The sequence below is a fragment of the Glycine soja genome, chromosome 5 (genome assembly GCF_004193775.1).
Source record: "Glycine soja cultivar W05 chromosome 5, ASM419377v2, whole genome shotgun sequence".
NCBI lineage: Eukaryota > Viridiplantae > Streptophyta > Magnoliopsida > Fabales > Fabaceae > Glycine > Glycine soja.
The window spans coordinates 19691896-19763984 of record NC_041006.1 but is presented as its reverse complement, the minus strand read 5'-3'; the positions used below and the strand labels follow the sequence as shown (position 1 = coordinate 19763984).

General features: G+C 37.1%; 2 protein-coding genes across 2 annotated transcripts; one reads left to right on the top strand and one right to left on the bottom strand.

Moving 5' to 3' along the window:
* Window positions 1–10082: 10082 nt before the first annotated feature.
* Window positions 10083–12096, bottom strand: LOC114412389 (cyclin-dependent kinase inhibitor 7-like). Its single transcript, XM_028376248.1, has 4 exons — window positions 11419–12096; window positions 11241–11302; window positions 10683–10865; window positions 10083–10581 (listed from the first exon to the last, which is right to left on the bottom strand). Exons 1-4 carry the CDS (start codon window positions 11656–11658, stop codon window positions 10512–10514), a joined length of 555 nt encoding a protein of 184 aa, XP_028232049.1. The 5' UTR covers window positions 11659–12096; the 3' UTR covers window positions 10083–10511.
* Window positions 12097–50452: 38356 nt separating this feature from the next.
* Window positions 50453–51931, top strand: LOC114411199. Its single transcript, XM_028374951.1, has 4 exons — window positions 50453–50564; window positions 50652–51043; window positions 51201–51575; window positions 51671–51931. Exons 1-4 carry the CDS (start codon window positions 50453–50455, stop codon window positions 51929–51931), a joined length of 1140 nt encoding a protein of 379 aa, XP_028230752.1.
* The last annotated feature ends 20158 nt before the right edge of the window (window positions 51932–72089 follow it).

The window sequence follows — 72089 nt, the reverse complement described above, 5'->3', positions numbered from 1 at the left end:
CACAATGGTAGTTGCAATAGCGACAAGAGCCAAGATACAGAGACATTTAGGGTGAAACGAGAGTCACAAAGGTTTAGGGTGAAACGAAGAGAGGGACAAAGAAATTTGGGCGCGAGAGTGAAAATGAAACAATTTGTTTAAGACTTAGGGTGAAGCACAACAATGGTTTCACGAAAAATTGATGTTCACACACCAAGATCAACATCAGTTCTAAACAAAACCGATGATGAGTTCAATTCGTAATATCGGTTCTCTCAAAATCGATGTTGAGTTCAATTTCATAGCATCGGTTCTCTCATAACCAATGTTAACCATGTCCACTTATTTGAAAAATGACACTGTGCATTTGTTAACATCAATTTTCATATAAACCGATGTTAACTGGACGATATAATATCTATATATTCTAGTAGTGTTGGTTGTTCAAGTGTATGATCCTCCACCATCATGAGCCTATGTTCAACTGCTTGAAAAGGAACTTGCTAGAACCAGAGAGGCACTTCCTCAAGCCTTGACGAACTGCACCCATGCTAAGAAGAAGGCTCACATAAAGTACTTGATTAGTGACTTATTTTACAAGAAGGCCACTAGATGGAAACCTTCTCATTCTCCAATGCCTCCCTGTATTCCTACTACTCTCTTCTCTGAATTCGAGGACTCTAGTGATGAGTTCCTTAGGAAGCTTAATGAAGAAGCTGTCAAAAACAAAAAAGGGAGAAAAAGTAAAAGCTAAAGCTTGGCATCATCTAAGGGGGAGTGACAAAGTCTAAAGAAAACATCATTTCAGGGGGAGCTTCTATGGTGAATTTTGTACATAATTGGTGTTCTGTACTCAAAACACATCTTCTTGATGTGAAAATCTTTACATGAATAAAAAAAGATGTTTTCTTATAATTGTTCAAACTTTACCTCAAAGCCTTATGATGCTTTGTGGTTTATTTATCTTATATATCCTTGCATTTGATAAGACTGACTAATGTTTTTCATGATATATCTTATAAGTCCGCTCTCATCTTTTACATTTGTGTTTGTTTGACATCATAAAAAAAGGGGACATTGTTGAGTCAAAAGGACATTTTTGTCTTCAAGACGATAGGCAGATGGAGTCATAATCTGATACAACATGTGTGATGGCATTTAAGACTTCATATTATACCATGTGCTTGAGATTTTCTTTGTAGAAATATTCTTCTAAGATCTACTGAATCCTATGAAGATTAAATGAAATTAACATATGAAATTCCTCAATCAGCATCAAAAGAAAAGCTCTACTACGCAGGACCTGCTCTAATACAAAGAAGTCACTACCTGCTACAATTCTTTAACACACAAGGGTTGAAGATAGGACTATCTACATTTGGAATAAATGTGCATTCAATGCTAGATTTAAATGCTCCCAACAACCATTTTCATCAGACGAAGATCAATTGAAGATATATACCCGCTGTGAATAACAGATACTTGAAGATAAGACCTATATAAACTAGAAGCTTTGAAGATTGAAGATATAATCTTGCACGAAAAACATTCATCATTTTTTCAACAAAAAGCTTTATGTATATTATTGTAAAGTTAGAAAAAGCTCTCAAAATACCTTGAACACATTGAGAGAAAAAGACTAAGGACTAATTTGTATATTTATCTGTAAGACGATTCTAGCTTTAGTCTCTCAGCAATCTTCAACCACAAATCTATTCTGATTTGTTTATGGCCAGTAGTGGCTTGTTAGGACAAAGATCACTGGGTGTTAATCAAGCTTAGGGTAGAGCTAGAAGTGGTTGTAACACAATAATTGTAACTTGTGAGAAGTCAATTCAACTTGGTGGTTTGCCAAGAACTAGACGTAATCTCAATGGTAGAGATGAATTAGTATAACTCCCTGTGTCCGATATTTTCTTGTTCTCTCTTTGTTTTTAACTAACCCAGGGTCTGAATTGGTTTTTAGGTTTTTGAAAACTTATTGTGCTTTACAAACCTGTCTTTTTCATCATTTGAGTGTGTTTCTCATAAAATCTTATATCTATTTTGCAAAGTTTCTTTTTCAGACAAAATTTTTTGTTGGATTTCGAAAAGGTTAAAAAATTCACTAAAATCACAATTCAACCTCCCTTCTTGTGATATTTGCCTTTACAAATAACAATTACAACCCAAGAAGTAATAAGTACTTGGGCATGTAATTTGAAACTCCTTATTTGATAATAGAAATGTTGACCTACTTCCACAACAAATATATCATATAATATTTTTAATGTGTTGGCCGAGCATAAGAAAACATTCATACTCCCTCCATGATCTTCATGTGATTAAAGGGAATGGTGATGTGCATCATAAGTATGCAACCATTATTGAATCTATCTATGAGTACATGAAAGTTACAATTTATTCATACCTACAAAGAAGAAAATTCTTTGTGCTAACTTTTAGGAAAAGCTTGGGCAAAGTTGCATGGAAGTGGAGGTTCCTCCTCCTAAGTTGAATGTCTTGCTTTTGGAAGAGTTGTTGCATATGCCTTATCTTAGGTAATGATTGTATATATTGAACCTATTTTCTTTTTCTGCTTTTGTTATCTCCCTTTATAAAAAAAAAACAAAACCAAATGTAAAAGCAAATTTAATGTATTGTGTGGGCGAGAGAAACTTTTATACATTCTACTACTAAAAACTAGAAAAAAAAACTAGAAATGTGCATATTAGAGTCTATAGATTAGCATCAATTGCGAGAGTAAAGTTATTAACATCAATCCAGCCAATAGTAAATGGACACAGCCTTTTTGAATTAATTTTTATTTTTATTTTTTATGTTTAAATATGTTTGTTCTTCGTGATAAATTAACAAAAAAAAATTGGTTCCTAATACTTTGAGTCATTAACAAAACAAAAATTTTATTTTTGATTCTTGTTATTAATTTTGTTTTAGTCATTCTAATATATATATATATATATATATATATATATATATATATATATATATATATATATATATATATATATATATATATATTTCATTTTAGCACTTACAATATTATTTAAAGTTTTGTATTAGTCTTTTAAAAAAAATATTTGATAAAAACTAAAAACAAATGATCAATATATTTTAGGGACTAAGACAAAATAAAAAGGCCATATTTATTTTTATGTAAATGTCTGCAAAATGTTTTTGAAATCACAATTCAACCATACTGTGATTTCCTAACTTTACAACCAAATTGTCAAAATTATTGTTGCATAATGTTGGAATACCTTTACAATGCCCAATCTATCTCCATTATTGTTTAGTTGCATTTAGAGGGTGGCAAAATGGATGAACGGGATCAATCCTAATCCTAATGGATCAAATCAAAATGATTTATTAATCTATTTTGACTTATTAAAAATTATTTAATGGATTTGATCTGTTTGATAAAAAAAATATGTCTGATCCATCCATTAACATGTTTCTCATGAATGAATATAAATATGTTTTAAAACTTAATTATTTTTAGTTTAAAAATAATATATTTTAAAACATTACAATACTTTCTAAAATAATAGTAGCTCCCCAATAGATGTTGATCAAGGCTAATTTTTGGCCAACACCGATCGGGACTATTTTATGGCCAATATCGATTGATGATGTTGTTTGGCTGACATTGACCAAGTTTGTTTGCGGTTGATGTGGGTCTGGGCTAGTTTTCAACTGATGTCGACCAGAAATATTTTTTGGTCAAGGTTGGCTAGGTTTTCTTGGTCAATTTCAGTCAGTGATATTTTTTGCAAACAACTACTAGGGATTTTTTGGTCAACGTTGATCGGGACTATTTTTTGGGTGACATCGGCTAAGGTTGTTTTGGCATACATCGGTCGGTGATATTTTTTGGCTAACATCAGCCAAGACTATTTTTCTGCCAACATCGGCTAGGGTTTTTTATCCAATGTTGGTTAGGACTACTTTTTTGCTAGCATTAGTGAGGGCTTTTCAGTCAGCGTCGTTTGGGCTATTTTCGAATAACGTTGGTTAGGGTTTTTTCAATCAATGTCAACGAGTTTTTTATTCACGTTAACTAAAGATATTTTTCGGTTGATGTTGACTAGGATTTTTGGCCGTTGTCGGCCGATGATATTTTTGGGCCGACATCGACCATGGCTAATTTTTCCCGAAGTCGGCTAGGGTTTTTACCAACATTAGCTAGAGATATTTTTGTTGACGTTGGCTAGGGCTTTTCGGTTGATGTTAGTTAGGAAATTTTTTGGTTGGCATCGGCTAGAGGTTTTTGGTCGACATTAGTTGGGGAAATTTTTTGGCCGACGTGAACCAAAAAATAGTCCCAACTGATGTTGACTGAAAAAATCTAGTTGATGTCCAAGAAAAAATAGTTTGCTCGACATTGACTAAAAAACTCTAGCCAATTTCAGAAGAAAAAAAAATAACACCGACAAACGTCGTCCAAAAACCCTTAGCTGACATCGACCAAAAAATAGTCTTGTTCAATGTTGGCCAAAAAATATTACCAGCCAATATCGGCCAAGAAATAGCCCTAGCTAATGTTGACCGAAAATACCCAAGCAAACATTGACCTATAAATAGTCACGACAAACATTGACTGTAAAAACCCTAGCCAATGATGATCGAAAAAATAGCCTCGACCGTTGTCGGCTGAAAAATATCATCAGCCAATGTTGGCTAAAAAAGATTTGGACCACATCAACTAGATAATTACCTTGACCAAAGTCGGCCAAAAAACCTACCTAACATCATTTGAAAAATATCTTCGATTGATGACTATTGAAAAGCATCATTAGTCGATGTCTGCTGAAAAAACTTTGGACACATCCGCCAAAAAATAGTCATGATCAATGTTGGGCGAAAAAAACCCTAGTCAACATCAATTGAAACACAATCTCGACTAATGACCACTGAAAAAAATCATCATCCAATGTTGGCCGAAAAAACTTTAGATGACATCAGCAAAAAAATAGCCCCAACCAAGTCATCCAAAAAAACCCTAGCTGACATCGTCTGAAAAATAGCCTCAGTTGATGCTGGTTGAAAAACATCATCAGTCGACATAGGTCAAAAAAACTCCACCGACTTTTGTCGAAGAATAGTCTTAGTTGACCTTAGCCGAAGAATAACCTTGGTGGATGTCAGCCAAAAAACATTACTTGTCGAGGTCTGCCAAAAAATAGTCTCGACCGATGACAACCAAAAAAAATCCTGACCAACATTGATTTAAAACCACCACAAATTCTTTAATTATTAAGTTGGATGAATTTTAATCCATTAAGTATTGATTAAAGGATCTATTGGATTTTTAAAATTAGTGGATAGATCATTAACCATCCCTTAAATTAAAAGGATGGATTTCGATCCATTCATTTGTTTTATTTTTTGTAATGATTGAATTTACTTGTGAATGAATTAGAAGAATGGTGAATAAATGAATTCATTTGTTACCCCTAGTCACATTGAAGAGAAGCACCACCTCTGATACACCTTAGACCTTAGTAAAAGTCAATTTGAATATCTTATACAATAACAAAACTATACTTTTGTCTTTCTTTTGTGCTTGTGCTTAAATGAACCCATTTTTGGGTGTATATGATGGAAGCATAAAAGAGATAGAAAAGACAACAAAGATAGAGAAAATAATAGATATAATAAGTAATATAATGACAAAAGATGAGAAAAAAAGTAGAAAAAATGAGTGTATTTATATATATTCAACCTATATATTTAGTGCTTTATCTTTTAAATTTGGTTTATTTGATCCTTTGTTGCTTTAGACTTAATGTTGCTAATAATTTTCATATAATGGTGGTTAAAAACCACCACAAAACAATACTTATGAGCCTACCAACAACGGTTGGTACAAGTGGTAGCGGCTTGTGTCCCTTAAAACTAAGTGATCTTGGGTATGAATTATGGTTGGCCCTCAGGTATGGAATAAATTTTTTCAGGAGGGGAATACCCACCTCGTGTGCACTCACGGTCATTGACGAAGTTTTTTGTCACTTTCGATGGGAGACAACTTCGTACCAATATCATGGTCAGCAAAAAAAAAAATACTTACGGGCCTAGACATGTTTTTGAACGCATTAGCCACTATAATAATATTTAAAAATTTAAAATCCATTTGCAAAGATCATTAAACAATTTGTACTTGATTTTTCACATATAGTTCCATGAATCTTAAAATTAGTTGAGGGTTACTTTAGATCGATCATTCCAATCAAGATGCTCATAATTCTATGACAAATGGATGCATAATTTAAAAGAACTAACTAAATCATGCAAAACTCGTGCTATAAAAATAGATTTCTTCAATAAAAATAATCATGAATCATGTTCTTATGCATATTAAACAAAGTTACATATATACTAAGTTTCAAATTCATTTCATAAATAAAAAGATTTGAATTCATTGATTAAATTAGAATAATTTCTAATCAATTGACTCACATGATCTTAATAGCCAATAGTAACTTTGGGCATGATGCAACTACATCATATCAGGTCGAATGACCATAACGGGGTAATTCCTTTTGGAATTTATCAAATGGGAGCAAATTTTAAATTAATATTCAAATAGAAGTAAGTCATAAAAGTACTTATTAAAATGAAAATAACATAATACATTAATATAAAATGAACAATACACATTAAACACAAATATAAAAAATAATATTAGCCGTCAATTTGTTTGTATGGACAATTACTATGTTTATATCATTTAGTTCTACGCAATGCGCATTTCTTAGACCTATTTAGAATTGGTTCGTCAATCTCATTATGTGTACGACTGATGGTTGACCTTCCCGTTGTGTCTCATCACTTCAAAAGATGATATATATTTTTCTTAAACAAATATGTGTAGTACTTTTTCATTTTTTATTTAAATTTAAGTCTTTTAATTTGTTTACATTATTTTTTTTTCTAATTTACAAAACAAATAATAATCCTTAACATTAGTAACAAAAATATAAAAAATATAAAATAAAAAATATACAAAAATATAGAAAATAATATATATATATATATATATATATATATATATATATATAATTTAAAATAAAACAATATAAAAAAGTATAAATTAAAACTAATTTTAGAGTTGTTCAAAATTAATTTCATTTTTTTATTAAAAATAAGCACGACTTTAAAGTCGTTAAATGTTTTACGACTTCAAATAAATAATTAAAAAAATGAAATAACTTTGAAGTCATAAAAGATTTTACAACTTCATATAAAAAATTTTAAGAAAAAAACTGAAATAGTTTAATTTTTATGATTTCAAATAAAAAAATCGTGAATTTTTACAACTTTATCACCAAAAGTCATAAAAGATCCTACTATTTATCCTTATTTAGGTCTCATTTGATAAATTTCAAAAGGAGTATTACTCCCTTTTGCTTATTCGGTCCATGATATCGGTATTACTATACTTTTTGGTGTGTGTACCGTATAATGTTAAACGTAGTGAAATGAAATTTTAATAAATGTACAGTATAATTTGTTTGAAAAAGTTGATCTTATTAAAAATGTTTGTGTTAATTTACTTTATCAAACTGACTAATACTTCTGTCAACTTCTCCTAGACATTAGGGGGTTCTATTGTGAATAGTGTGAGGAGCAGAAAGGGATCCTAATTTGAAACTAGGTATATATTTTTTTTAGAGGAGCCACGAGCCAATAGAGCCAGCAATGGAGAGCAAAGTAATTAATAGGGAAAATGGAGCAAGAGAGGGAAACCCGAAAACTTTTTTTTTTTTGTTAAGAATATCCTGGTTTTTGGAGATGAAATATTCGCAGACACATCTCACCGGAATTATATACCCTATGATAATAAGTTATTTTATGCAATGCAATGATTATTTGCATAACGTAAAGCTGTAATTGCTCAGGCACATTGGGTGCAGCTTCTTTGTATGAAAAAGTACCCCTTCGTCTCTGCCTTAGCGACCCATCATGAAATTCACGCGCATCAGGGAATCTCTACCCATGTGGCATGTGCTGCGCTAACCCACTCCACTCCCGCTAGATTGTACGGAACAAACACGTTCTTTCTCTTCACGCTGCTTAGCACCACAATTTTATTTATTTTTTAAATATAAAAATAAGACAATGTGAAACACATACAAATTTTCATTAAATTCTCAGTGTGAGTAACATAGTAAAATTTAGGGGAGAGAACCACCCCTAAGACAGGAAAAGCCTTCCGGTTCAAAAAATAATTATAAAAGTATTTATATTTAAGCAAAATTACATTTTTGATCTATTAATTTGTTTCAAATTTCGATTTTGGTCTCCCTTTTAAAATTATTGACAAATTTCCTCCTATTTTATTAAATCAGACAATCTTTGTTCTCAATAGGAATGCTGACTATCACGTGTCAAGTTCTTATTGGATGATGACTATCACGTGTCATGTTTTGATTAGATGTCGAATCCATGAAAGATGAAATGCATTATTGTTATCATTGGTCAATCAAAACATGACACGTGACAATCATCATCTAATAAAAAGTGACACGTGACAGTCAGGATACCTTTACAATAGACGACGTCCAATTTTGGATTGAGAAATCAAGATTGCGAGATTAGATAAAATAAAACAACAAAATTCGTCAATAATTTTAAAGGAAGACCAAAATCAAAATTAAAAACAAATTAAAAAACAAAAAATATAATTTTACCTTATATTTATCTTGTTCAAGAAGTGAACATTCGAATCTGTCACTTGTCATATGCGAAAGCCGCTCCTTTCCTACTCCACTATTCCCTTGTGATGTCATAATAAAGAGTTTTATAAAGACATTATACTTTTTTTAAGAAAATATTATTTACTCACCAATTTACAGACATTAAATACTGACTATAAAGTTATACGTACATAATTAACCGGAATACTCCCAATTTTGGTGTGAATATTGAAGAGTGGTTTCATACACAACAAACCAAAAAAGATGACCCAATAATTAATAGGTAGCTCGCCACTAGTCATTCATTCCCTTTCAACGTCCCAAACTCGCTGAGACATTACTATCTGTAATGCTATGCAGCAGCAGGACCACCCTCGCACCTCATCTCATGATCATTTAATTTCCAACGGCTGAATAATGTATATAAATTTGAAACAAAAAAAAAATTACTGTTTCGGAATTTGAATTTTACCCAAACCAACAACAACAGGGAGTACTATCCAGAGTACTATCCATTTGCCAAGGAATTCTTCATTCAATTTCGAACATTTTGACATATTATGTACCTCAAACGGACATTCTTATCAAAAGTTATATGCGTTTGAAGTTAAAATTTTTTTTTTTCCGTAAAAAGCATTTCGTCAGTACGAGTGGCGGGACCCGCCACGTGGACAGCAACTCGCCAACTCCACTGGCGAGTCCACCAGGCGCCGCCACGTGTCCAACTCGTCAACCCCACTGGCGAGTCCCCTTCTAAAACAGACCCCCCTGGAAAAAAATTTCAAAACAGCCCCTTTTAGAAATTAGTTTCTAAAATAACCTAATTTGAGAAATTTGCCGAAAATAATAATGCTCCAGTTTTACTCTCTGGTTTGTACCATGCATTATTTTTGTTGTACTTGTGAAAGTGGAATGAATTTGGTTCCAAAACTGGAACACGCTTCTCACACAATAGGGTAAAAGGTAAATAAGATAAGGTCACCTGTCAAATCCCCTCAATTACGTTTGTAACTGTAACTCACACACCCATTTCCTATAATTAGACAAACCATTAACCATCACCTTCTTCTACATTTTCACCATGCTTGATAATATAACATTCTTCACCGTGTTATTTTGTTCCCTTTTGATTTTCATAATATATTATAGGAAATAGAAAAGACCTCGCCATCCACGCAGAAATTAATAACGTACATCCATCCATACATACGTACAGGTGATCGCAGAAAGTTTTGGGGCAAAAGGCAAAGTTTTTCCATTGTTTTAGAAAAAAAGGGGGGAAAGACAAATCAGCACTAAAAAAAATAATGCAATGAAAAGACAAGATAGATAAAGACGGAGAGGAGGGCAAGGGTAAATTAGCGTCATATGGGAAAGGGGAATAGAAGAAGGAAAGAAAAGATAAAGAGAAAATAACAGGCACTGACTTTTTTTTTTTTTATGTACCCTTCTTCAAAGTTAAAAAAGAGAAACAGACACGAATTTTAGGGGGGAATTGCAATTTGCAAAGCACAAAGAAAGCAAAATGAGACTACAATTTTGTTACAGCCTTGTAGGAACCGTTTTCGCTAGTCACCTCCCTCAACGGAATTCACAGAACTAGCTTCTCCGTATAACTATATCATAAACCGTACACAAATAACCATAGAAGAAAAATAATATTTAACTGTACACCAAACAAAGCGTAGTACTACTGTGAAAGACGGAAAATTGAAGTGAAAAATCAAGTACCTAAAGTAAATTAACGTAAGAATAATGTCAGCAAGTGGCATTTTTTTATTAACCGTGTTCTTCTATTGTTCCTTCCTTCCTTCAAGGTTGGTACTCTCACTTTTATGGCTTCAATTTAACCCACTCGTATCGTCCTTCCAATGACACGTCCTTCACAATATCATAATTATACCTGCAGATTTATTAATCAACAATATCATATACTCCATTTTTCAGTTTTAATTTCCCATTTTTTGAAATGGAAATTTGTTATTACTACTACTATTATATTACTTGTCTGAGAAGCGTTTCCGAATATCTTTCTCAGCAGCGGCGAAGAATTCATCGAGCTCCAACTCCGTCGGCATTTTCTGCGGCGGCAAAGATTTGGTTTGGGTGATCTGCTCCTCCGCTGAATCCACCTCTTGCGAAGAAGAATTCGTGATTCGAAGCTCGCTCGTGAGACTCATCTCTCTCCTGAAAGAACACAACAACACAATGTTTTTTTCTGGTTAATTTTCAGAATGTGTAATAATAATGCAGAGATATTTATGATGATGCATATGATATATATATGCGCATAATTGATATACATGCATGTCAGAGAGTTACAGAATTAGTTTTTTTTTTTAACAGAAGGAACAATAATCATGATGATGACTTACACATACCATACGATAAACTCACTCAATCACACCTTTTTAATTGTTTTGAATTCAAACAAAACCGAACCATTAAAGATTTGAAACGATTGTAAGCACTTTCTTTTCTTTTCTTTTCTTTTTTTTGGCCTTTTCCTTTTCCCTTTTTTTGAACTTCAAATTAATTAAAATTTAATTTAAAATTCGAGACCTTATTTGTTGTTGTTGTTCACCGCAGTCGCACGTCGACGTTACAACTCGCGTGCTCTCAACCTGAAAAAAAATGCGTTACATCACAACTACACATTAATGAGAAGCAATTTAAGGAGAGACAAAACGCCAGTTCAATTAATAATTAGTAATTGTTATTATTTATTATTAACATTCACCTCTAGATCTGAGAATTTGATGATTCGGTTTTCATCGTCGACGGATCCGTTGCTGGAGCAGCAAGACGCCGGAGATTCCCCGGAGATTCGTTCCCCCGTCGCCGGCACGGTTGCGTTGCTCAAACTCTTGATTTGAACGAAGTTGTTGTTGATCGAGATTTTTCTTCTCTTCCGTGAACTTGCGGAAGCGGCCATGGCCAATGCAGTTCGAGCTCGTGCCTTAACCTGAGCCATCTCCATTAATATTCTTCTTCTGCGATCTCAATTTTCAGTGTTCAAAAGTGTAGTGTGGTGTTTGTGCGACGAGGAAAACGTGACAAAGAGGTTACAAACTCGAAAAGGTTGAGGTGTTGAGGGTTTTGATAGCGGTGATCACAGGCGCCGAAAGGAGGGCGAATGAGGGAGTGACACGTGGCGGGAAGTGACGGTTGAGGGGGTGTCGGAAACGGAAATTGATGCTGTCACGGTTGGTTGGGGGGAGGGGAAGAATGAGAAAACGAGAATCATGAGGTTAGGAACGAAGAATCCATATATAGAGATTGTTTCGGAGAATTCTGTTTGGGGAGTGAAGATTGGAGAGAGTACTGGCCTCGAGCCAAAATAATTGTGTTTTGAGGGAAACTACAGTTGTATCCTTCCTTTTTATTAAAATTTAGTAATTCATTTTTGCTTTTTTTAAGTTTCTGTATTCGGATATTCATATTTCTTACATGTTTAGTTGTTATTTTCTAATATTCTTTTTGACTTTTTTTTATAACTAAAGGCAAAGAAACAAATAGAGGTAGAAAAAAAAATAGGATTGATGAAAATAGAAAAAAGAAATAGAGAAGAGAAAAAAAAAAGAAATAAGGTGAATTTTTTGGGTTATTTAGTTTGAAAGAATACTCTTTGACAGGCCACTTATAAACAATCCAAAAACTCACATTCAGCTGAAAAAATATTTTTTATTTGTAGACAATTGATTATTTATCGATATAATTTTTATTCTGAAAGATAAAGTCAACCCTATTATTAGAAATGTGTGAATCAAACCAAACACAAGTGTTAAGTCTGAACACAAAACAGATACACAAAAGAAAAGAATATAGAGATAAAAAGACTCTTTTCCAGTTACAAGACCTTTATACATTGATATAGTGATGTGGGAAAGAAAACACAATAATCAACTAGGAGCCTAAATGTACAATTGATTGTGTTCAATATATTATTGTGACAGAAAAAAATGTATATGTAATTGATTATCAGCATCCAAATAAATTAATTGTGGTTATGATAATTATTTATCCCTAAGGAACAAATTATTACTAACACTACACACAAATCTATTATTAAACAAAGTGTGCCTCCCATATTAGACACACTTTGTTTAATACCAATTTTTTCTTGTTAGTTCTCACCATTTTAGCATGAAAAGGATTTTCTTGTAAAACTTATCACTTCTTTCTTTCTCTCTTCACTAATTCACTCAACCATGTAACGACAGTTTTTAACCTCAACTCAATTTCCAGTACTCTCTTCTCAATCTCTTTCATATTTCACTTTTACCAAATAGTAAAGTGTAAGCAATAAAGCTAGAGGAATTATAAGATTGGCTTAGGAAGAACGGGGAGAAGGAGAGATAGTGGGTTTAAATTTCTTCCAATAACAAAAATTAACAAACAAATAACTAACAATTATTGATAAAAAAAAGCGATCAAGCGAGTTTAGTTATTAATGTATACTCTCTAAAGAAATAATATAAAGAAAAAATATAGGAAACTAATTTGTGTAAACTATTAAAGAAAAAAAATTCATAAACTAAAATTTAGTGTTACAATTTTAGAAATTGTATTAAAAGTGAAGGAAATTTAAAATAATTGAATATAAATAATGCACAAAATGATTATAATGACCAAAACGAATTTTTAAGTAAATTCTTCTACTTGTTTTTCTTTTTTGAAGAGTAATTTTTTTTTACGTTTTTTCATCATTTGGTTTTGTTTTTCATTTCGGGGGTTGGCTTTTCTTTTCTATACAGCTCATATTTCTTTTGTCGTGTCCGCTTCAATTGAAGACAAGAAATTTCCAAATGATAAAACAGAAGCTTAGATGGTTGGAGAGGGGACATTGCACACATGGCCATTTAATTTATGGCCGTAACGGCTTAAATGTGAGGAAAATATAAAGTTAAAAAAATGTCAAATACTATGGTTTAAATTTTTGTAAATGATCGACTTACAAAAGATGTAAAAGAAAATTTTGATTGAGTGTGTCTCAGTTGATTTTGTGAAAGAAAGTTTAAGTTTGATTCCTATAAAATATTTGTCAAATACTATGGTTTAAATTTTTGTAAATGATCTACTTACAAAAGATGTAAAAGAAAATTTGGATTGAGTGTATCTCAGTTGATTTTGTGAAAGAAAATTTAAGTTTGATTCCTATAAAATATACTATTAAAAATAAGTGGTGAAATTTATGTGTGACTAAGTTTCAAACCTATGATTAATTACCTAATCAACTCAAAAGTTCTAAACTTGTAGGAATATACTGTGCTCAGAGACGGAACTAGGTTGCATCCCTAGTTAGCAAAATTGCTAATGTATAATCAGGTTTTACTTTTATAAAAAAAAGTTATTTACAGAATGGTTTCTTTTAAATATTTTATATTATGTAGTCATTGACACGTATTAATAGAATAAGGTTCGAAGTTATCAAAATTCGGAGCTGACACACGACAAGGTGGACGTGGCTAAGGTGGGCTCCTGAACTTCACACGTCAACTTAGAGAGACACCTTTGTTAAGAAGACAGGAAGGTGGACATGCAAAACAAAAGACTTCAACGCTCAAGTAAGTATATGAGTTAGGAGATAAAATAAGTATATACTTAAAAGTAAGCTCAAGTGAGTGATGGAGAGAGAAATGTGCACAGACGTGTTGCTCGTGTGCTGGGGTGTGTAGGATTGTGTTAATGGTTCGATGGAACCTGATATTTATAGGAGTGGACTGTAGTTACGTGTTCTTGTTTGTAAGGAGTGTTATAACCTTTGTAGATAATTCTCGGCTTATAGATAATAGTTGGTAGCTTGTAGATAATATTAGAGATAAACTATAGATTATAGATAAAAGCTAGTAGATAATTGTACCTTGTAGATAATGTGTGGCTTCATAGATGATTAACTATCTTCCAATAGATAAAAATATTCAAATATTAATAGGTTAGAGATAACCTGTTAATTAGGGAGCCCGACTGCTAAGGGTCGAGTGTCTATGCTCCTAATGTAGGGCTGACATGGAGGATTGACACGTGTCTCAGAGTGCCATGTAGGGTGCCACGTGTAATTATTGAACCCTGGACAGTACATAAGCCCCCAAGCTCTGAGCCGGCTTGCAGGAGAAAGAGATTGTCCAGTGCCGAAGGAGAGTATCTGTTGTCCGAGGTTGTAGTCTTGACAAGTAGAGGGTGACGAGTTTGTTGAGCCCGCAGGTGTGGACGAGTGTTTGTCCGATGTCGGGTGTGGTAACCTCGACAGGTGAGAGAATTGCAAGTTGATGCGGCTTGTCAAGCCCCCGAGCCTGGACAAGTGTTTTCTGTGCTACTTTTGTCAAGTTGTCTGGATGGACATGTCTTTTATGTGTCAGGTGAGGGAAGTCTCTAGATTTGACAACTCTATCCTTTTTTTTACCGTTGGAAGGTGCATTGAAGACAGACATTACGTTCTGTCTACTACTACAGGCGTGTGCGGCGCACGTGCAGTACTGTTGCATACGTGTCACTCGTGGAGTGGACACGTACTGGAGTCATGGTGCGTGGGTGAGTGGGGGTGCGTCGTAGTGCAAAACTTTATGACACCACTTCCACTCTCGCCAGTTAGAGAAAAGTTTGTCTCCTCTTTTAAATGAAGTGGACGTTTAATTTTAGGTCACTGTTACTTTGATCTCTTGCTTCCTTCTGCTTGTGATCCCCTTTCTTTGATTCTTCAAGGTACTTTGTCTTCCATAATGTCTTCATTCTTGTCTGACTCTGCCATTAGTATGGGTAGCAGTGATTCTGGGAGCTCGATTGAGCAACCCATGATGGACTGGGAGGTCATTTCTATTGGTGGTTCCTCGTAGGAGGATACTCATCGTGGTGCCTCTGATAGCGAGTCCTCCTCTTTGGAGAGGGTGAGCGCTTCGTGTCATACTGGTGGGGGCACTTCTCATCCACATGGGAGGGCGTGACCTTCCACTGCTTTCGAGGAGCCTATCCCGGTTATTGTGATCCTCCTCCCTTCTTCTTCTGGGGGTGTGAGGAGAGGTAGTGGCAGTTGAGATGTCAGGGCATCTCCCCGCGTGTGATATAGCCATAGTACTAGGTCGCCGTCATCCACACTTGTCGTCGCTGGCTATGAGTGAGTGAGGGATGACGTTCTGAAGTGTAAGTCCTCTTTCACCTCTGCGGCGAGCGTCGCTGCTCTGCAACGCTAGGTGAAGTTGCCAAGCCTTGAGGACTCCTGCAAGTGAGCCGTTCAGGCTTGTGGGAGTGATGACTTCCCTTTCTTGAGGGCAGCGTCAGGTAGTCCGCCCTTCTTTTTTTTGTATAGGTGTCTCTTTGAGGTCTTGGGTTTCATTCTCCCCTTGACCGCTTTCCAATGTGCTCAAAGCTTGAGCACTTGAATGTAGCTCAAAGCTTTTGAAATGTTATGCCATTTCTTCAACATCCGACCCAATGTGCGGTTTTCTTGTTTTTCTTTCAAATGAAGTTGACTGGCAAGATTGGTTGGGTCTCCTTGAACATCGTGTCCAAGAAGCTATTTGAGTTTGACTCAAACATCTTTCGTCATTTTAAGGACTATTTCTTTAAGGTCCTATCTACTGATGCCATGGATGATGGTTTGCCACTGATGTTCAATAGGGACGAGGAGCCTCGCTTCCCGTTCTACTGATAATTTGACCCTACCAGGTTCAAGTCGATTGATGAGGATCTGTTGACCCTTGTGGAAAGAATTGACAAAGCTATTTTGGAGCAAGTGTCGGCCTCACTAGACGCACGAGCCATTCTGTCTCTTCCCTCAGCAAGTGATCCCCTCGCTGCCTTGGATGGTAAAGTGCCTAACCTTGCCCTCTTTTGTGTCTGATGTAGCTCCATGTGGAGCTTATAGGCCTTGAATATTCTTCATAAATGGAGTCTTTTTCTTCTTGAAGATCAATGGCAGCGGAATGGAGAAGGAAGAAAGATGATTGGAGACACCACTTCAAGGAGAAGATGAGTCAAGAACAAGCTCACCACCATAGGAAGCTATGGATAAGAGCTTGAAGGTAGGAGAAGATGAGTGGAGGGAGAAGGAGCACGAAATTTTGTGCCTCAATTGAGGTCTGAACTTTGTAGTGTAATTCTCAAATGATCAAAGTTGAAAAAATGTACACACAAGGCCTCTATTTATAGCCTAAGTGTCACACAAAATTGGAGGAAAAATTGAATTTCTATTCAAATTTCACTTGAATTTGAATTTGAATTTGTGGAGCCAAATTTGGAGCCAAAATTTCACTAATTATGATTAGTGAATTTCAGCTATGGTTCAACCCACTAATCCAAGATCAAGTCCAAGATTCTCCACTAAGTGTGCTTAGGTGTCACGAGGCATGTAAAGCATGAAGGACATGCACAAAGTGTGACTATATGATGTGGCAATAGGGTGTAGCAAGCAAATGCTCACCTCCCCCTTAGGCTGGTCCAAAATTTAATTGGATTGGGCTTCTCCCAATTCAATTAAATTTCTCTCCCAACACACACATCAAATAGTACACTTAATGCATGTGAAATTACAAAACTACCCCTAATACAAAATTAGTCTAGGTACCCTAAAATACAAGGGCTGAAATATCCTACATTACCAGGGTATCCTCCCTACACTATGGAGCCCTAAATACAAGACCCAAAAACAATGAAACCCTAATATAATATGTACAAAGATAAGTGGGCTCATACTTAGCCCATGGGCAAAAAATCTACCCTAAGGCTTATGAGAACCCTAGGGCCTTCTGGTCCAATCTTCTTGGAGTCTTCTATCCAATGCCCTTGGGGGGGGTGGGGGTAGGATTGCATCATCCCCTCCCCCTTGAAAAGGATTTGACCTCAAATCCAGAGGTTCTTGAAACCATGGGCTTCTTTCATCGATACCTATAAAAAGAATAAAAACATATATGTTAGTGGTGTTGGGTATGTTAGAGTAGGGTAAGGTCTGAAAACCCCTTTCTTGACCATCTTCCCATGAGGAAACATGGTTCCTCACCAACTCAATGAATGGTGCTACAAGTATAGAAAAATATGGGACAATCCTTATGTTAAGTCATGGAGGCCCCTAATTTCCCTTATACTAGGTGGAGTGGACCACTCTGAAATGACCTTTATTCTCTTAGGGTTCGTGGGAACTCCTTGATCACTATTTAAAAAATTAAGGAAATTAATGCAATAAAACATACCTTTTTTTATATTTTCATGTTGATTACTCCTACCAAATAGTATGACAAACCTAAGGTGTCCCATATGAGCATCTAAGTTTGTATTGAAACTAAAAATAAGAATAAACCTACCTAATGAGTCCCTATGTATGTGAATCATGAAGATGTTGGATGCATGGACGATTTTACAAAAGAGGGTTGCACCACTCAACACATTTATCATACCACCTATCATAGGGATTTGGTGCCTCATAATAACTATTTTGGGCACCAACAAAGCACAAGGATTTAAGCTCTTACGAACCAAACCTTCATCCAACAACTCCTTTACTTGAGGAATAACCTCAAGCTCAAGAGGTACGACAATGCTAAGGGATGTTTCCCTTGATAGGAGAAGGTAGAAGGATTGTTTAAGGAGTGTTCTTTTGATATCACCTTTTGTTGCAACATGGTTTTCCTTCTTAACAATCTTCTTGGAAGAATTCTTTTCCTCTTTTTCCTTCCCCTTGACCTTTGAAGACAAGGCCTTACTATCCTTCTTTTTCTTTTGTTTTTCTAGTTTTTCTTCCCCATCCCTCTTATCTTTCATAGTTAGTTGATCTTTGGCCACCCGTGAAGGTGTTTGAGGATGCAACATAAACTTTGTTCCAAGGTGGGTGAGGATTATCTCATTAGTTAGGACATTATAGATGATTTTCCTATCATATTGTCATGGGCTACCTAAGAGAAGGTGTCATGCTTCTATAGGAACTACATCATAAATCACTTCATCCTTATATGTTCCAATGGAGAAGGGCATTTTCACTTGTTGATTGACTATCATCTCCCCTTGCTTATTGAGCCATTGAAGTTTGTAAAGCTTTGGATGGGGAGTGATAACAAGGCTCAACTTAGAGACTAATCTTATACTGCAACAATTGCAACATGAATGAACCACTATTTAAATGAGAGAGCATGTGTTATAAAAAATTTTACACCTTGTGTGAAAAATATTCTCTCTTTGAGATTGGGCCAAGTCACAAGATTGGCCTCCTAGAAGCCTTCTGACCATTAAAAGGTCCCTTCTTCTTGGGGGTAGATTTCTTCACTAGATTCTTCCCCTTTTGCTTCTTCACTTTCACTAGAGGAAGGTGAAGTAGTAACATCATCTTGGCTACTATAAATGTCTTGGCCTTTCATAATCATGGTTTTCTTGGTGGGGCATTGAGAAGCAATGCGTCCTCTTCCAAGACATTTAAAACACTTTATAGAGCTAGTCTTCTCTTGCATACTAGCCTTAGGGGGTTGTTTTTCTATTGTCTTCCCCTTATCATCTTTGGGCTTAGAAGGTGCAGCCCCTAAGATGCCTAGATCTTTGTCTTTCTTTGGATAAGAGTGAGAGCCATAAGATTTTGAAGTAGGCTTCCTTTTAAGTTGTTGGTCTACCCTTATGCAAAGTTGGACTAGGTCATCTAGGTCCCTATATGGAAAGAGCTCAACCTTGTCCCTCACTTCCATATTAAGCCAACTAAGGAACCTAGCAATACTTGTTCTTTTCTCCTTCCTAAGCCCAGCTCTCAAAAGAAGTAGTTCCATTTGTTGTCTATACTCTTCAACACTCATACTCCCTTGTCTAAACCTTGGGAGCTTATCCATGAGCTCCCTTTCATAGTAGGAGGGGATGTACCTCTTCCTAAGGGCACTTTTCAAATCATTCCAATACTCTACTTGAGGATCACCATGAATCCTTCTTTCCCTAACAAAGGAAGTCCACCAATAGAGTGCATACCCTTGGAAGCTAAGGGTAGCCAAAGGAACCTTCCTTTCCTTACTTGTATGATGGCAAGCAAAGAGTTGCTCAACCTTCATTTCACAATATAAATAAGCCTATACATTGTCCTTCCCATGGAAGTATGGGAGGTTAATGTTTGCCTCATGAGGATTTCTTTCCTTTTCTCTCCTATGGGAGTGAGGTCTAGGATGTGACCTATGCCTTCCTCTATAATAGTCACTAAGTTCTTCACTTAGGCTCTTGCAAGAGTCATGACTACTATAGGAGACATGTTTTTCTTTTTCCATTTCTTTCATTATTTTTCTTCTTTCTTCCTCTCTTATTTGTTCTCTCTCATCTTGATTTATTTCTACCCTCTCTTTTCCTTTTTATTTTCTTTCTAGTTTTTCTTTCCATAACTTGAGGGAACTCAACTCATCTAAGATTCTAGATAGAGGATCCTTATGACTAATACCCTCACCATTAACACTAGATGAATGATGACTCACGTTGGTTCCTAAGTTGTGGTTCTTTCTTGTTGGGGGTTTGTAAAAGGTAAAAGCTAGGGTTCAAAGGAACTCAAGATAAGTGTGATAAGCAAGAAGAAAGTATTATGTAATTACAAGATAAACTATGTGTGACTAGTAAAGAAAATACGCTATGAAAGTAAGCAAAAAATTAAAGTGCAAGAAATATAAATTAGGCGAATCCTAAGAGTGTTTGGATGACCACATTTAAGGTTCCCAACAAAACACTCACTATTCTAAGGGAAAATTGCCTAAAATTATTACACACAAATGGAAGTTTGGTAACCTATTGGAGGCTCCCAACACACTTCTAATGAAAGACCTTTTTGTTACAAAATTTGAAAGCAATGAAGGTAAGTAAATTGCCAATTACAAAACAGTCCTCAATTTTGGTGGTTGTTCTCTCTTTGGTGATTCACTCAATTTGGAGTGCTTCTTAGTCAAATAGCTCTTAAGGTGGTTAGCCCCTTGCTTCTTAACTCAAATTCTTCAAGGGATGGCACCAATCCTCCTTTCTAATTCCCTATATGGCAACTCACAAACAAGGAAACAAAGAGACAAGCAATAACCAAAGACCAAAAAATGAAATGAAAACTAAACCAATAGAGGTTTAACAAGAAAATTTTTCAAGGATTATTCAACAATTAAAGCAATGAAAAGAACATAAAAGAAAGCTAGGACTCAAAGACAAACGTAGAATGACTCTAGAGTATAGTAGAAAAACTATAAAAAAAAGACTCAAGAAACCTCTAGTTTTGGCACTTTTTTTCACACTAATTTTCAATTGAAATTTCATAACTAAGATTGGTTTAAAATAGGCACCAATTATAGAGCAAATTTTGAGCCAAACAACAAGCACACTTCCCTTTCACTTTTTTTTGGAGACTGATTTTCCTGCCAGCATGTATGATTTTTCTTATTTTTTCAATTTATCCAAATCACTTGTTTCTTTTTTTATAATTTTGGTCCAGATGTCTAGAAAATGTAGTAAAAATATCAACACAAAATTCGTAGTTACCAATTCCTAGTAATTTTTACAAGTTTGTATGTTCAAGCTGCCAGCACCAGCGATTTCAACCTAAGAGTAGTGTTTATGTTGCTTAAGGCTTGGATAGTTACAATTTGTGTTAGCTTATTCTCAATTGTTTTGAATAACACAATTCTAGAGAGCTTAAGACTTATTTTGATTCACAAATTCAGCCACAACTCAGCACCACAACTCAACTTCTACGTAGCATCATGTAGGAAACTTAGAAAACAAAAAAAAGTTCAACAACAAGACTACTTCTAGGAATTGATTTAGAACATTTTATGAACTAAACAATGTGACATCCTGGAAATTTCTACCCGGAATTTTTGTAAACGGTGCATTTTGAATGACTATATATATATATATATATATATATATATATATATATATATTCCTGGTAGAAGTAAGTATATTGGGGGAAAAGATACGAGGGTTAGGCTAATTAACGAAGAGAAATCCATAACTGGATGGTTATGGGTTAACTCTCAATTAATTAGTCTAAAAATTATCGTTTTGCGTGCAACTTAAAATTTAACAAAACCAACCTCTGAACCACGCTCGGGGTTTTATTCTGAGCATTTTGATATATATATTGCCTACTTTCGAAAACTGGCCCCGACGGGTGCAGAGAAATGCGAGGGATTGGAACCAGAGAAATGACATGCAAACCGAGGCAGGATTTTAGCGTTTCAAAGGTCATATTTTTTCTCTTCTTCTTGTGACTGTGCATGAGTCACATTAAGAGAAAAAGGTGGGCCCTTTTTGTTCCACTCAAAATGGGACAAGTGGCAAGTGCTTTTGAAAAATAAAATAATAAGAAAAGAGAAAAGCCTTTTTTTTTAACCAAAAAGCAACACTCTCTCTCCTCATTCAGCCAAAGAATTTCAGAAGCCTTTCTCTCTCTCTCTCTCTCTCACGTTGCCATTCTCTTCTTCTTCCTCCACCATTGAAGCTCCAACAAAGCTCCAACCTTTGGTAGCCATTTCTGCTCCAAATCGCGAAAGGAAGGCATTTTCGGAGTCGTGAAGCGCATCTCTACGTGTGGGACTTTGAAATTTCAGGTTTGGGTAGACTTCTTTCTCACTTGATTTTCGTGGGTATTGGGTTTTGGGAGATATGATGGGTAGTTTTGCTAGGTTTCTGCTTCATGATAGTTATTTGTGAAGAAATTTGTTGAAAGCATGTTGAACTTGCCATGTTTGGTGTGAGTCAAGCTTACCCATTCTGTTTTAGGGTTTTTATGATGATGCTTGTGATGTTTATGTGCTGAGATTGCTGATGGAAAATTGCTAGGGATGAAGGGTAGAGTTAACCTAGGGTTAGAAAGTGAGAATGTAGTGTTATGAGTAGAAAAAGAGTGAGGCTTTGAGAGTTGGAAGGCTAAAACGGGATTCAGTGGTAAATGGAGGTTAAAGTGAGTAAATCCTAGTTTGAAATGTCATTTAGGACTTATGAGAATGCTTGGACTGTGCAAGAGAGAAAAACAAATGACCGAAGTGAAGGCAAGAGCCATTCCTAGGGTAAAAAAAAAATTGGGTGTTGAGGAGTCAAATTTTGATTCGGTGGAATTTGAGGCATAAAAATCAGTTTGAGCAAGTTTAGATCGATGTCATAGACTTGTGTGAGGTGAGAGTTTACTCTAAATTTACCCCATTCTCATCTTAACTTCTCAAACCTTGAAAATCCACTAAATTGAGGGGTTTTAGATGCCTAGATTTTGAGTTGCTTTGGTTTGAAGCTTGTACTTGGTTTAGACATGATTGATACATGATTTGGGACTTGTAGGATTCAATTTGGGCAGAATTGGATGAGGGAAAGTGTGATTTCGAAAATCTGCACTTTATGCAGAATTTTGCTGTCAAATAGGTGCAGCAGAATTTAGGCTTTGTGCAGAAAATGTTGTGTATTTGTTGGTTGTGGAAAGAGTAGTACAGATTGGGTTCTGGACGTTTTCTAGCAGATCCCAACGGTCATAATGTAGATTTATGTGCTAGAGACTTCCAGTAAAATTGTCGAGTCGATCCAACGGTTAACGAATTGGAACGAAGAGAATGTTACTGGGGTATTTGTGTGTGAAAAGTTGTGATATTGGTTTGTGTTTTGGGCAGAGTTTTCTGCCTTTGCCCTGTTTTGCTTGGTTTTGTTAGTTCATGATGATTGGATGTTGTATTACTTGGATGTTGTGGAAGCTTGGGAGGATTGATGGGGACCCAGCGTTGAGAGGAACGAGGATAAGGGCTACGTGGGAGTATGTGAGCTCAGTTGAGGTGGGCAACAGGGGATGGTGGGTTTATACGTGATTTGTGGATGTGGAGAATTGTTTTGCACCATCGCCCGACCGCCACCTAGTACCACATGTGATGGGTACCCCATAATCCTACAAGCTTGAAATGAGGAAGTGTGGAAGGGTGAGACTTCCTACTTTTATTCGTTGACCACAGAGTGGTACCTGGAGATATGTCGCGGGGGTCGGGAGACCTTGGGGACGTCAGGTGGGGTGCTATTGCCCAAAACCAAGCTTGACCAATCCCGACCCAACCCGGGCATAGTCAGTCAGTGAGAACCTGTGATGTACCTAAACAGGCGAGCTCCTGGCAGTCAACTGATAAAAGAACAAAGACCACAAAGCAGGGAGGCTTGTGTGGTGGCTAGCCAGCAATGAGTCTTGAGTGAGATTTGGGATATGGCCTCTGGTAATCGATTACCAAGGGTAGGTAATCGATTACAAGGCTTAAAAGTGAAGATAGGAAGCTAAGATGGCCTCTGGTAATCGATTACCAAGGGAGTGTAATCGATTACCAGGCTTGAAAACGAGATCAGGAAGCTAGGAGGGCTTCTGGTAATCGATTACCAAGGGGTGTAATCGATTACCAGGCTTAGAGATGGGACTGGAATGTTGAAGGGGCCTCTGGTAATCGATTTCCGGGCTGTGTAATCGATTACACAGAGGAATAAGCCACTGGTAATCGATTACCAGTCATGTGTAATCTATTACATAGTGCAGTTTGCAGGTTTTCACATTCTGAAGCTATGTAATTCGAGTTTGGCCTCTGGTAATCGATTACCAATAAAGTGTAATCGATTACCAGAGATGAAAAGCCTTGAGATACCCTTTAACTTGCATGTAGTGGTTATGGGACGCATTGTGTTGCTACCGCAGTTAGATCTCTCGTGAAAGAGTCTACCCCTTTCCTTTTCTTTCTTGTAGATCGCGATGGCAGCGCAACTAATCCATGATCGAGTGGAGATGGAGTGCCTAGAGGGCACCTTTGCTCTAGATGACACTATGTATTTTGCAAAAACCCCCATATTTTGGACAGCTTTAAATGATGAATGCACTTATGTTTAATCTTGTTATTTGAAAAGAAAGCATTAGCAAACTTTATTTGCAAAAGAGTTTATCGACCGTATTTTATTTTATTATTTTCACGTGACGACCTAAAGTAATGGCTGACATACCTTTCCTTTTGAAAAAGCAAAATATTTAGAGGTTATGAGTGATCAGAAAGAAATGACTCCGAATAGAGTTGTGAACTGGCCATTCAGGATTCTATAGTGATGATTTTCCTTCTGGACTTAATTATTGTGAAAAGAGAAAGAAATGAAAAAGAAAAAGGAAGAAAAAAAATTTACCATGGTTTTTGTTATTTAAATCATTACTATTAAACCAGTCATTATTTTGGGGACCCCGCAAACAACATGCATGAATTAGACTCAAAATTCAAAACATAGGCTAAGAATGACAAGAATACATGAACAAATGTATCTAGAATTCAATCAACAAAATAAAAATTCAACACAAACTTAGAACGTAATGTGACAATTATTATGACTAAACATGACTCTAAGACAACATGGATTAACTGATTTACACTTAGATAATGACATTCCTGTAATATTGGAAAGGCCATTCATGCTAATTGCAAGCTGCATAGTGGATATGGGGAGAAAGAAGTTGAAGCTGGGCTTTGAAGATCAGAAAATTGATTTTGATTTATTTGTTGAACACAAGCCTACCCCATAACAAAATGTTTGCTTACAAGTAATGGAAGCGGGTAAGGAGGTTCTAGAAGTAAGAACCAAAACATGATTTCGTCCATTGAGGTAAAAACGTCAAGCTAATGACGTTAAAGAAGCCCTTCCTGGGAGGCAACCCGGTTTTTATTCCTTTTTTTTTTTTTTGTATTTCATCATGTGAAACTTGCTACATATTCATTACATTGGGGTATATCAGCTTGTTTTTGAATGATAGATATAAGGGTTTCATTTTATTAAGGAAGGGACTGAAAAATAACTTAGAAATTTTTTTTCTGAAAAAAGAGTCCTTTCGCTAAGCACAAGCCTCATGCTAAGCGCATCTTTGGTCATGCGCTAAGCCGAGAGTCTCTGGCGCTTAGCGCTCAACCCTTGCATCTCAGGCTGATCTGATCCGCTAAGCTGACCAAAGCTAAGCTAAGTCGATTTCAACTCGATCTGATTTCGGCTAAGCGCCACTCATGGCTGCTAAGCTCAATTCTTTGCAACTTAAACTGGGTTTCATCGAGCTAAGCAACACTCAAGCCAGCTAAGCCCAAATCCTTGCGGTAATGTCAGCGCTAAGCGATCCATCATCCGCTAAGCGCATACCCTTCTATAATCAAGATGCAGCATTTTAGCTAAGCCAGCCAGAGCCCGGCTTAGCGAGAGTTACAGGTATTTTGTTCTGCAGAACTCGCTAAGCGGCCATATTTTCACGCTAAGCCAATCCCTTTTTCTGTGTTCAATAAAAAAAAATTGAATTTCAAACATGGGCTAAGCGCGCAAATCCGCTAAGCGAGCCTCTTTGAGAAACCAAACGTCTCTCTGGCTTGCTTAGCGAGGCAATCCGCTAAGCGAGAGGATCGAAATTTGCTTATGTGAGTGTAACGCCAGTTACACTCACATTTGCCCAAATTTACTGAACATTGTCTGCATTTTCTCTCACACCCAACTTCGTGCATTCTTGCTTTTTCTGCATCTTTGACTACTGTTAAAGATTCAAGTAAGTTTCCCATTTCCTTTTTTCTCTTTTATTTCGTTAAACCTTAGGTTAGAAAACCTTAAATTTAGCTTTAGATTCTTAAGGTTTGAATGTTTTTAGAAGTAGTTAAAGATTAGGACTGTATATATGTTTGTACTGTATAAGTCATTTTGGTTGGTTTGCATGTTTGATATGCCTTTTAGAGGCTAAAAAAAGTGCAAGAAAACGAACTGCGTTTTTTGTGTTTTTTCTGGAAAACGCGATGAACTCGTTAAGCGAGCATGCTGCGCTAAGCGAGTTCATCAGTATTCATTGACTACATGCATTTCTGGAAGAACTCGCTAATCAAGCCTACCGCGCTAAGCGAGTTCATCTTTTGAGGATGAACACTCATCCTCTTGCTGAGATGCTTGTGGCTAAGCGAGGCTGAATTGCTAAGCCCAGGTAACTTAGTCAAAAAAGTTTTTTGGAAGCCACACGCTAAGCCAAGCTTACCTGAGCTAAGCACATTTTGTTGCGGCAAACCCCATACCCAGTGTATTTTCTGAAGTGTATGGTGCCGCTAAGCGCGAACCTTGAGGAGCTTAGCGCAAATCCTTGCGGCAATAGCTAGGCTTAGCGGGCAGTTGCCAGCTAAGCCAATTATGCAGAAGCTGAAATTCTACAACATCTGCTAAGCGGCCCCTCGTGTCGCTAAGCGGTAGTGTGTATTTTGTGAAGGCCAGCTGATCGAGGCCGTACCCGAATCAAATAAACATTAACATGCAGTAACTAGGAAGTGATCCTAGGTCGTTTCCCAACGAGCAATGATAAACCAAATGTTCATAATATACTTGCAGTAACAATAACGATTGGGGGGGGGGGGTTGTTTGTTTTGTGAAATAAAGAACAAGCGAACTAGAATGCGAAATTAATAGTATTAAAAACGGGCTGTTTCCTCTGATTCAGAAGCCACTCTCTTGTCCTAGGTTATGGAGAATTTGTCCCTAACAGTTAACCACTTAATCCAACCCTATTTTAATTTACTAAGCGAAAACCAACTTAGGGCTGTCAATACGTGATTAGGCAACACATACACCAATTAACCCTTTGTCCATTAAGCATGAACGCAAGTTAGGCTCAGAGGCAATTAATCGAACACGAAGCGTACACAGATTAATATTAACGAATGTGGGTTAATTGGTGAAGGGAAAACTGCCAGGAAGCTACATTATAAACAGAACCTCGAAGAGAGTTAAGCTTCGTTCTCAGAAGGAAACAACACCAGAAAATTAGCCTTCCATAATTTCAACGAAAATAAAGAACATAAATGAAACTAGGAGCAGAAACGTAAATAAAGATAAGAGCATAAAACGTAAATGAAACTAAGAACAGAAAACGTAAATGAAACTAAAGGTAGAAGAAGAAACAAGAACGAAATTGTAATTAGAAGCAGAAAATGGAAAATTGCATTACGTGAATAGTAGCATTAGAACAGAAAATGTAAAACCCTCAACCATATGCTCTGAATAATAGTCTAACAGAATAGCCTTGCACGAATCCCAAGGCTACTATTTAAAAGAGTCACTCAAAGTCACTGGGCCCTATTATATTATTCTGGCCCAAAATGAAATAAACACTTAATCACATAAAATAAAATTGCAATCTCCTAATTAGAAATTAACTAAGGTAAGCACTGCTTTATTTTCCCTCTTCAAGTCCACAACCAAAATCCGGATTAAGCCCAATGTTTCATTAATTCCTGAAATTAGATTAAAAACATCAAATTAGCTAAATGAGCCCAAATAATAAAATTGCCTAATTAATTTGACAATTAAGACTAATCAGTAATTAAAATGGTGCAAAAAGGGTTTAAGAAATAGAAGAAAATGATGGCACATCAATGGTAAAGATAATCTAGGAAAATTTGATGCAAAATCTGATGAAGGCATATTTCTTGGATATTCATTGCAAAGTAAAGCATATAAGAACAAGGAAAGGGAAACAAGGCTCAAAAGGGTTAACAAAGGAATTAATTCAAGGTAAGTCCATTTGGCTAGAAGCTTATAAGAACAAAATTGCCTCAATCATTTCCAAATATGCATGTGAATTAGGAAGCATCAACAAGAATCAAGCCAAGGCTATTGTGCAAGCAGTTAATGGGGCAAAACACACCAAATGATTATGATGATGGATGGCTCAAATTCTCACAAAGGTAAACTCATCACTTTCAAATTGAGCTTTCAAAACTATCATGACATGTAGAGGAAAAATAAGGATTTCAAATCACAAAATGTCAAGAGGCTTTTTTTTTTCAAAACAATTACCCATTTCTTGAACATATCCTATAATTCAAAGAAAAACATGCAAAGTCATACATGCACACAGAATTGACCCAAAATATTAAACTAGAAACCCAACGAAACTAACAACATTAAAAAATTAACACAACTAACAAATTAACAAAACCGACAAAACTAGCAAAACCAAAGAACACTCCCCCCATACTTAAACAACACATTGTCCTCAATGTAGCACAATTAAAAGATTAAAAACAATTAAACCATCAAATAGAATCGGACAAGTGTAATAAAAGCAAAGAAGGAGATAGGAAAAGAAGAACTCCCTAAGTTATGGTGGAGGAAGAGTAGGGTGGAGTAAGGAAGTCTCTTCCACCACTACGTCCACTAACGAAGGGTTTGTGAGGAATGGCTTAAGTCGGTGTCCGTTGACCTTGAAGCTCTTGTTTGTGGAGTCGCTTTTGATCTCAACTGTACCATAAGGAAAAACATTAGTAACAACAAAAGGACCAATCCACTTAGACCTCAACTTACCACTCATGAGCCCAAGCCTAGAATTATACAATAACACTTTTTGCCCAACCATGAAGTCCTTCTTAATTATCATGCTATCCTGGAACTTCTTGGTATTTTCTTTATAGAACTTGGCATTCTCGTAGGCTTCTAGGTGGATCTCATCTAACTCACTCAGTTGCAACTTTCTTTCCTCACCAGCTTGATCCATAGAGAAGTTGCAAGTCTTCACTGCCCAGTATGCTTTGTGCTCAATCTCCACTGGAAGATGACATGCCTTTCCAAAGACAATCCGGTAAGGAGACATTCCTATGGGTGCTTTGTAGGCAGTCCGATGTGCCCAAAGAGCATCATCAAGCCTGGTAAATCTTTCCTGCTTGGCTGCACAATCTTCTCTAAAATTCTCTTGATCTCCCTGTTAGAAATTTCTGCCTGTCCATTGGTTTGGGGGTGGTATGGTGTGGATACCCTGTGTACAACCCCGTACTTTTTAAGCAAGGCATGCATTGTTCTGTTGCAAAAATGGGTTCCTTGATCACTAACGATTGCTTTAGGTACTCCAAACCAGCAAAACAGATTAGATTTGACAAAATCTGCAACAACCTTAAACATCATTAGTTCTAATGGGCTTGGCTTCCACCCATTTTGAAACATAGTCAACTACAAGGAGAATGTAAACATAACCAAAAGAGACAGGAAAAGGGCCCATGAAATCTATACCCCAGACATCAAACACCTCACAGAATAGCATAGGTTGCTGAGGCATTTGTTGTCGCCATGTAAGTGTACTTCCTGCTCTCTAACACTGCTCACAAGTGCTGCAAATCTTCCACACATCTTTAAAGATGGTGGGCCAATAAAAGCCACAATCAAGCACTTTGTGAGCTGTCCTTTGAACACCCAGATGACCTCCCGGTGCGGAAGAATGACAGAACTGTAGGACTGAGTCAGTCTGGAATGCACTGTCTAACGACCTGATCACTGCACAATTTCCACAAGTAGGGGCATTCCAAATAAAATGCTTAGCATCACTTTTAATTTTATCTTTTTGGGCCTTAGATGCTAAGGGAGAAAAAATAGAAGCAACTAAATAATTGACAATGTTAGCAAACCAGGGAGTAGAAAGAGAATCAGAAATACTATATAGTATGTACAAATGATCATCTGGGAAATCATCTCGAATGGGGGAATCCGCATCAGACACACATTCGATCCGACTCAAATGATCAGCAACTAAATTTTGTGCTCCGCTTCTATCATGGATCTCCAAGTCAAACTCTTGGAGCCAGAGCATCCATCGGATCAACCTAGGCTTAGAATCAGCCTTCTTCAAGAAGTACTTTAGAGCTGCATGGTCAGTATAAACAATAATGCGGGTACCAAGCAAATAAGATTGAAATTTTTCAAGAGCAAAAACTATGGCTAGTAGCTCTTTCTCAGTAGTAGTATAATTCGCTTGGGCAGCATCTAAAGTCCTAGAAGCATAATATATCACCCTGGGCAATTTATCAATTTTCTGAGCAAGGACAGCCCCCAATTCATAATTTGATGCGTCACACATAAGCTCAAAAGGGGTTGTCCAGTCGGGTGCCTGGATGATGGGGGTGGTAGTCAGTGCTCTTTTGAGGCAATCAAAAGCCTCTCTGCATTTATCATTAAAGTCAAACTCCACCTCCTTTTGCAACAAGTTGGATAGTGGGAGGGCTACTTTGCTAAAATCTCTTATAAAGCACCTGTAGAATCCTGCATGACCAAGAAAAGATCGCACCTCAAACACACAAGAGGGGTAAGGCAATTGTGATATAACAGAAATTTTTGCAGGATCTACTTCAATGCCCTTATTGGAAATAATGTGGCCTAAAACTATACCTTGCTCAACCATAAAATGAAATTTTTCAAAATTTAGAACGAGGTTAGTTTCAATGCATCTATTCAAAACCTTTTCCAGACTATCCAAACAGACATCAAAAGAGGATCCATATACAGTGAAATCATCCATAAACACCTCTATGCAATTTTCTAAAAAATCACTGAAAATACTGATCATGCACTGCTGGAAGGTACCAAGGGCATTGTACAGGTCGAAAGGCATCCTCCTATAGGCAAAAGTGCCGAAGGGGCAGGTGAATGTGGTTTTTTCCTAATCCTCGGGAGCAATAGTGATTTGCATATAACCAGAAAAACCATCAAGGAAACAGTAGTGAGATTTACCTGCCAGGCGTTCAAGCATCTGGTCAATGAATGGCAGGGGGAAATGGTCCTTTTTGGTAACCTGGTTCAGCCTCCTATAATCGATGCAAACTCTCCAACTGTTCTACACCCGAGTAGGAATCAACTCCTCCTTCTCATTTTTGATCACGGTGAGACCGGTTTTCTTCGGGACTACTTGGACGGGACTCACCCATTGGCTGTCGAAGATAGGATAAATGATTCCAGCTTGCAAAAGCTTGGTTATCTCCTTCTTCACTACATCAAGAATCACCGGGTTGAGTCTTCTCTATGGCTGTCTTACTGGTTTAGCTCCATCCTCTAAATTTATTCGATGCATACATGTGGATGGGCTAATACCAGGAATGTCCGCCAGGGTCCAGCCTATAGCCTTCTTATGCTTCTTGAGAACAAATAACAACTTCTCATCTTGTTCATCAGCAAGGGATGCAGATATAATTACTGGAAAACTTTTGCTATCATCCAAGTAAGTGTATTTTAAATTTGATGGCAGAGGCTTCAGTTCTGGTGTGGCCGGCTGGATAATGGTAGAAGGAGATGGTTTCTCAGCCTGTACCTCATAAAGAAAGTCAGAGGTATATGTACTTCCTGAAACATGGTTAGTTCTATCTGACTCTATAAAATCAATCTCAAGAGGTAAAACACCACCAGACATGCAATCAATATCAATTTCAGATTCACTCTCAGCATCAAATTCAGACCTATGATCAAGTACAATTTCAGACTCAATGCATGAAGAGTGAGAGGCATGCAGATTAGAATAAAGATCAGTGATGTATTCATCAACAACATGATCAATTATTTCAGCACGAAATACAGAAAGATCTTCATATAGGTGTTTCATAGCATCAACAATATTAAAATGAACAGTTATATCACCAAACTCCATAGATAGTGTGCCTGCATATACATCTATCTTAGTTCTAGTAGTTTTCATAAAGGGTCTGCCTAGAATGATGGGGACTGATCCTTGAGAAAATACCTCCTCCATATTCAAAATATAAAAATCAACAGGGAAAATAAGTTCACCAACTCTAACTAAGACATCTTCTATGAAACCAGCAGGATAGGCAACACTTCTATTAGCTAAATGAATTACCACATTAGTTGACTGCAAGGGACCTAGAGATAGAGAATTAAAAATCGACAGAGGCATAACACTAACAGAAGCTCCTAAATCTAGCATGGCATTGCCAAACTTACTATTCCCTATAATACAAGGTATGCTGAATGTACCTGGATCTTTACATTTTTCAGGGATTTGGGGTACAGGTTTACCAATCAATGCGAAGACTTTTCTGCCCATGCTAATTCGTTCACTTCCTTTAAGCTTCCGCTTATTAGTGCACAGTTCCTTCAAGACTTTAGCATATCTTGGAATTTGCTTTATTGCATCCAGCAGAGGTATGTTTACCTCTACTTTTCTAAATGTTTCCAAGATCTCTTTCTTTGCCTCTTCCATTTTTTTGTTGGGAACTGCTCTTGGAGGGAATGGAAGAGGGATACGCTGCTTCTGCAAATCAGAATTACCAGTGGAAGATTCACCTGCACAGATATTGTTAGGTAACTTACTCTTTAAAGGATCAAAGGGTTGTAAATCACTTGGATTGCCCCTAGTCATGCACTATATGTAGCAAATCATGTGTTTCTCAAACAAGCACTAGGGGAGGGTTAAAACTACAACTATAGTCAAACAATATCCAAATGAGATGAAATTTTGATAGCAACACCCTAAAATCATGAAAAGATAGCACACAAATTTTCAGATAAAAATGCAAAGTCTAACTATGAAAACTTCCTAAGGAAAGTTTAGAAAAATAAGACAATAATACTAAAAAAAATATTAGTAAACGGCTGATTTTTTAAGTTTAAAACGGAAACGGACCACAGGTTGTTGGCACGGCATGGGAAATTTTCTTCTACCCTAAATGCATATATAATAATAGTCATTCTGATAACCGGAGCAAAAGTTATGGCCGTTTTAAGTTTTGCAAAAAACAAGTCCCCAAAATTTTTGCCTCTCTCAAATTCAGCCACACCAAGTGCTTCTGGTATTTTTCACACAAAATATGTACCAAAAGAGACTACCACACAAAAAATCAGCCAAAAATAACAATTCTAACTATCAAAACAAAAATCGCCAATTAAATTGTAAAATCAGTCGCTAGTTCAGTTGCTAAACACTGTTCACAACATTACACAAAAAAAATAAGCATTACACAGCATTACACAAAATCAGTCGCAATTTTGTAAGCAACTGAAACAGGGAAGCGCTAAACAGGGGACGCGACTGAAATGCAAAACAGAACGCTACACAAAACAAAACAACACACACTCACACACTAAACAACAGAGATCAAAATAACTAAACACTATTATGAACCTTTGGACCACTGTTCCCCGACAATGGCGCCAAATTTGATCGAGGTCGTACCCGAATCAAATAAACATTAAAAATGCAGTATCTAGGAAGTGATCCTAGGTCGTCTCCCAACGAGCAATGGCCAACCAAACGTTCATAACAGATAGTAATAAAACAGTAACGAATTGGGGGGGGTTGTTTGTTTTTGTAAATTAAACAACAAGCAAATTTGAATTACAAAATAACAGAATTAAAACATGTGGTTTCCCCTTGATTCACAAGCAAGTCTCTTATCCTAGGTTACGAGAATTTATCCTTAATCAGTTCAACCACTTAATCCATCCCTAAATTAAATTACTAAGCGAAAATTAACATAAGGCTTTCATTATGTGATTAAGCAACACATACACCAATTAATCATGAACAAAACTGATCATTAAGCATGAACGTAAATTAAGTGCAGAGACAATTAATCAAGCACTAAGCATGCATGGATTAATAGCAACAAATACAGAGTAATCGGTGAAGAGGAAAAACTGATCAGAATTCAATAGTAATAACAAAACCTCAAAGAGAGTTATGCTTGATCCTCAAGAGAAAACAATGCTGGAGACTTAGCCTTCCATTAATCAGTAGAAAATGAAATTGTAGATTGAAGCAGAAACAAAATTGCAGAAAACGAATTTTATTCTACGTGAACAGTGTGCATGAACAGTAATAAAAACTGGAATTGCCAAAACCCTAAAATTATTCTCCTCTCCCAAAAAAAACTGTCAAAACTAAAACCCTGGTGCTGTTATGTAGGTTCTCAGCCCCAAAGCTTACAAATCTGTTTTAAGTCCAAGCTCATAAACGAAATAAAATAAAATCCGGACAAGATAAGATAAGATTGGATGAAATAAAATCTGGATGAAATAAAATCTAGATGGAATAAAATCTGGATGAAATAAAATCTAGATGGAATAAAATCTGGATAAGATAAGATTTGATAAAATAAAATTGTCTGCTCTCTTCAAGTCCAAGCCCAATTCCGGATTTAAGGCCAATTTCTTATAATTCTCCTGAAATTAAATTAAAAACACAAAATTAGTCAAGTAGGGCCAAATGATAAAAATGCATAATTAATTTGACAATTAAGGCTAGTCAGTAATTAAAATAGTGACAAAAAGGGTTAAGAAATAGGAGAAAATAGTGACACATCAGAGTACCTCAAGATACCTTGTTTGGATTCTAGGAGAGCATATGGTTCAAGGCAAATTGACCCCAAATTTGGGGGAGTGGAGTTGATTGGGATGTAATGTAAAAGGTAAAGCATCAGTACACATAACAAATAAGTTGTGTTAAGAAAAAAAAACAATCAAAGAAAATGTGTGCTGTTGTAATAAGGTCAAAAGCAAAATTAAAGTGAAAGGCTAGTGAGTAAGCTAATTGTATTGAAAAGAATATTTGGAAAAGTCTAGGATTTGTGCTCTCTTAGAATCTAAGCCTTTGAATCCTAGAAAAACCAATGATTTTTTGTAGCCAAGCCTCACTACAAGCCTATAAAAGTCCTTCTGATTCTATTTATGCATTTTTGACTTGATGACAAGAGATGAAATTCAAAGATTGGATCTCTTGCTAGTTGTTATTAATAATTAGCCTAAACACTTGTGCTTGAGTGAAATAGAAGCCATGAGACTGTGGTTTAAGCTACTTTCCTTGATATCTGTCTTATGCCTAACTGCATCTAATTGTACAGGTTACATTTTATTCTTCTCCTTGAATGACTGCATGCTTTGTGAAAGACAAATGATGGGAGCATTTTGCTTCATTCTCGTATCATGCATTCAATAACTTTTGTGCATACACCTTTGTACATAGTCACTATATGTTATTGTCACTTGGGGACCAATGAGTCGTTCTATATTTGCTTGAGGACAAGCAAAACTATAAATTTGGGGGAGTTGTTAGTCGATGAATATGACTAATTTTTATGTATAAAACTTGTCTAAATTTTATCAAATCTAATCTCCTCCAATTTATGGTTGTTTTGTAGTTTTGTAATTACTTTTTGTTAAAGATAGGTAATAAATACAAAGTATTTCTATTTTGTGTGTTTAATAATCATTTTTTCAAGTTAATTAGGCAAGTTTGTGAAGTGCTGATTTCCCCCCTCTCGCTAAGCCAATCTTCTGGCTTAGCGAGCCATCCGTTGAGTGCAACACTCCTCGGTTGAGCGCGAGGAAGAATCTGGAAGAAGGATGAGCTGTGCATTTGCGCTAAGCGAAGGGTCATCCAGCGAAGTGCACCACTTCAGTCCATCCGCTGAGCGAGAAAAGCACGCGCAAAGCCAAAATCCACTAATAAGCGCTAAGCAGTTCAGAATTGTGCTTGGCTCGCAAGCACGAACAAAGCCGCCTATTTAATCCTGAAATCAGATTTTGAAGAGGAGTTTGGGCCTTTTCTTGAAGCTTCTGCATGTCTAGGGTTTTCTAGAGATAGAAAGCTCCAAGTTCCAGAGAGTTTGAGAGATTTTGTTGTGTGAAGACCTGCAGAAAACCAAGCTTGAAGAGGCAGCTGTCCTAAGAGCTTGAGATGAGTTTGTGAGTGATTGTGAGGTTCTAGAGGTGGAGGAGACATCCTCACCACTTGTATTTCTTCAATCCTTCATCTTTTTCTTCTCTTTGTTGTAAAGGAAGCTTCCTAGTTACGGAGAGCTAAATCCTCTGTTAGTTCTTCTTTGTAGGTACTTGATGTAAATACCTATATATCTATTTAATGATGTTTTGTGTGTTCACTGTGCTATCAGAACTTCATTCATGCTTTTGCCTTGATCATGTAGATGCATGTGTTTTTAGGATCATTCAACAGTGGAAATTGGTCAGATTCTTAGAACTTGATAGGACGGGGCTAGTTTAATGTATTATCACGAGGGATCGGGGTACGGTAACCTAGTTGTTGTATGTTTGTCTTAATGCGGTTCTGGTCGAGTTTAGTCCAGCAAGAGGAATCTGCGGACGATGCCTGATCAAGATTAGGTTATACTATCATGAGGAATCGGGGTTTAGCATTTCAGGGGACACCATAGAACACATGAGCATTGTTAAGTAGAGAATATCCCTTTAACATCAGGCACCTATTAGGAAGACCAACATGTTACCTACTTGTCTTTATGCATCATTTCTCACGTGATTTTACTTTTTAATAGTTAGTTTACACACTTATTCATAGTAAACACATCTCTTTTTATATTAAACACATATTAACTAAAGTAGCTTTACCAAGTAACACAAGTTCCCTGAGCGTTCGATACTCGATTCTTACCGTTTTATACTACTTGCGCGATCCGGTGCACTTTCTGCGACCGAACAGCGACCATGTCGTGCACATATACCTTGACATGTTTCTGATTTGTTGTTTAACGACTCGGTCCATCAATCGTTGGTATGTAGCGCCTACATTTTTAGGCCAAAAGGCATGACCTTGTAGAAAAAGTGGGCATCGTCGATAATAAATTCCATTTTCTCCTCATCTGGAGCATGCATCTTGATCTGGTTATATCCGGAGTAAGCATTTAGGAAGCTTAGCACCTGAAACCTGGACGGTCCATTGACTAATCTGTCAATGCTGGGCAGAGAGTATGCATCTTTGGGACACGCCTTGTTCAGATCAGTGTAGTCAGTGCACATTCACCATTTTTCGTTGGCCTTTTTTAGCATAACGATGTTGGTGAGCCAGGTGGAATATCTGACTTCTCTAATAAAGTTAGCATTGAGGAGTTTGTCCACTTCTTCTCTGACAGGTTTGCATCGTTCTTCTCCCATCTTTCTTTTTTACTGTGATATTGGTTTGGCCTGGGGACAGATGGCAAGTTTGTGGTAGATTATGCTGGGATGGATTCCTGGCATGTCAGATGGTTGCCAAGCAAATGAATCTGCATTTCTATGTAGCACGTCGGTGATGTGCCAGTGTTCATGATTGGTGAGGTCCCTATTGAGCTGCGTACACTGCTCGAGTTTAGGTTCAAGCTACAACTTGATGAGCTCTTCGATGGGTTTTGGGCCTTTGTCAGAGGTGTCGTCTCACGGATCTATATCAAATTCGTGTTCCCGACTTGCTTGGTAGACGACCAAGGCTCAGATCGAAGATCCTTTGTCCATGCTTATGACTTGAGTGCCCTTAGCTGCTGCGGGATGAGGCTTGGAAGGCTCCCTGGCAAGAGGATATGGTGCTACCTTCAGGCTCTCTACATAGCACTATCGTGCTTGCTTTTGGTATGCCTTGACAGTTACAATCTCCCCGATCAAAGTAGGGAATTTCATTTTCAAATAGGGCATGGAGACTATGGCTCCAAGCTAGTTGTCAATCAAAGCAAAATTTAATGTGTCTGCATCAACAAGTAGATATCTTATGGTGAAGCTTTTGGAGAGTTTGTCTTGACCGAAGGTGGTCATTAACTCCATGTAGCCTCTGGTTTTTACTCTCTCACCTGCAAAGTCGAGGAGTGGACCAGCGTGAGGGTGGACAATGTCGGGAAAGACCTCGAGTCTCCAAAATTTTTTCCAATATAGGATGTTAGTGGAATTGCCCTGGCCGATGAGGACCTTGGACACCATGAAGTTTGCAATGATGATGGAGACAACCATGGGGTCGTCCTAGTTAACGAGGTTGATACCCTTGAAGTCCTTATCCGCGAAAATGATAGGAAGGAGACTTCGTTGTGATGGTGCACCGACAAAATTAATGTCAATGTCCCGAATGGCGAGATGATGGTGTTTTTGGGACTAGTTGGATTGTCCTCCATAGGAAAATCCACCAGCAATGGTGTTGATTACACCTCTAATTTGCTGGGCGGGTTCTTGTTCTTATGGAGGTTGTTGCTCACGCTATTGTTGCTGGTGTCTCTGTCTTCCTCAGTCTTCCGCTCTATCTCTTCTTCTTTCTGCTTCGTGGTTCCTATGCTGCTCCTCTTGGTGTCCTCCAGGTCTTGCTCTTGCTTGGTGGTTGTTCGGCCTTTTGACAAACTAGGCTAGGTACCTAGCTTGTATAAGCTCTTCTATCTTGTCCTTTAGGGCCCAACATTCTTCTGTGGTATGACCAATAATGCGATGATAACTGCAGTATTTGGTTGCGTCTAACCCCGACCTGGGAGGTTTCGTAGGGGGTAGCTTGATGGGTACCATCAAGTAGTAAGCTTCCTTCAGAATTGAAGTGCAATTGGCCGTTAAGGGTGTGTAACGCTCATATCTGGGCCCTTTTAGAAAACCTGGCACTTGTCTGGCTTGTGCCTCTTGTCCAACTTGTGTAAGTCGGTCTTGGTGCTTTCTTCTTACTTGTTGCACTTCTATTCGACTTGTCTAACTTCATTCCTGAATTTGGACATTTCTTCAATCTGGATGTAGCCCTTGGCTTACTCGCACAACTCGTCCATGCTACTAGGGTTTTTTTTGCACAGACTATTTGTGAACTTGCCGGGGCGTAGGGCGAAGAGCATGGAATGCAACACTACCTCGGGATTAAGATTTGTGATCTAGATGACTGTGTGCCCAAATATGTCCATGAATTTTCTTAGAGACTCATTGTCTGCTTGTCGCAAGCTGGCCAAGGCTGCCGAAGTCATGTTGTGAGATCTGCTAGTTGTGTACTGCACACTGGTGTTTGACAAGGGTGTCAAAGCTGTCTATTGATCTAGGTGGGAGTATACCGTACCAGGTCAATGTTGCCCCCTTGAGGGATGTTGGAAAGACATGACATAGAATCACATCATTATTAGTGTATAGGATTGTCTGAGTCAGGAAGGCATCCAGGTGTTCATCTGAATTTGTAGTCCTATCATAACCCCTACGAGACAAAACGTGGGGGGCAGTATTCTGCTTCTGGATGGCCTGTGCCTTCTTGCGCACATCCTGAAAAAATTAAACAATAATGTTTGAAATGGGTAGAATGAAGTATAACAACATCATGTTAAATATGAAAAACAACTTAAATGGCAAGGAACATACCTACCAAGAAGGGTCTCTGTGAGTCTGGCAAAATTGGGCCCACTTTTCCTTGCTGATGCCGTATTTCTCACAGACAGTGTCCTCGACACCGTCCTGATCGGCTGCAAGGGCCCATTTCCTCGTGAGGTCTGATTTAAACTGCCTCCATCTCTCCCCCACGGTCTGTAGTAACTTCCTTTTCGTTCTACTGTCAGAAGCCTCTGGGATATCAAATTCTGCCTGACAACATCAAATAAAGTTTATTTGTTACAATAATGTATTTTTTGGCTATTAATTAAACAAAATCAAATAAAAAAAGAGAAATACCTGAATATCCTCCCAAATTAGGTCCTTCTGAGCAGTAGGGACCTTCTTCCTTTTCTCGTAGGTGTCGTCCACCTTATCACGCGCCACAATCCCCAAATATGTTCTTAATTTCTTCCTGTGGGGACCGTCGGCCTTCCCGGTAGCAGGATCGACATGCACCACTGGTCTCTCAGCACCAGGTGGTCTAGTGGACAATGATCGTAGACGTGAGGCTTTGCATTTCCGCTTCACGGCAGACGGCGAAGCCGATGCGTCCGAAGGAGGAGGAGGAGGAGGAGGAGGAGGAGGAGGAGTGGAGGGAGGTGGAGAACCCATGATCTTTTATACAATAACATACATCAACATACAAAATAGGATTACTGAAAAGAGGATCAGTCATAAGTTTTTTTTGGAAGGCAAAAGTATAATATTATTAAACAAAACCCCACCACAGAAGGAGACAAGACAAATTAACCATGTTATAAAAAATCTATTACATGTAATGAACAATCAATGTATGCTTGATGGAATATAAATACTATATCTTCAGAAATACACATGTACATGGCATCCTTAGGACTTCATCCAGCTGATGTTTGTCGCCAGTTTCATCATCCACCACCCTTTTCTTCTCTGCCTTCTCACGTTTGTTGTTGTTAAACCCATATTTATGCCTTCTTCCCTTCATGTCTTGTTTTATCACAACTTTACCCGAATTTCCTATATTCAGCACAGTTGAATCTCCTGTCTTATTCTCCAATGACACACTTTGATGGCCTTTATCTCTTTCCTTTGTATGTTCTAGTGGTTCAGCTTCAGAATGCATAGAGTAATCGGAATTTTCCAGCTTCAGAATGCTTTTGTAAACTACATTGTAATTTACAAAACAAAAGTTGAAAGGAAAGATATTGAGCTGGTAGACGAGGAAGAAGCACAGATTGGTGCTGATCGTTCTAGTGCAACCTCTAATAAATCTGAGATTTATAAGGAGGAAGCATGGAATGCATCACAAAAGCATAAACCAAAGAGGGTGGAGAGTGTCAATGCTGATGCAGAAGCCTTTGGTGATCATTGGGAAATTTAGATTGCTTTATGCATTCTGAAGCTAAAGCACTAGAACATACAAAGGAAAGAGATAAAGGCCATCAAAGTGTGTCATTGGAGAATAAGACAAGAGATTCAGCTGTGCTGAAGATAGGAGATTCGGCTAAAGTTGTGATAAAACAAGACATGAAGGGAAGAAAGCATAAATATGGGTTTAACAACAATAAACGTGAGAAGTCAGAGAGGAAAAGGGTGGTGGATGATGAAACTGGCGACAAACATGAGCTATATGAAGTCCTAAAGATACCATCTAAATAAAAAAACCGATGCCTCAATCAGAGAAAAATGTAGCTGTCACTTACTTGCTTTGGTGACCTCTGTCTCTGCAGAAAATTACATTAGACGATGTTAATCAATTCTCCTTCATCATGATCATTTCGATTAGCATGAACGTCGTTAGCTTCTTCTTCTCCGACAACGTTAGGAGTGATTTGAGCGGTCAAAGGACTAACATAGGTGTCCATGTATGAATTATCATCTTCTACATTAACACCAATTGTTTTGCCCTGCAGAACCACCCACCACCTTTCATCACAAGGGTCTTGCACGTAAAATACTTGTCTAGCTTATTCTGCCATGATGAAAGGGTCATTGTGGTAACCAAGTTTCTTTAGGTCTACCAACGTAAATCCTATATCATCGTTGCGCACACCGGTGTTGCTGTCAACCCATTTACATTTGAAAACACATACCGTAAATTTCACATAGTTAAGCTCCCAAATTTCATCAATGAACCCAAAGTAAGGGATGGAAGCTACACAGGGATTGGCGTCATTGACACTTGCAAAGTGTTGAGATTCAGCCCTTAGGTTGACCCCGCTGTTCTGCATTGTACTTTTGTCATCTTGAGCTTTTGTGTAAAATGAATACCTGTTTATGTCGTATCCTTGCCAAGTTATAACATTTCTTTTAGGCCCATCTGCTAGCTTTCTTAATGTTTCTGAAGCATTCTCATCTGCAAAGATTGTATCTTTAAACCAATCACAGAAAGTCTTGGTATGCTTTTTCAACACCCAATTCTTTGACATTTTCGGATTATTCTGTTTGACTAAAGATTCATGCTTAACTATGTATGGCAAAACTTCATTACTGTTGTTCAAGACATACAAGTGAGCTTGTAACAAATCTTCTACACTTGGAGTGATGACATGCAGTCCTCTTGAACCCTTACCACCCACTTTGTCATCATGTCGAGACTCAGGAAGCCCAACAGGTTTAGCCTTCTCTAAGTATTCTGAACAAAATTCAATGGCTTCTTCTACAATGTACCTCTCTACAATAGATGCTTCTGGACGATATAGATTCTTTGCATACCCTTTTAAGATCTTCATGTATCGCTCAACCGGGTACATCCATCGTAGATAAACAGGACCACAACATTTGATTTCTCTGACCAGATGCACAATCAAGTGAATCATGATGTCAAAGAAAGCAGGGGGAAAATACATATCCAACTGACACAGTATAATTACGGCCTCATTTTCTAACTCATCAAACTTGACTGGATCAATGACTTTGCTACATATAGCATGGAAGAAAAAGCACAGGCGAGTTATCGCTAACCTGACTTTGTTTGGCAAGATGTCTCGTATAGCCACGACTAACAATTGTTGCATCAGCACTTGACAATCGTGAGACTTTAACCCTACAAGCTTAAGCTCCTTCAACTGCACAAGGATCTTAATATTTGAAGAGTATCCTTGTGGAACCTTCACCCGATGAAGACACTGACAAAAACTTATCTTTTCCTTCTTGGACAAAGTATGGCAGGCTGAGGGCAAGTAAATTTTCTTCCCATCAGACCTTGGATGCAACTGTGATCATATACCCATATCAGCTAGATCTTGACGGGTATTCAAGCCATCCTTCGTCTTGCCTTGAATGTTAAGGAGCGTCCCAACCACACTGTCACAAACATTTTTCTCCACATGCATAACATCAATACAATGTCTAACGTCAAGATCACACCAGTACGGAAGATCAAAGAAAATGGACCTCTTCTTCCATATGCAACTCTGACTTTTATCCTTCTTTTGGGTCTTCCCAAATACAGTATTCAGGTGTTGAACTCGCTGATATACCTGCTCACCAGTCAATGGTATCGGTGCAATATCATGCTCTTGACTTCCATTAAAAGCTTTTTTCAGTCATCTGTAAGGATGATTGGGTGTTAGAAAGCGGTGATGCCTACTGTAGACTATTTTTCTCCCATGTTTAAGTTGTATGTAACTTGTTTTTTCTTCACAGATGGGGCATGCATGATGACCCTTAACACTGTAACCACTGAGATTCCCATATGCTAGAAAGTCATTAATGGTACAAAAAAGCATTGCACGTATTTCGAACGTCTCCTTGTGAAACACATCAAACAGTACAACCCCCTCATCCCACAACTTTCTCAGATCTTCAACCAACAGACTTAGATAAACATCAATGTCATTTCCTGGCTATCTTGGGCCCGATATCATCATGGACAACATCATGTATTTTCGCTTCATGCACAACCAAGGAGGCAAATTGTAAATTACTAGTAGAACTGGCCATGAATTATGTTGAGTGCTTAAGGTGCCATATGGATTCATTCCATCACTGGCTAGTCCAAGTCGAAGATTTCTTGGGTCTTTCCCGAAATCCGGATACAAACCATCAATCTTCTTCCACTGCGAGCAATCAGCCGGATAACGGACCATTCCATCAGAAATCCTTCCATTTGCATGCCATGTAAGGTCTTTTGCGTCACCCTCATGAGAAAAAAAACACTTAAACCTTGGAATGATTGGAAGATGCCACAAAACCTTCGCAGGGGGCCCTTATTGGAGTTTTCATTAGAACTGCTTTCCTCTTCATCCTTCACTTTGTACCGTGAAGTCCCGCAGATAGGGCATTTTGACATTTCTTGGAATTCATGCTTGTACAGTATGCAATCATTGGGGCAAGCATGAATCTTCTGATACTCCATACCCATCGGACACAATATCTTTTTCGCCTAATAGTAACTTTTAGGCAACGTGTTGTCCTCTGGAAGCAGATTGTGCACTACCTCAAGCAGTGAGGTGAAACTTTTGTCACTCCACCCATACCTGGCCTTCACATTAACCAGACTTAACACAGCAGACAACAGGGTTAAGGAATTCTTACACCCTGTATACAAAGGCTTCTTTGAATCACTCTGCAATCCTTCATACACAAGGGCGTGTGCTTGCTGGAAAGACTCTTGTCCAAGGTCATGAATCATGTCCTCCAACTGATCTCCCATTTCTACTTCAAACGGTTCAGATTGGGACCCACTCTGCATGTCTGTGACTTCACCATGCCATATCCACGTCGTGTAATTCTTCTTAATCCCATCACACAATAGATGGTCTCGTATGTCATCCAGTAGTTGTCGTCTTCCATTCAAACAGTTGATGCAAGGACAATAATATTTTCCTTCTTCATTCGGCCGACCTCTTTCTGAAGCAAATTGCAAGAATTGTTCGATGCCATCCTCATATTCTGGGCTCATACGACTTTCATTCATCCAACTTCGATCCATATAAGCAATTCCATGCATGAAAATCTCACTTTTTTATTTATAGGTGTGGCCCTATCCCATTTAGGAAAACTGTCTTTTATGTTAGCTTCAAACGTCAGGGTTACCATTATTTACAAAAATTTGACTAAATTTCGGCAGCATTTCGCATTGGTCTCCAAGTACACGACATGACATCGGTGAAATGAATTTCCCGATAATCAAGTATGCACTCAGAGAACAATTTGAAATGCATTGAACCGAAATTTAATCAAATTAATGAAAATAATAATAACCTTCACGAATGAATCTAACTTAAAAATACCAGTTTCCCCAAACTGTCCAAACGGACAATTCAAGACTAAATACAATGACTAATGCAAATTGTCCGCAAGAGTCATTGCATTTAGTCTCAAACGGGAATCTAAGGTTCACTCAGCATGAACAACAGTTGTTTATATAGAAAATTAGACTGATCACATACAAGAACATACAAAAGGTAAAATTCAATTACAGGCAAATATAGACATCAGCAGTTGTTTATGTATATAATTTAAAATGCTGGGTTTGAAGGGTGGTTATGCTTTATTATTGTAGTTGGGTATATGTCTGTGTGTGGGTGTGTCTGTGGTTCCTTCAAGTTTGACACTGTACAAACTCTTGTGTCAAGGTTCCTTTAGGTTTCTTCTTTTTTCGCGGACGAGGGTGAGAGCCCCGTCGAGTCTGATGAAACAAAAGTCCAAAGTTGGAGCTGTGTGTGTGTGTGTGTGTGTGTGTTTCTGGTTGTGCGTGTGTATGAATATCGGGAACGACAAACAAGATTGCTAATATCGGGACCAGTAGACAGGTGGTGCTAGGTGAAGATTGATAACTGATAGAGGGGAATCAATTAAAAAGGCCATGCCATGGCCTGGCATTCTTTGGAATGACTGTGGTGTGAATTGCCATTATACTGACTTTGGATGCAAACAAGAGACGCTGTTGTTGCCCTTCAAAGCTCAAGTACCAAACGAATATATATGTTGTCATTTCAACGATACATCCCTAAATTTAGCTTCTTCCGCACGGAGTGAAAAATGGTTTAGGAGGGAGCAAGATAAGATAAAAAGAGTTAAAGAGAATGGTCACTTTCCAAATTAAGTTATTTAACTTTTATTCTTAAATTTCATCGTCTAGGTTTGAAAACAATATAAGTATGTGTCAAACATTGAGTTTCTTTAATTTAAAAATTTAATGTCTATGTATTTAATCTCAAATTTAATGTCTATCTTAAATTTCTATGTCTGTGTGTGTCTGTGGTTGTGTGTTTGTATGTGGGTGTCTGTGTCTGGGTGTGTGGTTGTGTGTGTGTGTGTTTGTGTGTCTGTGGCTGTGTGTGTGTGTGTGAGGTTATGTATGTGTATATGTCTGTGGCTGTGTGTGTGTGTGGGGGGGGGGTATGTGGATGTGTGTGTGTGTGTGTGTGTGTGTGTGTGTGTGTGTGTGTGTGTGTGTGTGTGTGTGTGTGTGTGTGTGTGTGTGTGTGTGTGTGTGTGTGTGTGTGTGTGTGTGTGTGTGTGTGTGTGTGTGTGTGTGTGTGTGTGTGTGTGTGTCAATAGCACAACCTGCATTTCAAAGATAGCAAAATTGAATGCAGTATAGAGGTGTTGAAACCAAATAGAAATTCAGCTACAACTTGACCTTATGTTTGGTTCTTCTTGTATTTTATTGCAATTGCTTTGCTTTCAGTCTATGAGTATGTTTCTATGTTGTCTAGATAAGCTGAAAAACTTAAAAGCTGCTATAAAACAGTGGAGTAAGGTACAGGGGAATATTGATGTCAAGAAGATCTTCAGTTCAGCAGAAACTAAATGAGGTGGAGGATCCAGCCTCTCATCGAATTCTGTCTAATCAAGAGCTGAAGGACAGAAATTCCCTACAGCAGGAATTATGGAATGCTTCAAATGCATTTGAATCTCTAAATTCAATGTAGCTTTGATGGGAAGATGGATATGGGCCTTTGCATCTGATCAGCAACAGCTTTGGGTCAGAATTATAACTTCAAAATATAGTGGTTGGTCAGAATTCCAAAATGGTAGAGATAAAAGGGGTTATTCCCATTGGTGAAGGGTTGGGTGTGGGGAAAATATTAAATTCTGGACAAATAAGTGGCTAGGGGAACATTACACTCTTCAGCAGAAATATAATCAGCTTTTCCTGATAAGTAGACAGCAAAAAGCCCTCATTTCAAATATGGGTCATTTTACTCATGATAGTTGCAGGTGGGACATGAGGTGGAGGAGGAATTTATTTGATCATGAAATTCATTTAGCTATGTTGTTTATGGAGGAAATCAGCCCTGTTCCTATTTAGAGACAGGTTAAAGACACTATGTTGTGGTTGGCTGAACCTAATGGACAGTACACCACTAAGTCAGCTTATAGATTATGCATGAACACCAACTCATCAAGTTCAGATGGGAAGATCTTTAAGATAATTTGGCAGCTAAAAATCCCATAGGGATTGTTTGTGAAATCCCATAAGCATTATATCAGATGGAGGGCTGCAATTTCTAACAGAATTGGTTTGTGAAATTTCTAAGGGAATCTTCATTTTCTTACAAATTTAGTGAAGCAATTTGTTTCAAATCACATATGTGAACGTTACATATTGATTTCTGCCTCATCAGGTATCTATAGTTTTGATATGGTGAAGATGCGTGTGAGAGAGGTGTAATTAAATGAAGTTTTACAATATCTTGAATTTCATTTATATTTATCATTTATGTAGTTGAATTTCTGGTGCTTTCTGTATTTATTTAATTCAACATTGTGTGGTGATATTAACTGCTTTAGGTTACTTGTTCTTGGGTTAATTTATGACAAACAATGATGTTGGTAAATATTAAGTTAATGAGTTCCACACTTTTCGGATAAGCTGTGTTGAATTTTTTCCATTAAGTTATTAAAAATTCTTTTTGATCTTGGAGCTATTTTGCACGTTCCCTTGAAATACTTGTATTCAGTTAATTTTGGTATAATAGTTAGCTTAATCACTAAATCAGTGATGGAGAACCAGCAGTTAGTTTTCTTTGCTTTTCTCTAGGTTTGTCATAGCATCTGAATTTGCAGCCTTGAAGTGGTTGAGAAATTCCTATTATGCAATATTTTTTAACCGTAAAAGGAGGGACTAAAATGGCCTGAATGGGTTCAGTTCAGGGATTGTGATAGTTGCTGGGTTGTTTACTGATGGGAATTTGCCGTTTTCTTTTCTTTTAAACTCAACAAAGAAAAGGCCTATGACTATAATCCTCCAAGGATACTTAGGTGGTCTTGTAAGTGACTAGTTTTTGTTAGCACTCCCAAGTATATAATACTAAAAAATCTATGTAACTTGCTAGTAAATCTTAATCATCCTTTTATTTCCCCCATCGTCTAGACTGTTTGACATTTTGGCTGAACCTAATGAACAGTACCCTCATTTCTTAATTTTTCTGCTATTTTTTTCTTGTCTTATTTCTGTAATTACCCATAGGGATTTGTCAAACCCCTACACTATGTATTGTGCCTTTTACATGATTGCAAATTATCCATTCAGGAAAAGAAGTGGATAATTTTGATGTAGAAGAAAAGAAATTACTTCGACTTCCCTTCACCATTTTGATGTAGAAGAAAAGAAATTACTTCGACTTCCCTTCGACTTCCCTTTACAAGATTCTGGCCAAGACTCTTGCTAACAGATTGAAGTTGGTAATGCCGGACATCATAGACGAGAGGCAATCTGCATTCATACAGGGATATCGACAAAGTGGTTGACAAGCTGGTCAACATTCAGCGTAGATTCTTATGGGGTGGAGACTTGGAGCAGCGAAAGATTGCCTGGGTTAATTGGAAAACTGTGTGCCTTCCAAGAGACAAAGGCGGTCTTGGCATAAAGGATTTACGGGCTTTTAATACAGCGTTGCTAGGAAAGTGGAAGTGGGAGCTGTTTCAACAACATGGGGACCTGTGGAGTAGAATTCTTATATCTAAGTATGGAGGGTGGAGAGCCCTGCATGACACAAGGAGGAGCAACCATTTATCTTCTTGGTGAAAGGGTCTGCTGTAGTTAAATCATCAACAACACACAACAATATTTAAAAATCAGACAGAGTGGAGGGTGGGGAGTGGTCATAAATTCATATTCTGGGAAGATTCTTGGGTAGGTGCTAGAGTTTCACTAATGGCAAAGTATCCTAGATTATACAACATCTCCAACCAGCAACACCAACTTATCAGTAGTGTGGGGAGCCAAAAAGATGCAGGGTGGGAATGGAGGTTTAGTTGGAGGAGATCTTTATTTGAAAATGAAATTGGGATGGCAGCTGAATTTCTAGAGGAACTGGCTCCAGTAAAAATTCAACAAAACAGACCAGATTCATGGGTTTGGAAGGCTGACCCGAGTGGGAATTATTCTACAAAATCAGCATATCGATTATTGATGGAAGTGACAACGGGGGCTGAAGAAGATAGGAATCTCGTGGAGTTATGGAATCTTAAAATCCCTTTTAAGCAGACAGTGTTTGCATGGAGGCTCATCAAAGATTGATTGCCAACTAGGAAAAACTTAAGGACCAGACAAGTCGAGTTGAATGATTCTAGGTGCCCACTGTGCAACAGCCAGAATGAAGATGCAACACACCTATTTTTCTACTGCACCAAGACCCTACCTTTGTGGTGGGAATCTCAGTCATGAATAAATTCATCTGGTGTATTTCCTCATAATCCCAAAGATCATTTTCTGCAACATGAAAACTAGTCTGTTGTTGGAGTTAGAGCTAGAAGATGGAAATGCTGGTGGGTAGCACTAACATGGACAATTTGGAAGCACCGAAACAGGGTAGTCTTTGATAATCAATCTTTTGATGGAAGTAAAGTCATGGATGACGCACTATTTCTGCTATGGTCTTGGCTCAAGGTTATGGAGAAGGGTTTCACTATGCACTTCTGCTATTGGTCTTCCCATCTCAAAGCAGTCTTCTAGAAGTAGGGAGTGTTCATGAATGTAACAGTTTAAACTAGATTTGCAGGGCATGTGTACTTCCTCTATGGGTTCAGCCAGATCCTTAGTATTTTTCTAAGGAACCATATCTATGGGATCCTATCTATGTACAAAAGTACCTCTGGTACTTCATCACTATTTACATAATGAAATATTTATATATTTTTGCCGATAAAAAAAAACCATGCAAATGATAGCAATACACTAACAACAGTACCAGATATCACACAGATAACAACATCAGACAATAATTCCAACCAAGAGGAAATCATGACTAGAAATAGCAGAGGCAATAACAGACCAAAACGCAACACACACAGGCCCAAGTACCTCAGTGACTTCGTATAAGGACCAGGGGAGCTGCAAGCCCGATAGCAGATTCTAGAACTCCTTCTACTTCGCGCTTAAAGCTTTTTCCACATTTTACTTGATACCTATGTGGTTATGCAATTTCAAAATTCTGTTATAACAACTTAGCAAAATATCTTGTATGAAATGGCTATAAAAAGGGGTAATGATGAAATAAAAAGATATGAGAATTATTCCCTGCAATTTAGCTTTTCTTTTATTCTAGTTAGCTATCAACTGGTCTGACCTTAGCTTTTCTTTTATTCCAGTTAGCTATCAACAGACTAATAGGAAAGAACAAAATACTAAACATTTATTTAATTAAATCTAATAAAAAATTTACTTCAATCACATTATTTAACAAAATACTTGCAAGGTAGGGGTGTCTTCTAAGAGCTAGAGTGTTTGGCAGCCTATTATAAGGAAGTTTGAAGCCAAGCTTGCAAAATGTAAGCAAAGAAGTCTATCTATGGGGTGCAGAATCACTCTCATTAATTTAGTTTTATCAACAAAGTGTACCATAATTCTATTTAATGGATATCCATGTAGGGAGTGTTTGTAGCCTATAGGGTGTCTATACAGGGTATGTCTATAAAGGATATGAAGCATAAGGTGAACCTTGTGTGTATTCAAAAAACAAAAAAGGAGTCTTTTTGGTAAGCTCATCTGCCAATCTATGTGGGGAGATTCCTATGTGTCTTCGGATTTTGTTCCTTCAATTCAAGCATCAGGTGGATTGCTGTGCTTGTGGAATAACTCAGATTTTCAGGTGGAGAGAAGGGTTAAGGGTAGAAATTTTCTAATGCTGGAAGGGAAGTGGGTAAAATAGAATCAGTGGATTCGAATTCTTAATGCCTATGCACCTTGTGATTTAGCTGGGAAAAAGACCTTGTGGGATGATTTGAGGGACCTCAAGGCTTCTAATCCTACTGGTTTATGGTGCTTTCTAGGGGATTTCAATACTATCAGGAGCCAGGATGAGAGAATTAGCTTATCTCAGAGGAGTGTTGTCACCTCAGATACCTCAGATTTCAATGATTGGATATCTGAGATGGAGCTCCATGATATTAGATGCTTTGGCAGCAATTTTACTTGGTTTAGGCCCAATGATAGTGCCAAGAGTAGGCTTGACAGATTCTTGGTGTCTGATCAGTGGTTATACTTGTGGCCTGATACTTCCCAACATGTCCTTCAAAGAGATTATTCTGATCATTGTCCAATCATTTTGAAGACAAGGATGGTGGACTGGGGCCCTAAGCCTTTTCGGGTTGTGGACTGGTAGCTTAATCATAAAGGGTACCACTCTATGATCAAAGAGGCTTGGAATACAGATCTGCAGGGTGGTTGGGGGGGGGGGGGGAATTGCCCTTAAAAATAAGTTGAGGAACTTGAGATACACTATAAAACAATGGTGTAAAGACCAGGGGGACATTAAAGCTTCCAAGATTCAGAACCTCAAGCAGAAATTATGTGATTTGGAGAATCTAGCTTCTCATAGAATTCTATCTGATAGTGAAGTTATAACCAAGAGAGCTTTGCAACAAGAGTTGTGGGATATTTCAAATGCTTATGAATCCTTGTTGAGGCAGAAATCTAGGGCTAAGTGGATCAAGGAGGGTGACAAAAATACAGCTTACTTCCACAAAGTGATCAATTTCAGAAGAAGCTCAAATGCTGTTCATGGTATTCTCATTGATGGTGCTTGGGTCCAGCAACCTGACCTTGTTAAGAATGCAGTGGTTAACTTCTTTCTTGAGAGGTTCACTGAGCTGAATCCCTATAGACCTACTTTGGATGGGGTCTCTTTTCCCTCTATTGAGCAATATCAAAGAGAGGGGCTGAGATTGATTCACGGATTACGGACACTAAGATTAATCAAAAAGAATATGAGGAGGGGATGTTTCTTCATTCTTCGGAACTAGCTGGGAGGAACCCTAAGCAAGACTGTCCCTCACAAAGCCCTGCCACTATTAATAGCTTCAATAATAGTTATTTTGAGAATGAGGAGGATCTTCCTAGGGAGATTGCTAGAGATTTGGGTGTGTCCTATGCTGATAAAAACACCTGTAAGGACAAGATGAAGTATGATGTTATTAACAATAGCATTTTCCCTCAATTAGCAGCAGTGATGGGAACGGAGCAGAATGACCCATGAATATCTTGTCACTCAATTCTAGAGGGCTGGGCAGTGGAGTCAAGAGGTCAGGAATTAGAAAGCTAACCATGGCCAATGATGTTGTTGTTCTCTGCATACAGGAAACTAAAAGGGAGTTCATTGAGGTCTAGAACCAATGATTGGGGACCTAAACCTTTCAAGATAATGGATTGGTGGCTGAAGGACAAAAGCTTTTAGAATATGGTGGTTCACAACTGGAGTAACTATCATCCTAGTGGTTGGGGTGGTTTTGTTCTCAAGCAGAAATTAAAGTTCATAAAAAATCACATAAGGCAGTGGAGTTTACAAAATGGTGGTATTACAGCTACTAAAATCCAGAATTTAAAGAAGGACATGAATGCTTTGGAGGCTGGAGTCAATGGTTCAAACATATCTCAAGCTGAAATGGAGCTTAAGAAATCTTTGCAGGAATAGCTGTGAACAGCAACTATAGCTTATGAATCCATGATGAGGCAAAAATCTAGAGTGAAGTGGATAAGAGAAGGGGATACAAATTCAGCTTATTTTGGAAGAAATCTCTCAGATTACAATCCAACGACAAATATCTGATAGCTGGATGTGGGAAGCAGAGCCTAATGGATGTTACTCTTCAAGGAGTGCATATAACATGCTACAAGAAAGTTCAATGGGTGCCAATCTGGATGAAGCACTGCAGAACCTTTGGAAATTAAAAATCCCATCCAAAACTGCAATTTTTGCGTGGAGACTCATCAAGGATCGATTGCCAACTAAATCTAATCTGAGAAGGAGGAAAATAGAGATAAATGACAGATTATGCCCGTTTTGCAGAACTCAGTAGGAGGATGCATCTCATCTCTTTTTCAATTGTCCCAAATCTCTAGCTTTATGGTGGGAATCCTTAGCATGGACTGGAATAGTAGGGGCATTCCCCATTATCCCCAGGTACCATTTTTTGCAGCACCAAAATGGGATGAATGGAGGGAAAAGAAACAATAGCTGGAAGTGCTGGTGGGTAGCGTTAACGTGGTCAATGTGGCAGCACAGAAATAAGATCCTTTTCTCAAACGAATCATTCAACGCTTCTAAGCTGATGGATGATGCTCTGTTCTTGCTGTGGTCTTGGCTTAGAGCATCGGAGAAAGACTTCAATATTCACTATAACTATTGGTCTACCAATTTACCAATATGCTTTTCAGCAGATTAGGATGTTTATAGTTGTGGGGATGTAATTTAGGAGGGCTCACAAGCCAAGGGGCTTTGATTATGTATTCTTTTTATAGGATGGATCTCACCAATCTGAGCAGCTTGTCAGGTGGATCCACCATGATTTCCATAACTCTTTTGTAATCACAGTACCCGTGGTACTGTTATTTTAATATACATATCCTATTTTGCTGATAAAAAAAATAGAAGGAGGGTAAATGCTTTTCAAGGTTTATTCATGGAGTCCTTGTGGTTAAATTTCTGGTTAAATTTGGTTACCAATCTTATGATGGCCTTTGGTTAAATTTCTGGTTATATGTATTGGGGTCCTTGTGGTGGGTTTTGTTGGGTTTTGTTTGCTTTTTGGAAGGTGGCACTTTTGTGTCTTGTATTTGTTATTTTCAGTACCTCTGGTATTGTTCTATTTATTAATAATATACATATTTTTGCCTTCCAAAAAAAAGTAGAATGGTAATAGGCAACTTAATTGAAAATCTCATAATTATATTTTACTTACACTAAAAATTTAAGAACTGCTAATATTTAATATTCCAAGATGATAACTGATTCACAGCTAGATGGAAACCAAATAAGAGAACCAGAAAGATTACTATCAGAAAACCAACAAATTAAGCATGGAAGAATAACCAACTCACTCTCTTCTCTCTGTTGAACCAAAATCAGCTCAAAGACATCTCCTAATCTTACATTTTTTCTTCTAAATGCTTGAAAAGTATAAATAAAAAAAACCATTTGTTTCAATTAATAAATCCCTTAATACCAATATATAGAGAGGAAGATGGTACAATCTGTTAAAAAATATATCTATCTCCAAGACTTCCTCATGCATTCTAGTAATTTATCATTCTATTTATGCTCATCTAAGTTTCCTTTATTTCAATAGGACTACAATTTTCTAGATTCTTTCCTTTTATTAAAATTATTTTTACAACCCTTTCATCCAGTTATTTAAACTAACCACCAATATCTCTCTCCTATATAGTACCCAAGAAAATGCACAATGGGTAAACATGCAATCTAGTTGATGATGCAGTCAAGAGTCATTAACAATATAATTGCATATAGCTTAAATGCCCATGCTGTAAACAAAGCATCAAAATTCAATGAAAAAATAGTTACTTATTGGACGACCAAATTTGACCACTTCTTCACCTCTACTTCTCTGTTGACCTAGATAACCTATACATGAAAATGAGAAATTAGGATAAAGAAATCACAAGTGAATCATCACGGTATAACTCAAACTTCTATTACATCCAACATGAGTTGTGATCTTGTGAATGATAAAAGTAAAAGATCATGATTTGTAGACAATAAAAAATTGCTAAGATTAATAGTTTATCATGGCTGAAAATGCCTAACTCTTGGTGAACGTGACCCTAAGCAGCCAAATAAATATGCCCTAATAAATGCCTAGGATAAATCCAGTTTTATATTAAATTCAAATGTTCAAAAACATAAACTAATAGAACAAAGGCTTCACAAAAGGAATGTACCTACAAAGATAACAACACCATCAACAGACACCTAGCTTTTCTTTTATTCCAGTTAGCTATCAACAGACTAATAGGAAAAAACAAAATACTAAACATTTATTTAATTAAATCTAATAAAAAATTTACTTCAATCACATTATTTAAAAAAATACTTGCAAGGTAGGGGTGTCTTCTAAGAACTGGAGGGAGCTTTATCTATACTTAAGCATTACTTGCTCAAGAAACAAAAAATATGTTAAAACAACAACAGTCAAGCCCCCTCTGTTGGACAATAAAATGTTAAAGCAATTGCAGGCAATTTCAAGACCCCTGTGGATCCATCTACAAAAATCATGGTTGATTCTCTGTTATAGTGCAAACAGAATAACACGTTACTAAAAATCATGCAACATTACTTATTACTACCCAGAAAAAATAAAATAGGTCAAATGAAGTATACAAGTTAGTGTTACCTTGATCAAGAGAACCCAGCAACACACGCACGTGAGCGGAGCCTGTAGAATCGCAAACAAAAACCTTTTGTTTATTATCCGATGCCACTCTCAATTCGGGTCAAACCACTCACAAGGAAACTTAGCATACACGAATTTGACCTACGTACCTCGCGGAGAAAACTTTGACCTTTGAGTAGCGACGAGTGTTTCAGCACCGTAGTAGCAACAGTGTATGTAGGGTTTTCTTCGAGCCAGGACAATGTGGGTTCTGTGGGGTTCCAGTGACGACAATATGGGTTTTCCAACATTGTAGGAGGTTCTGTGGGTTCCAGTGAGGACAATATGGGTTTTCCGGCAGTGTAGGGGGTTCTGTGGGTTCGACCGACGACAATGTGGGTGTCGAGGGAGCGATTTCTGGCAAATTTCAGGCGGGAGGAGAAAGAGAAGAGCGATTTCACGCAGGAGGATGACAAAGAGAAGAGGGAAGGCAAGGTTTTCGAGCGCGCGCGGCTTTTGAAATCTCAATGTTTTTAACTTATAAACATAACAACATCGATTTTTTATTGATAACCGATGTTAACTGAATATAGTTAACATCAGTTTTGTAAAAACCGATGTTAACATCAAATGCATTACATCGGTTTTTTAACAAACCGATGTTAAAATCAACTCCTTAACATCGGCTTCCTCAAAACCGATGTTAACTCTATGAACTTAACATCGGTTTTGCCCAAACCGATGTTACCATATTCATTTTAACATCATGTTAACATCGGTTTTTTAAATAACCAATGTTAACATGAATTAGTTAACATCGGTTTTTTAAATAATCAATGTTAACATGAATTAGTTAACATCGGTTTTTCTAAAATCGATGTTAAGTAACTCCATTTAATTATAAAAATGTCACCGCGCTTTCGTTAACATCGATTTTAGCTATAACCGATGTTAATTGGACGATGTAGAAAGCTTTTTTTTAGTAGTGCATTAGGCAGATAAAACATAAGTGAATTTGTATTCCTCATATTAATTTTAGTTATAATTATTTTATTTTATGTTAATTGTTATAAAAATTATTTCATTTTCTTATATTGATTATAACAACACCAATTAATTCACAATTTAAGCAACAATTGCTTTTGATTAAACTATTTTTTATTTACAATTTTAATTACATTGATTTCTTTTACATATTTTTTCTCATTTATAAATTAAGTTCTAAATTATTTTAAATTTGGTAGATAAATTAATTTAAATGAGGAAAAAATTAATTATAAATCATTATTGGTTTTAGCTTATTATATGTTAAATTTTTGCGCCCTCTAACCAAAGTTTTTGGTTTTGTGCTTGCTTGTGGTCCTACCAAAAAGTTACAAATCCTTGTGGTGGTTAAAAAAATATTTTTTTAATGTAATTCATTGGTTGTTTTGTTTTCGGATTTTTTTTATCTTTTTTCTGATCACAATTGATTCTTTGCCAATTTTTATAGGTACATGTAAAAACTTCGATACCAAATACCATTCTTGAGAATTTAGTTGATATAAAATACGATTAAGATGCCCCATGTCGCATACGTGCAATTACTTACACGTGGGTTTGATGGATCAAATATAAATTGGCAGACAGTATATGGACCACTGCCATAAAAGTTTAGGTTGTTTCTCGATTAATGATCCTCTCTCGATATGCATGCCTACGTACGTACTTTCCCTATATATATATATCATTCATCCTCCATGCAAATAAACGTTCATCCTCTTTTTATCTTTTTCTTTCACTTTGTATATTCCCAGTCCAAAAGCTGATATTTTAGGTTTTTAAGTTAACACTGTATTTTCAATTTCTATTATATATATATATATATATATATATATATATATATATATATATATATATATATATATATATATATAGCCACATTCTCATATGCCAATGTAATTAATGTATTTAGTAGTTTTAAATATAAAACAAATATTTTATAAACTTCCCCCAATGTTAAGGACGATAATTGGAAATTTTACATGAATTAACAACAAAAAGGTAAATATTTTCTTATCCATTATATGTTTCTTTATTAATTTTATATTTAATTTTAATATTAAAATAAGAATTTGTTTTACTAACCAGGTAACAAAGCTTGGTGTAGATATATAGGTATTTATTGATTTTATTTGGTAAATAAGTATAAAGTATTTATTGAGGATGAACATGAGCATAAAATTTATTACAGTACATATCCAGGAAATGGAACTTTTTCAAAATGCAAGAGGATGAACATGACATTTAATTTTAGTATCTTATATCTAAGCATTAGCCATTAATTATCAACACTATTAAAATGTCTTGAAAATATGTGGGCAAAAAGAAAGGGAAGGGAAATGATATCTTATGTTTGTTAATACATCTTTATCACAAAGATCAAATTAACTAATTAAGAGGTACAATATTAGCAAGTGATGATTCAGCAAAAAAATATATTAGAAAGTGATATTAACAATCAACTAATATTTGCCTTAAAAAATCAACTAATATTGTTCACTTTTTTGCGACAAATTAATTATTGCAATAAATACATTTTTAGTAGTTGGGGGACCGAATTAGCAATCAATAATTTGATCAAGCTCCCCTATTGTATATTTCTCTCATTGTCTCACTTTTCATTGTCATTGTTGGTGTTTGGTGGCAGATCTATATATATAAATCAGGGGTGAAAATGTTCTCTCTTACTTTTAAAAAACTAAATATAAATATCTTGATATATATATATATAAATAGGGGTGTGTGTTATCACAAGCTCTAACAAATAATAACTAATAATATTTTTTTTATAAAAAAAATGAATGAATGAATGAATACATAAGAATTAGACTTAATTAAAATTAATATATTGTGTCATGATGTGCAGATAACCATGGTGTTCATGGTTCTCATAGGTAGGCAACTATTGTTGAGAGCATCCGTGATATTTTATGAGAAGACGGGCGCTTAAAATTTGTGCATTCGTTACGTGAAGACAATCACTGTGCCGACTTTCGGGCAAACTTTGGCCCTAATTTTGAGGAATGGTCACTACTAGAAAAATTAAGATTAACATCGGTTTTGTCAAAAATTGATGTTAACATAAATACGGTGGAATAATGATAAATAATGTGTATTCATTAACATCGATTTTCTTTAAAACCGATGTTAATGAAGTGACGTTAACATCGATTCTTGTAAAACCGATGTTAACATTAATCCGTTAACATCGGTTATGGAAGAACCGATGTTAACGTCATTTCGTTAACATCGGTTTTCTTCAAAACCAATGTTAACTTCACTTCGTTAACATCGATTTTCAGAGAACTGATGTTAACGTATGATCATTTAATATCGGTTTGTTGAATAAAACCGATATTAACGTTAACATCAGTTTTTTTATTTATTGAAAATTGATGTGGAACTTAAATTTTAAATTTTATTATACGCGACCTATTTTGCTTGCGCTCTCTTCTTCTCCATGTACCCTGTCACGCTCTTTTCTTCTCCGTGTACCCTCTCGCGCTCTCTTCTTCTCCATTAACATCTAAGGGTGTTGTTCTCCATTGCGCTGAAGACTGTGACAACTCACTTATAAGGTACGTTTCGTGTACCTGTGTTGTTCTATTAATACCTAGGTCTGTTTCGGGAACTCGTGGTTAACCCAAGGACCTTTTTTGGTTTCTGCTGCAAGGATTGGGGAACTCGTGGTGACCTGAGGTATGTTTCACTGCTAGTCTCGCTGCCATTGTCGGTGTTGGGTTCGATGTAAGCTTCATGTCTTCATTGTAACTTTGTGCTTCCGCATACGTGCTCTTTGTGCTCACTTCTTTCTGAAGCATGTTTATGTTCCCATTGTAATTTTTTCTTATGAAAGCTAGTCAAGGGCTTTTCATTTGCATTGCATTACCCTAACCCTCTTAATTGTTTGAAAAATATTACACTAATTGATGAAATTTTTTTAAAAAAGAAACAATTTGTATAATTTCACAAAACCTCTTAGATTATTAGTGTCATTTACCCAAGATTGTCCGTGACTAGTCCATTCAAGTGGTGTTTGAGCCTTCCCTTAGTTGTTCATTTATTTCTTAGTAGAAGAGTGGTTACTCACCTCATGGGGATAAGGGAGGTACCTTATGGCAAACATATCCTTTGCTTTGGCCCTCAACCACCATGGCCTATGTAACTCCTAATATGGTTTGTTGGCAACTTAGCTTCATAAGTACCAAACATAATAACCTTAGGCCAATCCAACAGATTGCCATTTTTCCAACCCAAATAAGTAAACGTTTTAGGAGGACTTCTCTTTGATAAGAACCTAGAGAGAACCACAACCATGCCACAAAAAGTAAGAGTAGTATCTAATATTTGTACTAACAGAATTCAAATGCTATTCAATTTAATAGTAAGAGTAGTATCTAATATTTGTTCATATTGCTGACTTCTTTACATATTTATACTAATGCATTGTAATAGAATTCAATTTGTTATAACAGAATTATCTAATATTCTGCTCAACAACTACCTAGTGGAAATTGCCCGTAACTGCCTGTGAGAAGTGGATTACTACATCCAGCTTTGGTGGTTCTTGCCTTGGCGCCTTAAACATATTCTTGCAGGTAAGTGGGCTTCTTAGTAACTCTCGCAAATTGATCTAAGACCTGGAAGGTGAAGAAAATAGTTGATTGTTGAATGAGAGTTATAAGATAGGATTTATTTTATTAGTAGAATCTCAATTCTGCAGCAATGGTATTCCTTTGTATCAATTAACTATCAAAAATTCAGATGATGTGTATTTACTTATCTGCAGTTTGCATACTTGTCGCTTTGTTTATATTCAAAGGACACTGATTTTGCTACCCAGTAGTGGAACTGGAGCAGTGCTACATGTTGCTGGCCAAAATTGATCACAAGTTCACTGTAATTAACTAAAATCTAGTGATGTTAATCTATCCATGGAGGGATAGATAAATGTCTTCTATCCATGTCTCAACTTGTCCTCAGTATTGAAAAGATAATCTTCTTTCTAAATCCCAATAGCTAATCCTGCAGCATAGGCTGCTCCAACTGCTGTTGTGTGTATATTAGTAGCTCTACTTACTGAACATCCCACCAAATAAAGAGAAGTCCAAGTCCAACCATTCTGATGATGGGTGTGGGGACAGATCAATCTATGTTGCACACCAAGTTATGCAATAGTGAAGGGCCTATACTAACCCCCCCCCCCTAACACACACACACACACACAATCACACTGAAAAGCTTTATAGGTAAATTGAATTGAGTTTTAACTAAAGTGTGAAACTATTTGAACAAATTACGAGTCTCGGATTTACTTTTCAACAAAGAAAGCCAACTAAACCAATGCAACAGTGAGAAAAAAATCAGAACATGTTTCATTTATAATTGGTATATTACATAGCTTGGATACAAGTTTCATAGTATCACCACTAGGGTGACCTAATCTGGAATGCCAAGTGGCAAAAGAAAGATCACTATTAGAAAGAGTATTGACATGAGACACACTAGGACTGATTCTATTTACACTAGTTGAAACAGAATCTGGAGAAGAAGCAGAGGTCTGAGACTAATTCTGATTAGGATATTGGCTGGTATAATCCATAGGCTGAGTAGGAACTAGGAACATAGCCATCACAGTGCCTACGATGACAATAAGAAGCCTCATGAACTATAGCAGTACAACTAACTCTGTCAATTGAGTCTAGTTAGTTAACTGTAGTTAATCTTATACATAGAAGCTAAGAAAGGAAAAAATATCTATCAAATAAATATACTCCTATAAAGTAAAATATAAGATAGTAGAGGTTTACCTCTCCAAGATCAGAATCAGGAGGCCTTTCCTAAAATTGGACACTAGGAGCATGCTGTAGCTTGGAAAGATTTTCAAGTAGTTTAGATCTAATTTCTTCAAGTAAATGACGAGAATTCTTGTTTTCCATGTTACTTGGGGCAACATGAAGGGTATAATCTGGACCAAAATATTCATAATACTCGTGCTGTGGCATTTTGTCATCAATTTCTATTCCAAGAGCAACTCCTGTCTGCCTTAACATATAAGTTATAACATGTATAATTTTCAGTATTTGGATTAAATTCTTTACAAAACGATTACTCTAGTAATACATAACTAAACATGAAAGCTGAGAAGTGAGAAACAACATCTACATGGTAAGCCCCATTGAATACTAAGAAGCTTTAGGATATGTAATTTATATTTTATAGTTCAAGACAAGCAAAATGAAACAATAACTCAACTACTGTGACCACTCCAACATAACTATTGCCACTGAACAAGTTACTTCATGTTTAGAATTCTGCATTTTATATAATCAACATATGAAAGATGGAGAAAATATTGTAATTTCATGACATTAACCCCACTTGTGGTGATTGATGTAGGTGGTGATTGAGTTATTTATTGGATTCTTGCTTCCATTTGGGACCGTGTTGCTCATCATCACAGGTACAAATGTTTGTTACCAATTAATTTTTTTATTACTTGTTCACTGCCATTAAAGACAACTAATATTTGATATACAAATTTTGTTCATGATGAGAGAACCTTAGATTCCCGTTTGAGACTGAATGCAATGATTCTTGCAGACAGTTTGCATTAATCAATGTATTCAATCTTGAATTGTCCGTTTGGACAGTTTGGGGAAGCTGATATTTTTATGGTAGATTCATACGTTAAGGTTAACATTATTTTGTTTAATTTGATGAAATTTTGGTACAATGCATTTCTAGTTGTTCTCTGAGTGCATACTTGATTATTGGGAAATTAATTTCATCGATTTCATGTCGTGTACTTGGAGACCAATGCGAAATGCTGCCAAAATTTTGTCAAATTAAACAAAATAGAATTAACCCTGACGTATGAAGCTACCATAAAAGATGGTCTTCCTGAATGGGATAGGGCCACACCTATAATAAAAAAGTGAGATTTTCATGCATCGAATAACTTTGTGAGTATCACGGAGTTATTACTTAGATGGATCAAAGTTGGATGAATGAAAGTCGCATCAGCCCAGAATATGAGGAAGGCGTCGAGCAGTTCTTGCAATTTGCTTCAGAAAGAAGTCGACCGGATGAAGATGGAAAATATTATTATCCTTGCATCAATTGTTTGAATGGAAGACAACTAATACTGGACGACATACGGGAGCATCTATTGTGTGATTGGATTAAGAAGAATTACACGACATGAATATGACATGGTGAATTGATAGACATGCAAAGCGGGTCCCAATCTGAACTATTTGATGTAGAAATGGGAGATCACTTGGAGGATATGATTCGTGACCTTGGACAAGAGTCTTTTCAGCAAGCACATGCCCCTATGTATGAAGGATTGCAAAGTAATTCAAAGAAGCCTTTGTATATGGGGTGCAAGAATTCCTTGATGCTGTTGTCGGCGGTGTTAAGTCTGGTTAATGTCAATGCCAGATATGGGTGGAGTGACAAAAGCTTTAGTTCACTGCTTCAAGTAGTGCACGATTTGCTTCCAGAGGAAAACACGTTGCCTAAAAGTTACTATCAGGCCAAGAAGATACTATGCCCGATGGGTATGGACTATCAGAAGATTCATGCTTGCCCCAATGATTGCATAGTGTACATGCATGAATTTGAAGAAATGTCCAAATGCCCTAGGTGTGGGACATCATGGTACAAAGTAAAGGATGATGAGGACTGCAGTTCTGATGAAAACTCAAAGAAGGACCCTTCAGTGAAGGTGTTATGTTATCTTCCCATCATTCCAAGGTTTAAGCATCTTTTTGCTAATGCAGGCGACACAAAAGACCTTACCTGGCATGCAAATGGGAGAAACTCTGATGGAATGGTCCGTCATCCGGCTAACTGCTCCTAGTGGAAGAAGATTGATCGTTTGTATCTAAATTTCAATAAAGAGGCAAGAAATCTTAGGCTTGGACTAGCCAGTGATGGAATAAATCCATATGACAATTTAAGCACTCGACATAGTTCATGGCCAGTTCTACTAGTAATTTACAATTTGCCTCCTTAGTTGTTCATGAAGCGAAAATACATGATGTTGTCTATGATAATATCGGGCCCAAGACAGCCAGGAAATGACATTGATGTTTATCAAAGTCCGTTGATTGAAGACTTGACAAAGTTGTGGGACAAGGGGGTTTTAGTGTGTGATGGGTTTCGCAAGGAGACTTTTCAAATGCGTGCAATGTTTTTTTGTACCATTAATGACTTTTCAGCATATGGGAATATGAGCGGTTATAGTGTTAAGGGCCATCATGCATGCCCCATCTGTCAAGATGACACAAGCTACATACAATTGAAACATGGTAGGAAAACAGTGTACACAAGGCATCATTGTTTTCTAAAACCTCATCACCCTTACAGGCGATTGAAAAAAGCATTTAATGGAAGTCAAGAGCATGAAACTACGCCGATACCGTTGACTGGTGAGCAGGTCTTCCAGCAGGTTCAACACCTGAATACTGTATTTGGAAAGACCCAAAAAAGGATAAAAGTACAACTTACATATGGAAAAAGAGGTCCATTTTGTTTGATATTTCGTACTGGTCTGATCTAAATATTAGACATTGTATTGATGTTATGCATGTGGAGAAAAATGTATGTGATAGTGTCATTGAGACACTCCTTAACATTCAAGGCAAGATGAAAGATGGTCTGAATACCCGTCAAGATCTAGCTGACATGGGTATACGATCGCAGTTGCATCCAAGGTCTGATGGTAAAAAAATATACTTGCCTCCAACTTGTCATACTTTGTCCAGAAAGGAGAAGATAAGTTTTTGTCAGTGTCTACGCCGGGTCAAAGTCCCACAAGGATACTCTTCAAATATTAAGAGCCTTGTGCAGTTGAAGGAGCTTAAGTTGGTAGGGTTAAAGTCTCACGATTGTCATGTGTTGATGCAACAATTGTTAGTCATGGCCATACAAGACATTTTGCCTAACAAAGTCAAGTTAGCCATAACTCGCTTGTGCTTATTCTTCAATGCCATATGTAGCAAAGTCGTTGATCCTGTCAAGTTTGATGACCTGGAAAATGAGGCCACAATTATACTGTTCCAGTTGGAGATGTATTTTCCTCCTGCTTTCTTTGACATCATGATTCACTTAATTGTTCATCTGGTAAGAGAAATCAAATGTTGTGGTCCTATTTATTTGTAGTGGATGTACCTGGTTGAGTGATACATGAAGATCTTAAAAGGTTATACCAAGAATCTACATCATCCGGAAGCATCTATTGTTGAAAGGTACATTGCAGAAGAAGCCATTGAATTTTGTTCAGAGTACATTGAAAAGGCAAAACCTGTTGGCCTTCCTGAGTCTTGCCATGATGATAGAGTAAGCGGTAAGGGCTCAAGAGGACTGCATGTTATCACCCCAAGTGTAGAAGATTTGTTACAAGCTCACTTGTATGTTTTGAATAACAGTAATAACGTTTTGCCATACATACTTCAGCATGAAGCTTTAGTCAAACAAAGTAATCCAAAAATGTCAAAGAACTGGCTCTTGAAAAAGCATAAGAAGATTTTCTTTGATTGGTTTAAAGATACAATCTTTGCTGATGAAAATGTTTCTGAAACATTAAGAAAACTAGCAGATGGGCCTAAAAGAAATGTTATAACTTGTCAAGGATATGACATAAACAAGTATTCCTTTTATACAAAAGCACAAGACGACAAAAGTACAATGCAAAACAGCGGGGCCACCCTAAGGGCTGAATCTCAACACTTCGCAAGTATGCATGATGACAATCCCTGTGTAGCTTCCATCCCTTACTTTGGGTTCATTGATGAAATTTTGGAGCTTAACTATGTCAAATTTATTGTATGTGTTTTCAAATGTAAATGGGTTGACAACAACACCGGTGTGCAGATCGATGATGTAGGATTTACGTTGGTAGACCTAAAGAAACTAGCTTACCACAATGACCCTTTTATCATGGCAGAACAAGCTAAATAGGTATTTTATGTGCAAGACCCTTGTGATGAAAGGTGGTGTGTGGTTCTACATGGGAAAACAATTGGTGTTAATGTAGAAGACGATGATTCATACATGGACACTTATGTTAGTCCTTTGTCCACACAAATGACTCCTAACGTCGTCAGAGAAGAAGAACCTGACGACGTTCATGCTAATCGTAATGATCATGATGAAGGAGAATTAATTAACATCGTCTAATGTAATTTTCTAATTATGTATTTGATTTCGGTAAATTAATTTACATAACTGATTCAATTTTTAGATAATGTTAACTAACTCAAGTTTTTCTCTTTACAGGACCATGGCTACTCCACATGCCTTGCCTCCTTCTCCTCCTCCTGTAGTAGCATCAGTGTCTTTGTCTACCTTGAAGCGGACACACAAAGCCACACGGCTATGATCCTTGGCCATTAGACCACTTGGGGCAAAGAGACCAGTGGTCCACATCGATCCTATGACCGACAAGGCCAGCGGTCCCTACAAGAAGAAATTAAGAACATATTTGGGGATTGTCGCTTGTGATAAGGTCGATGTGACATATGACACCTGGAAGGAAGTCCCTGCTACTCAGAAGGATTTGATATGGGAGGATATTTAGGTAATTTTGTTTTCATCTTTGATTTTCTTATTAGCCAAAATTTATAATTTACTAACAATAAAACCTAATTTATTTTTTGTCAGGCAGAATTTGATATCCTTGTGACTGTAGGACAAAGAAGAAGGTACTTCAGACTGTCAGCGAGCGGTGGAGACAGTTTAAATCAAATTTGACCAGGAAATGGGCACTTGCAGCCGACAAGGACGGTGTGGAAGACTCTATTTGTGAAAAATATGGCATCAACAAAGAGAAATGAGCCCAATTTTGTAAGACCCGCAGAGACCCCTCGTTGGAGGTATGTACTTTGTAATGTTAATTGCTTTCCACTAAAAATTCAGTTCTTATAATAGATTGTAGTAATCATTTTCATACCTCGTTCGATTTTTGCAGGATGTGCAGAAAAAGGCACAGGCCATCCAGAAGCAAAACACCGCCCCCCACGTGTTGTCTTGTAGGGGTTATGAATATTGAGAACAGAAGCTGATGGTTGAGAAGGCAAAGAAAAAACTGGAGGAAGCTGCTTAGTCCGGAAGCACTGAGGGCGTCATTGACCCTTCATCTCCCATCAGACGATACGTGAAGTGGAAGATGGCCCACACCAGGAAAACTAGCTAGATGACACTGAGGTAGCAAAGGAAATCACTGAGAAGATTGTAAGACATTTTCAATTAAGAATTGTAATTATCTTTGTTTATTCTGTGAATGCCTTGGACAAATATATGTGTTGTGTACAAGATTCTTTGGAGGAGCAGGCGTCACAGGGTTCGTTTGTCCCCCATGGATGTTAGGATCTCCTGACTACTGTCGTTGGGTGACTAGAACACCCTGGTCGTGTGCGTGCTGCTGGAGCTGGTGTCACCATTAAGCAATACTTTGGACTGGCTGAACGGACCTCCCACACTTCTTCTTCCATCACTCCAGAAGAACTAGAGCAACTGACTCAACAAATTAGGGACCAGTTGGAGGAGTCGATCACAAAAAAAATGACTCGGCAACTGATGTTATCCTTCATCCAGATGCAATCCCAATTACAGTCACAAATCCAATCACAGGGGCTTGCACTGCCTCCGGAGCCTGAGGTTGGTCCCTCAGCTACTTGTGTCAGCACAAAGGGGAGTTGTATTGATCCCTCAGCGACCGATCCAGACACGGGTGACTCAGACAAATGCCGATTGTACATCGAAGAAAATCCTCCTCGCCTGGTTGCCCTAGGAAGAGTTTATGAGGGATCCACAACCATTCATAACATCCCTTTGTTGCATGATCAAGTGAAGGTTGGTGTTGAGTAGGTTAAAGATACAGATGCTCCCATTCATGTACCCACTAACAAGGTTATTTTAGTGGGGCAGACACTTAACACCTTCCTTGCTTGGCCGACACATCTCATAAAACGTTTATCAGAACAAGTATTTTACTCTCATTACATGCTTCTTTTTTCAATTGAATTGTTCACTATAATTAAATTATGTTAATTAACTATGTTGGATAAACAAGGAGCTGTGTCTCCAGCAAAACCTGTAGATAGGCCAGATCCTGAGGTCGATGATCCCCTTTATCTGATGACATTGACCATCCCCCAACTTTTTTTGAAGTTGTTGCAGGTTATGTGGGATGCTTCCCTGTTCGGGCTGTTTAATTTAGACTTCTCCTTGCACATAAAGCATGAAGATCTGTGATATAAGCTCCATTGTAGCTTGTAGGCCTAGGATCTTCTTCATCAATGGATTCCTTTTCTTCTGGGAAGATGAATGGCAGTGGAATGGAGAAGGAAGAGAGAGAGGAGACGCCACTTCAAGGAGAAGATGAGTCTAAAAGAAGCTCACCACCATAGGAGGCCATGGATAAGAGCTTGGAGGAAGAAGGAGATGAATGAAGGGAGAGGAAGAGAAGAGCATGAAATTTTGTGCTCTAAAAGAGCTCTGAAATCTGAAGTTTAATTTTCAAATGATCAAAGTTGAAAAAATGCACACACATGGCCTCTATTTATAGCTTAAGTGTCACACAAAATTGGAGGAAAATTTGAATTTCTATTCAAATTTCACTTGAATTTGAAATTGAATTTGTGGAGCCAAATTTTGGAGCCAAAATTTCACTAATTATGATTAGTGAATTTTAGCTATGGTTCAGCCCACTAATCCAAGATCAAGTTCAAGATTCTCCACTAAGTGTGCTTAGGTGTCATGAGGCATGTGAAGCATGAAAAACATGCACAAAGTGTGACTATATGATGTGGCAATGGGGTGTAGCAAGCAAATGCTCACGTCCCCCTCTAAAATTTAATTGGATTGGCCTTCTCCCAATTCAATTAAATTTATTTCCAACCACACACATCAAATATTCACTTAATGCATGTGAAATTACAAAACTACCCCTAATACAAAAACTAGTCTAGGTGCTCTAAAATACAAGGGCTGAAAATTCCTACATTTCATGGGCCCGAAATCTACCTTAAGGCTCATGCGAACCCTAGGGCCTTCTCTTGCATCTCTGGCCCAATCTTTTTAGAGTCTTCTATCCAATTCCCTTGCGAGGTAGGATTGCATCATTCGCTCCCCTTTGAAAAGGATTTGACCTCAAATCCCGAGGTTTTTGAAACTCTGGGCTTTTTTCCTCAACACCTGTAAAAAGAACAAAAACATATGTATTAATGGTGTTTGGTATGTTGAAGTAAGGTAAGGTCTGGAAACCCATTTCGTTGGCATCTTCCCATGAAGGAACACGGTTCCTGACCAACTCAATGAGTGGTGCTACAAGTATAGAAAAATATGGGACAAACCTTTTGTAAAATTTTGTAAAGTCATGGAAGCCCCAAATTTTTCTTACACTTGGTGGAGTGGGCCACTCAAGAATGACCTTTATTCTCTTAGGGTTCATGGGAACCCCTTGATCAAATTTTAAAAAATTAAGAAAAGTAATGCAATAAAACATACCTTTTTCTGTATTTTCATGTTGATTATTCCTACCAAAAAGTATGACAAACCTAATGTGTCCCATATGAGTACCTAAGTTTGTATTGAAACTAAAAATAAGAACAAACCTACCTAATGAGTCCCTATGTACACAAATCATGAAGGTGTTGGATGCACAAGTGATTTTACAAAAAGAGGGTTGCACCACTCAAAACATTCATCATACCACCTATTTTAGGAATTTGATGCCTAATAATACCTATTTTGGGCACCAACAAAGCACAAGGATTTAAGCTCTTGCGAACCAAACCCTCATCCAAGAACTCCTTTACTTGAGGAATAAACTCAAGCCTAAGAGGTGTGGCAATGCTAACAAGGGTCTTTTCACAAAGGAGAAAATGTGGAGGTTGTCTAAGAGGGGAAATAACTTTAATATTTGTCTTTATTTCAAAATACCTTTCCTTCTTAGCTAACCTCTTGGAGGAGACACTTGCCTCCTTACACTCCTCCTTAACCATTAAAGGTTGTCTTTCTTCTTGTGGGTAGATCTCTTCACTAGATTCTTCCCCTTTTGCTTCTTTACTTTCACTAGAGGAAGGAAAAGTAGTAGCCTCATCTTGGCTACCATAAATGTATTGGCCCCGCATAATCATGGTTTTCTTGGTGGGGCATTGAAAAGTAATGTGTCCTCTTCCAAGACATTTAAAGCACTTTATAAATCTAGTCTTCTCTTGCATACTAGCCTTAAGGGGTTGCCTTTCTATTGTCTTCCCCTTATCATCTTTGAGCTTAAAAGGTGTCACCCCTAAGATGCCTTGACCTTGGTCTTTCTTTGGATAAGAGTGAGAGCCATAAGATTTTGAAGTAGACTTCCTTTTAAGTTGTTGCTTTACCCTTATTTCCCAATCTAAGTTAGCCTCTACATTGTCCTTCCCATAGAAGTATGGGAGGTTAATGTTAGCCTCTTGAGGCTTTCTTTCCTTTTCTCTCATATGGGAGTGAGGTCAAAGATGTGACCTATGCCTTCCTTCATAATAGTCACGAAGTTCTTCACTTAGGCTCTTGCAAGAGTTATTGTGGAAGCAATGACTTCCAAGATTATTTTGATGATGCCAAAGAATCAAGAGTTAAGCAAGTTCCAAAGAATCAGGAGTCAAAAAAACTTCAAGAATAATTAAGTTTCAAGAATCAACATTCAAGAACAACAATCAAGATCAAGATTCAAGAATCAAGATAAGTACTAAAAAAGTTTTTCAAAACATTGAGTAGCACAAGAATTTTTCACAAATTCTTTTACCAAAGAGTTTTACTCTCTGGTAATCGATTACCAGAAGGTAGTAATCGATTACTAGTAGCCAACATTGTTTTCAAACTGATTTACAAAACTGTAATCGATTACCATGAGCATGTAATCAATTATCAATGTTTTAAAATGTTAGATTTCAAATTTCAAGAGTCACAACTAGTGATAAAACATTTTCAAAACATTTTAAACTTGTGTAATCGATTACAAAATACTTGTAATCGATTACCAGAGTTTCTAAGCGTTTTGATTTTCAAATTTAAACATAAAGAGTCACATCTATTGATGTGTAATCGATTACACCTTGATGGTAATCGATTATCAGTGACTGATTTCGAAAAATAAATTACCAAAAGTCACAATTCTTAAAGTGACTTATTTTTGAAGAGTTTTTCAAAAGTCGCAACTTTTAAAGTGACTAGTTTTCAAATGAGTCACAATTTTTAAAAGGTGACTAGTTTTAAAGAAATTTCCAAGAGTCACAAACTTTAACTTGAGTCATCAAATGATTATAAATATGTGACCATGGCACGAATTTCATATACAACTAAGATTGATTTCTTTCATTCAAAAAGACTTATTTCTTTCATTCATTTCTCTTCATCTTTCTAAGAGTTTTTGTTCAATACTTTCTCTTTCAAGAAAAGTTCATTGACCAAAAACTTGTGCTATTCTTTTTCTTCATTCACTTATTTCTCTTGTCAAAAGATTCAAAGGACTAACCGCCTGAGAATTCTTTTGTCTCTTCCCTTCTCCCTCTTGACAAAAGATTTCAAAGGACTAACCGCATGAGATATCTTCTGTTTCTTACAAAAGATTTCAAAGGACTAACCGCTTGAGATATCTTTGGTATCCCCCTCACAAAGAATTCAAGGGACTAACCGCCTAAGAATTCTTTGCCCTAACACATTGGAGGGTACATCCTTTGTGGTACAAGTAGAGGGTACATCTACTTGGGTTGTTATACTGAGAACAAGAGAATGTACATCTCTTGTGGATCAGTTCAAGTGCAGGGTACATCCACTTGATTATTCAAAGAGAACAAGGGAGGGTACATCCCTTGTGGATCTTTGGCTTGTAAAGGATTTTACAAGGTTGAAAGAAATCTCAAGAATCGTTGGTTGCTTGGGGACTGGATGTAGACACGGGTTGTGGCCGAACAAGTATAAATCTTGTGTTTGTCTTCTTCTTCCCTACACTCTTTAATTTCTGTTGTGTACTTTTAATTGCTGCTTTTACTTTTGGTTAAGTCATTGTTTCTGTTCTTTACTTTCTTAACTTAGTAGTAAAAGCCTAGTTGAATCTAGTAACATTAAGAAGGATAAATTTTTAATTTGTCAAGACACATTAGTAATTAATTCAACCCCCCCCCCCTTCTTAATTATTCTGATGCCACTTGATCCAACAAGTGGTATCAAAGCAGGTTTCTTGAGAAAAGTTTCACAACTTCAAGATTCATGGCCTCCTCAAATTTTCTGTTTCCCAAAGGAAACTCTATCCATAGGCCACCTATCTTTAATGGTGAGGGTTACCACTATTGGAAAACCCAAATGCAAATCTTTATTGAAGCCATAGATTTAAACATTTGGGAAGCAATAGAAATAGGACCTTATGTACCCACCATAGTAGATGCAAGCACTAGCACAACAACCGAAAAACCTAGAGATAAATGGACTGAAGAAGAAAGAAGAAGAATACAATATAATCTTAAAGCCAAAAACATTATTACTTCTGCCCTAGGAATAGATGAATATTTTAGAGTGTCAAACTGTTCAAATGCAAAGGAGATGTAGAATACTCTGCAACTTACACATGAAGGCACCACTGATGTGAAAAGATCTAGAGTCAATACTCTTATACATGAATATGAATTATTTAGGATGAACACTAATGAGAACATCCAAAGCATGCAGAAAAGATTCACACACATAGTCAATCACCTTACCTCCTTAGGAAAAACCTTTCCAAATGAAGATTTAATCAATAAAGTTTTGAGATGCTTAAGTAGGGAATGGCAGCCCAAGGTAACTGCCATTTCTGAAAGTAAAGATCTTTCTTCTATGTCTCTTGCCACTTTTTTTGGAAAATTGCTGGAACATGAAATGGAACTTCAACGTCTCAACCAAAATGAAGAGACCGACAAAAGGAAAAGAAGCATAGCACTCAAAGCCTCTTCTTCAATG

Bases quoted from the DNA above. Each gene is read 5' to 3' on its own strand.
- LOC114411199 (XM_028374951.1), top strand. From the start codon at position 50,453: ATGTGGGGAGATTCCTATGTGTCTTCGGATTTTGTTCCTTCAATTCAA. The intron at 50,565-50,651 runs GTAGAAATTTTC...CTTGTGATTTAG, and splicing joins GGTGGAGAGAAGGGTTAAGG to CTGGGAAAAAGACCTTGTGG. The intron at 51,576-51,670 runs GTCTCTTTTCCC...GAATATGAGGAG, and splicing joins ATAGACCTACTTTGGATGGG to GGGATGTTTCTTCATTCTTC.
- LOC114412389 (XM_028376248.1), bottom strand. From the start codon at position 11,658: ATGGAGATGGCTCAGGTTAAGGCACGAGCTCGAACTGCATTGGCCATG. The intron at 11,303-11,418 runs GTGAATGTTAAT...ATTTTTTTTCAG, and splicing joins TCAAATTCTCAGATCTAGAG to GTTGAGAGCACGCGAGTTGT. The intron at 10,582-10,682 runs GTAATATAATAG...ATAAATCTGCAG, and splicing joins CGGAAACGCTTCTCAGACAA to GTATAATTATGATATTGTGA.